Raw genomic sequence first — 53,350 nt, forward strand, 5'->3', positions numbered from 1 at the left:
GGGCGCACGCCAGGGGCCGCACTAAAGGCCACCTGGGGCCGCACTGTGTCCTGCGGGCCTAGCGATGGAGAACACCGCTCTCGGTCGACTCAGTCCATCGCGAGTTAAGACGGTCAAGGTGCGTGATGTGGGTGGAATGTTGATGACATCACAACCAACCGTGTTAGGCCCATGACTGGAGGAGATGTTCACAATCCTGGCAGTTGCCTGACGATGCTGGTTGTAATCACAAGCAGGCCTGGACTGGCCATAGGGTAGTCCATATGGCAAATGCGCGGTGGGCCCGTTCTTTTCGAGGGCTCTCGGTTGGCATTATGTGCCCACCATATTCGACAGCTCCAAAAGATTGTTCTTCCTCACCCGGGGCCCACTTCTTTTTTATTTGGACCCAGCCCAAATGGGCCAATGAGAAGTTGCACGGCAATTTGGGCCCGCTGTGTTCGCAAATGCCTTGACGGATTTTTTTTTCATCCCAGTCCGTCAATGACTACCGGCGAATATTCGTACCCCCATTGTTAAATGTCGGCCTGTTGTTATTGCCATTAGACGGTCCAAAAGAAATAATAATCTGCGACGCGCGTCTCATTAATAGTTCCCAGATTTTGCACGCAATTTGGATCAAAAGCATTTAACGTAGCTGCCCCGAAGTGTATGTTGTCTCTTGTCCCCATTCAATCTGACCCTATTGCAATGTAGCTCTCAGAGACACCGTCTTGTCTTCATGTATATTTATTCTGAATCAAATCTGCCGACAACTCAACGAGTGACCATGAGTGACTCTATACACTTGGGTAGTTCGACGACTCCATTCTGAGACAACGTAGCTCGAGCCTCAAGACAACTCGAAGACGATGGAGTCGACCCGTTTCAAGGTGACGACGATGACGGCTCTGATCCCTCGCACGACCCGGCCACGCCCATATTCCCGAACTCTCGCTCATCGCACCTGGCCCTGTCAATCTCCGCCCTTATTACACTTTGCCGCAGTTGGGTCACGTGCTTCCCCTCACGTGACCCTGTCAACGCTTGTCCCATCAATCATCATGAGCACGTCCATTAGTAACCATGGCCCCATACTGTCCCTCGATCGCTCCGTACTGTCTTTACACTGTAATTAAAATCACTTAGGGGCCGTCCATAAATGACGTCACGCGATTTTTGACCCCCCCCCCCCCCTCGTCACACGGCGTCACAAAAGTCAGACCCCCCCTCAAATATGACGTCACAAAGCTGTGCCCCCCCCCCCCCGCCCAAATAAACCATGCTTCAAATCGCTTTAAACTATTGTCATTGTAGTGCGTATTTAATGTGGCGCTGCACTCTGATGTTGTAGGAGAAAACATTTATCAATACGTCTATTTAATTAAGTAGAACGTGTTGTCTATATTTATTTAAAGTTGCGCATTTTTACGTGACGTCAAATTTCTTAAACCCCCCCCCCCCCCTCGTCACACATCGTCACAGATGTCTGACCCCCCCCCCCCCTAGGTGCGTGACGTCATTTATGGACGGCCCCTTATATCTATGTGTGAATATCATTTTACAAAGATTCCAAAGAACACAGGATGAGATGTTATTATCCTTTGTGCAAGCACTTCCAAGAGTTCATGAACAGTGAGCCTGGTGAAATTTGGGGAGCGCATCGTCAGTAGTGAACCTTTGGGTCCTAGGGTGTTTCGGCCTTTCATACTATACACCCTCCCCAAAGGCGGCCAGCGACAGGGTGATCAATCCTACGCTTGCGTCCCATTCCCAATTAGTCATAGGAGTTGCCTTGTTGTTGGTAGCCAACATCCCATGGGACTATGCATGGCAGGGGCGTCCTCCTCCCTGAGTCAAGCATTGTTGACTGCATACCTCCTGGCCCTCTCACTTTGGGGCCCAGCTGGGGTCTTTCCTCTTCATCCAGAGCCACTGACTGCTGCCTTCTGCCGCCTCCGATACAGCTTTGATTGCCGAACGCTGGCTCTGGCCCTTAATTCCCAGGTCTCTAAGCAGTCTGGTTGTAGATGTTGCCACAAAACCTCTGCAGCCCACCTCCACTGGTCGGACTTCTGTGTTCCAGCCATGATGCCGTGCTTCGGCAGCTAGATCGGCATAGCGCAGATGTTTTCGCTCATAAGCCTCATCTACTGAGTCCTCCCAGGGTACTGTGAGCTCAATGATGAAGACCTTCTTGAGCGAACGGGACCAGAGCACCATGTCAGGTCTTAGGGTGGTGGTTGCGATCTCCGGAGGAAACACAAGTTGCCGGCCAATGTCAGCTAGCATTTTCCAGTCGCGGGCCAAGCGCAGCTGGTCTCGCTCTATTGGTGTAGAGCCGCTCTTCGGTGGTTTAGCCCCTTCGCGGACAAAGGTCGTCCGTAAGGGGTGTGATGCTGCTGGGGGTGGTAGGGAGTTGGTGGCAGCTCGCTTGTCCTCCAGGGCGGACGCAAGGTTTTTAAGGACTTGGTTGTGACGCCAAGTGTAGCGTCCTTGGGTGAGGCTTGTTTTACACCCTGTAAGAATGTGCCTGAGGTTGGCTGGCATGGAACAGAGGGCACAGTCCGGATCTTCACCATACCATTGGTGAAGATTCACTGGTGTTGGAAGGATGTCATATGTTGCTCTGATGGAAAAGCTCAACCGCCTCGCTTCCATGGCCCACAGATCCTTCCAGCTGATCTTCCTCTTCTCCACACTGTCCCATCGAGTCCACTGTCCTTGTTTGGCAAGAGAGACTGCCTTGGCTCACCTTGCAGCCTCCTCCTGATGGCGTACTTCCTGCACTACCATCTTCCGCCGCTCTGGTGCAGTGGCCTTACTCCAAGCAGCATGGCTAGTTAGCCCAAGGCCTCCTCTCCCTTGCTGAACATGACCCACAATGTCAGCATGTCTGAGGGCTGCTGTTGCCTCCTGGACTGCTTTTCCTGGCCTCCATTTGCGCCCAGTTGCCAAGGTCGGCGCGTTGTTGCTCACCACTGGGTCTCGAGATTCATTCAGTGTCATCTGGAGCCTGGTTTTTGCACACTTGAATTCCTCGGTTAGACTGGTGAGGGGCAGCTTGAGGACACCATCTCCATAGAGGCCTATGGTGGTAAGGCATCGTGGAACTCCGAGCCACTTCTTTAAGTAGCTCGTGGCTCCTCTTTCCATCTTCTCCACTGTTGAGATTGGAACCTCATACACTGCTAGGGGCCACAACACCCGGGGTAGGAGACCAAACTGCAGACACCAGGCCTTTAACTTTCCAGGTAGCTGGGTGTTGTCGATGGACTGTAGGCTACTACTGATGTCTTTGCGCAGCTGTTGCACCTGGTCTTTGTCCTTCAGGCTTGCATCATACCACCTTCCAAGGCTTTTTACCGGCTGCTCAGACACTGTTGGGATTTGGTCATCTCCGATGAAGAATTTCAGGTCACAGATTACTCCCTTCACAATCGAGATGCTGCGTGACTTGGATGGTTTAATCTTCATACGGGCCCAGCTGATGTTCTCCTCGAGTTTTCTGAGCAGTCTCCTGGTGCATGGGACAGTGGTGGTCAATGTTGTAATGTCGTCCATGTAGGCTCTGAGTGTAGGGAGGCGAAAACCAGAGTCGACTCGCTGTCCACCAGCAACCCATTTTGAGGATCTGATGATAACCTCCATTGCCATTATGAATGCCAATGGAGAAATGGTACATCCCGCCATTATACCTACATTCAGGCATTGCCATGAGGTGGTGAACTCTGAGGTGGTGAAGCAGAACTGCAGATCCTGAAAGTACGACTTCACCAGGGTTGTGATGGTGTCCGGTATGTGGAAAAATCTGAAGGCAGACCACAGGAGTTCATGGGGCACAGAGCCAAATGCATTGGCGAGGTCGAGGAAGACTACATGGAGGTCCCTTTTCTCCACCTTGGCCATTTGGATCTGGTGCCAGATCATGCTGGAATGTTCCAAGCAGCCAGAGAACCCTGATATTCCTGCCTTCTGTACAGATGTATCGACGTACGCATTCCTTTGCAGGTACTCGGCCATCCTCTGGGCAATGATCCTAAAGAAGATTTTACCCTCGACATTCAGTAAGGAGATTGGGCGGAATTGGCTGATGTTCACTGCATCCTTCTCCTTAGGGATCAGGACCCCGCCTGCCCTACGCCACACTTTGGGTATTATCTTCTTTTGCCAAGCTGTTCTCATAAGCCTCCAGAGGAACCTCAGGACGTCTGGTGCGTTCTTATACACTTTGTACGGGACTCCATTTGGCCCCGGGGCTGATGCTGTTCTTGCCCTTCGAACTGTGTTTTCCACCTCTTTCCATGTCGGAGGGCTGGTCTCAATATGATGTTCCGGGGGTTCAATGGGTGGGATATCTGATGGGATGGCCAGATGTTCATGTCGCTTTGAGTCAAAGTTTGTTGTTCTCAGGTGCTCTTCTAGGTCTTTCTTTGTTGTTTTTAGAACTCCACTTTTTCCTTCGTGAAGAGACTTTTAAGGAACTTGAAGGGATCTTTATAGAATCGAGTTCTAGTTTGTTCTTTCTTCCTTCTGCGCTTCCGTAGGTTCTCTGCTCTACGGAGGGATGCCAACCGGGTTTTGATGTCAGCCTGAAGTGCCTCTATGCCCTCCTTTTCCACTTCCGAGGCTTTCTTCCACTGTTTCTTAAGCTGTCTCCTTTCTTGAACGAGGCACTTGATTTCTTGTTGCCTCCTGGAAACTGGTGGGGTTGGAACCTTTCTCCCGCCTTTTGCCTCTTGCACTCCAAAGCTTTCTGCCCCGTACTCATAGATGATGTCCCCCATCCTCTCCAACTTCTTCTCCACAGTGCCTCGAAGTTTCTCGAGGGTCAAGGTAAGGTCAGTATTCACTGTTTCCCACAACTTCTTGTCACTGGCGCCAGGCCACTTCACATACGGTCTGTGCCCTGGTAGTCTCCTCTCGATTGCAGGTCTCAGAGGCTGGGTGAGTTCCACTCTAGTTGTTGGTTCCACCTCAGTTGTTACTTCGGTGCTTGAGTTTACGTCCTCCATGACAGTGGTACTGATGCACTGCAAACTATGGTTTGCGTCCAGTTGCTGTGCTTCATTCGACTGATTTGATCGCTTTCGCAGAAAGTAATCAATGCGAGGCCTCTGTCTCTCTTTACCCAAACACCCCTTCTTCCCCTGGTGGATCCTCAACCCATGGTGTGATGTAACTTTCCTCCAACCACAGACACATACCTGCATCTGTTTGTGGCCTACTTTTGCAGCGGAACTTGTGACAGTTGCTGTGGTGTTCTCTTGTGCTGTGCTCTCATTACTCGTAGTCGTTTCCGGTCCAGTCGTTACCATGTTGTCAGTCGATGAGTCATCTTCCGCCCCCGCTCTCGCAGACTCTAGGGGTATTCTCGTATGTTGACTTTCTGTAGCTAGAGCGGGTGTTTCCAACATACTGCGAAGCATGGGAAACTACAGAAATGGGAAGCTAACCCATGACTGTCCCAGTGGGGTCTATTCCCTCCTGTCAGCCGTCTCTCCGTGCCGCCACAAGGACTTTCCCCTGTTGTCAGCTGATCTTTCTCACCAGTCACTGGACAAGTCCAGATATTCAGATTCCAAGGAACACAGGATGAGATGTTATTATCCTTTGTGCAAGCACTTCCAAGAGTTCATGAACAGTGAGCCTGGTGAAATTTGGGGAGCGCATCGTCAGTAGTGAACCTTTGGGTCCTAGGGTGTTTCGGCCTTTCATACTATACACCCTCCCCAAAGGCGGCCAGCGACAGGGTGATCAATCCTACGCTTGCGTCCCATTCCCAATTAGTCATAGGAGTTGCCTTGTTGTTGGTAGCCAACATCCCATGGGACTATGCATGGCAGGGGCGTCCTCCTCCCTGAGTCAAGCATTGTTGACTGCATACCTCCTGGCCCTCTCACTTTGGGGCCCAGCTGGGGTCTTTCCTCTTCATCCAGAGCCACTGACTGCTGCCTTCTGCCGCCTCCGATACAGCTTTGATTGCCGAACGCTGGCTCTGGCCCTTAATTCCCAGGTCTCTAAGCAGTCTGGTTGTAGATGTTGCCACAAAACCTCTGCAGCCCACCTCCACTGGTCGGACTTCTGTGTTCCAGCCATGATGCCGTGCTTCGGCAGCTAGATCGGCATAGCGCAGATGTTTTCGCTCATAAGCCTCATCTACTGAGTCCTCCCAGGGTACTGTGAGCTCAATGATGAAGACCTTCTTGAGCGAACGGGACCAGAGCACCATGTCAGGTCTTAGGGTGGTGGTTGCGATCTCCGGAGGAAACACAAGTTGCCGGCCAATGTCAGCTAGCATTTTCCAGTCGCGGGCCAAGCGCAGCTGGTCTCGCTCTATTGGTGTAGAGCCGCTCTTCGGTGGTTTAGCCCCTTCGCGGACAAAGGTCGTCCGTAAGGGGTGTGATGCTGCTGGGGGTGGTAGGGAGTTGGTGGCAGCTCGCTTGTCCTCCAGGGCGGACGCAAGGTTTTTAAGGACTTGGTTGTGACGCCAAGTGTAGCGTCCTTGGGTGAGGCTTGTTTTACACCCTGTAAGAATGTGCCTGAGGTTGGCTGGCATGGAACAGAGGGCACAGTCCGGATCTTCACCATACCATTGGTGAAGATTCACTGGTGTTGGAAGGATGTCATATGTTGCTCTGATGGAAAAGCTCAACCGCCTCGCTTCCATGGCCCACAGATCCTTCCAGCTGATCTTCCTCTTCTCCACACTGTCCCATCGAGTCCACTGTCCTTGTTTGGCAAGAGAGACTGCCTTGGCCCACCTTGCAGCCTCCTCCTGATGGCGTACTTCCTGCACTACCATCTTCCGCCGCTCTGGTGCAGTGGCCTTACTCCAAGCAGCATGGCTAGTTAGCCCAAGGCCTCCTCTCCCTTGCTGAACATGACCCACAATGTCAGCATGTCTGAGGGCTGCTGTTGCCTCCTGGACTGCTTTTCCTGGCCTCCATTTGCGCCCAGTTGCCAAGGTCGGCGCGTTGTTGCTCACCACTGGGTCTCGAGATTCATTCAGTGTCATCTGGAGCCTGGTTTTTGCACACTTGAATTCCTCGGTTAGACTGGTGAGGGGCAGCTTGAGGACACCATCTCCATAGAGGCCTATGGTGGTAAGGCATCGTGGAACTCCGAGCCACTTCTTTAAGTAGCTCGTGGCTCCTCTTTCCATCTTCTCCACTGTTGAGATTGGAACCTCATACACTGCTAGGGGCCACAACACCCGGGGTAGGAGACCAAACTGCAGACACCAGGCCTTTAACTTTCCAGGTAGCTGGGTGTTGTCGATGGACTGTAGGCTACTACTGATGTCTTTGCGCAGCTGTTGCACCTGGTCTTTGTCCTTCAGGCTTGCATCATACCACCTTCCAAGGCTTTTTACCGGCTGCTCAGACACTGTTGGGATTTGGTCATCTCCGATGAAGAATTTCAGGTCACAGAGTACTCCCTTCACAATCGAGATGCTGCGTGACTTGGATGGTTTAATCTTCATACGGGCCCAGCTGATGTTCTCCTCGAGTTTTCTGAGCAGTCTCCTGGTGCATGGGACAGTGGTGGTCAATGTTGTAATGTCGTCCATGTAGGCTCTGAGTGTAGGGAGGCGAAAACCAGAGTCGACTCGCTGTCCACCAGCAACCCATTTTGAGGATCTGATGATAACCTCCATTGCCATTATGAATGCCAATGGAGAAATGGTACATCCCGCCATTATACCTACATTCAGGCATTGCCATGAGGTGGTGAACTCTGAGGTGGTGAAGCAGAACTGCAGATCCTGAAAGTACGACTTCACCAGGGTTGTGATGGTGTCCGGTATGTGGAAAAATCTGAAGGCAGACCACAGGAGTTCATGGGGCACAGAGCCAAATGCATTGGCGAGGTCGAGGAAGACTACATGGAGGTCCCTTTTCTCCACCTTGGCCATTTGGATCTGGTGCCAGATCATGCTGGAATGTTCCAAGCAGCCAGAGAACCCTGATATTCCTGCCTTCTGTACAGATGTATCGACGTACGCATTCCTTTGCAGGTACTCGGCCATCCTCTGGGCAATGATCCTAAAGAAGATTTTACCCTCGACATTCAGTAAGGAGATTGGGCGGAATTGGCTGATGTTCACTGCATCCTTCTCCTTAGGGATCAGGACCCCGCCTGCCCTACGCCACACTTTGGGTATTATCTTCTTTTGCCAAGCTGTTCTCATAAGCCTCCAGAGGAACCTCAGGACGTCTGGTGCGTTCTTATACACTTTGTACGGGACTCCATTTGGCCCCGGGGCTGATGCTGTTCTTGCCCTTCGAACTGTGTTTTCCACCTCTTTCCATGTCGGAGGGCTGGTCTCAATATGATGTTCCGGGGGTTCAATGGGTGGGATATCTGATGGGATGGCCAGATGTTCATGTCGCTTTGAGTCAAAGTTTGTTGTTCTCAGGTGCTCTTCTAGGTCTTTCTTTGTTGTTTTTAGAACTCCACTTTTTCCTTCGTGAAGAGACTTTTAAGGAACTTGAAGGGATCTTTATAGAATCGAGTTCTAGTTTGTTCTTTCTTCCTTCTGCGCTTCCGTAGGTTCTCTGCTCTACGGAGGGATGCCAACCGGGTTTTGATGTCAGCCTGAAGTGCCTCTATGCCCTCCTTTTCCACTTCCGAGGCTTTCTTCCACTGTTTCTTAAGCTGTCTCCTTTCTTGAACGAGGCACTTGATTTCTTGTTGCCTCCTGGAAACTGGTGGGGTTGGAACCTTTCTCCCGCCTTTTGCCTCTTGCACTCCAAAGCTTTCTGCCCCGTACTCATAGATGATGTCCCCCATCCTCTCCAACTTCTTCTCCACAGTGCCTCGAAGTTTCTCGAGGGTCAAGGTAAGGTCAGTATTCACTGTTTCCCACAACTTCTTGTCACTGGCGCCAGGCCACTTCACATACGGTCTGTGCCCTGGTAGTCTCCTCTCGATTGCAGGTCTCAGAGGCTGGGTGAGTTCCACTCTAGTTGTTGGTTCCACCTCAGTTGTTACTTCGGTGCTTGAGTTTACGTCCTCCATGACAGTGGTACTGATGCACTGCAAACTATGGTTTGCGTCCAGTTGCTGTGCTTCATTCGACTGATTTGATCGCTTTCGCAGAAAGTAATCAATGCGAGGCCTCTGTCTCTCTTTACCCAAACACCCCTTCTTCCCCTGGTGGATCCTCAACCCATGGTGTGATGTAACTTTCCTCCAACCACAGACACATACCTGCATCTGTTTGTGGCCTACTTTTGCAGCGGAACTTGTGACAGTTGCTGTGGTGTTCTCTTGTGCTGTGCTCTCATTACTCGTAGTCGTTTCCGGTCCAGTCGTTACCATGTTGTCAGTCGATGAGTCATCTTCCGCCCCCGCTCTCGCAGACTCTAGGGGTATTCTCGTATGTTGACTTTCTGTAGCTAGAGCGGGTGTTTCCAACATACTGCGAAGCATGGGAAACTACAGAAATGGGAAGCTAACCCATGACTGTCCCAGTGGGGTCTATTCCCTCCTGTCAGCCGTCTCTCCGTGCCGCCACAAGGACTTTCCCCTGTTGTCAGCTGATCTTTCTCAGCAGTCACTGGACAAGTCCAGATATTCAGATTCCAAAGAACACAGGATGAGATGTTATTATCCTTTGTGCAAGCACTTCCAAGAGTTCATGAACAGTGAGCCTGGTGAAATTTGGGGAGCGCATCGTCAGTAGTGAACCTTTGGGTCCTAGGGTGTTTCGGCCTTTCATACTATACACCCTCCCCAAAGGCGGCCAGCGACAGGGTGATCAATCCTACGCTTGCGTCCCATTCCCAATTAGTCATAGGAGTTGCCTTGTTGTTGGTAGCCAACATCCCATGGGACTATGCATGGCAGGGGCGTCCTCCTCCCTGAGTCAAGCATTGTTGACTGCATACCTCCTGGCCCTCTCACTTTGGGGCCCAGCTGGGGTCTTTCCTCTTCATCCAGAGCCACTGACTGCTGCCTTCTGCCGCCTCCGATACAGCTTTGATTGCCGAACGCTGGCTCTGGCCCTTAATTCCCAGGTCTCTAAGCAGTCTGGTTGTAGATGTTGCCACAAAACCTCTGCAGCCCACCTCCACTGGTCGGACTTCTGTGTTCCAGCCATGATGCCGTGCTTCGGCAGCTAGATCGGCATAGCGCAGATGTTTTCGCTCAAAAAGCCTCATCTACTGAGTCCTCCCAGGGTACTGTGAGCTCAATGATGAAGACCTTCTTGAGCGAACGGGACCAGAGCACCATGTCAGGTCTTAGGGTGGTGGTTGCGATCTCCGGAGGAAACACAAGTTGCCGGCCAATGTCAGCTAGCATTTTCCAGTCGCGGGCCAAGCGCAGCTGGTCTCGCTCTATTGGTGTAGAGCCGCTCTTCGGTGGTTTAGCCCCTTCGCGGACAAAGGTCGTCCGTAAGGGGTGTGATGCTGCTGGGGGTGGTAGGGAGTTGGTGGCAGCTCGCTTGTCCTCCAGGGCGGACGCAAGGTTTTTAAGGACTTGGTTGTGACGCCAAGTGTAGCGTCCTTGGGTGAGGCTTGTTTTACACCCTGTAAGAATGTGCCTGAGGTTGGCTGGCATGGAACAGAGGGCACAGTCCGGATCTTCACCATACCATTGGTGAAGATTCACTGGTGTTGGAAGGATGTCATATGTTGCTCTGATGGAAAAGCTCAACCGCCTCGCTTCCATGGCCCACAGATCCTTCCAGCTGATCTTCCTCTTCTCCACACTGTCCCATCGAGTCCACTGTCCTTGTTTGGCAAGAGAGACTGCCTTGGCCCACCTTGCAGCCTCCTCCTGATGGCGTACTTCCTGCACTACCATCTTCCGCCGCTCTGGTGCAGTGGCCTTTTCCACCTCTTTCCATGTCGGAGGGCTGGTCTCAATATGATGTTCCGGGGGTTCAATGGGTGGGATATCTGATGGGATGGCCAGATGTTCATGTCGCTTTGAGTCAAAGTTTGTTGTTCTCAGGTGCTCTTCTAGGTCTTTCTTTGTTGTTTTTAGAACTCCACTTTTTTCCTTCGTGAAGAGACTTTTAAGGAACTTGAAGGGATCTTTATAGAATCGAGTTCTAGTTTGTTCTTTCTTCCTTCTGCGCTTCCGTAGGTTCTCTGCTCTACGGAGGGATGCCAACCGGGTTTTGATGTCAGCCTGAAGTGCCTCTATGCCCTCCTTTTCCACTTCCGAGGCTTTCTTCCACTGTTTCTTAAGCTGTCTCCTTTCTTGAACGAGGCACTTGATTTCTTGTTGCCTCCTGGAAACTGGTGGGGTTGGAACCTTTCTCCCGCCTTTTGCCTCTTGCACTCCAAAGCTTTCTGCCCCGTACTCATAGATGATGTCCCCCATCCTCTCCAACTTCTTCTCCACAGTGCCTCGAAGTTTCTCGAGGGTCAAGGTAAGGTCAGTATTCACTGTTTCCCACAACTTCTTGTCACTGGCGCCAGGCCACTTCACATACGGTCTGTGCCCTGGTAGTCTCCTCTCGATTGCAGGTCTCGGAGGCTGGGTGAGTTCCACTCTAGTTGTTGGTTCCACCTCAGTTGTTACTTCGGTGCTTGAGTTTACGTCCTCCATGACAGTGGTACTGATGCACTGCAAACTATGGTTTGCGTCCAGTTGCTGTGCTTCATTCGACTGATTTGATCGCTTTCGCAGAAAGTAATCAATGCGAGGCCTCTGTCTCTCTTTACCCAAACACCCCTTCTTCACCTGGTGGATCCTCAACCCATGGTGTGATCTAACTTTCCTCCAACCACAGACACATACCTGCATCTGTTTGTGGCCTACTTTTGCAGCGGAACTTGTGACAGTTGCTGTGGTGTTCTCTTGTGCTGTGCTCTCATTACTCGTAGTCGTTTCCGGTCCAGTCGTTACCATGTTGTCAGTCGATGAGTCATCTTCCGCCCCCGCTCTCGCAGACTCTAGGGGTATTCTCGTATGTTGACTTTCTGTAGCTAGAGCGGGTGTTTCCAACATACTGCGAAGCATGGGAAACTACAGAAATGGGAAGCTAACCCATGACTGTCCCAGTGGGGTCTATTCCCTCCTGTCAGCCGTCTCTCCGTGCCGCCACAAGGACTTTCCCCTGTTGTCAGCTGATCTTTCTCAGCAGTCACTGGACAAGTCCAGATATTCAGATTCCAAAGAACACAGGATGAGATGTTATTATCCTTTGTGCAAGCACTTCCAAGAGTTCATGAACAGTGAGCCTGGTGAAATTTGGGGAGCGCATCGTCAGTAGTGAACCTTTGGGTCCTAGGGTGTTTCGGCCTTTCATACTTTACACCCTCCCCAAAGGCGGCCAGCGACAGGGTGATCAATCCTACGCTTGCGTCCCATTCCCAATTAGTCATAGGAGTTGCCTTGTTGTTGGTAGCCAACATCCCATGGGACTATGCATGGCAGGGGCGTCCTCCTCCCTGAGTCAAGCATTGTTGACTGCATACCTCCTGGCCCTCTCACTTTGGGGCCCAGCTGGGGTCTTTCCTCTTCATCCAGAGCCACTGACTGCTGCCTTCTGCCGCCTCCGATACAGCTTTGATTGCCGAACGCTGGCTCTGGCCCTTAATTCCCAGGTCTCTAAGCAGTCTGGTTGTAGATGTTGCCACAAAACCTCTGCAGCCCACCTCCACTGGTCGGACTTCTGTGTTCCAGCCATGATGCCGTGCTTCGGCAGCTAGATCGGCATAGCGCAGATGTTTTCGCTCATAAGCCTCATCTTCTGAGTCCTCCCAGGGTACTGTGAGCTCAATGATGAAGACCTTCTTGAGCGAACGGGACCAGAGCACCATGTCAGGTCTTAGGGTGGTGGTTGCGATCTCTGTAGGAAACACAAGTTGCCGGCCAATGTCAGCTAGCATTTTCCAGTCGCGGGCCAAGCGCAGCTGGTCTCGCTCTATTGGTGTAGAGCCGCTCTTCGGTGGTTTAGCCCCTTCGCGGACAAAGGTCGTCCGTAAGGGGTGTGATGCTGCTGGGGGTGGTAGGGAGTTGGTGGCAGCTCGCTTGTCCTCCAGGGCGGACGCAAGGTTTTTAAGGACTTGGTTGTGACGCCAAGTGTAGCGTCCTTGGGTGAGGCTTGTTTTACACCCTGTAAGAATGTGCCTGAGGTTGGCTGGCATGGAACAGAGGGCACAGTCCGGATCTTCACCATACCATTGGTGAAGATTAACTGGTGTTGGAAGGATGTCATATGTTGCTCTGATGGAAAAGCTCAACCGTCTCGCTTCCATGGCCCACAGATCCTTCCAGCTGATCTTCCTCTTCTCCACACTGTCCCATCGAGTCCACTGTCCTTGTTTGGCAAGAGAGACTGCCTTGGCCCACCTTGCAGCCTCCTCCTGATGGCGTACTTCCTGCACTACCATCTTCCGCCGCTCTGGTGCAGTGGCCTTACTCCAAGCAGCATGGCTAGTTAGCCCAAGGCCTCCTCTCCCTTGCTGAACATGACCCACAATGTCAGCATGTCTGAGGGCTGCTGTTGCCTCCTGGACTGCTTTTCCTGGCCTCCATTTGCGCCCAGTTGCCAAGGTCGGCGCGTTGTTGCTCACCACTGGGTCTCGAGATTCATTCAGTGTCATCTGGAGCCTGGTTTTTGCACACTTGAATTCCTCGGTTAGACTGGTGAGGGGCAGCTTGAGGACACCATCTCCATAGAGGCCTATGGTGGTAAGGCATCGTGGAACTCCGAGCCACTTCTTTAAGTAGCTCGTGGCTCCTCTTCATAATAAAGATTGTTGGGTTAGATTCGCGTAAGTATACATGTGTCGTAACCCGCCACCACCCGACACACCCAGTAAGGTTTGTCACGTAAACATTTAGTTACTATCGATTTAAAGCATTCGTGACTGCAGGGATTCATCTTCTTGGTTCTTTCGGTAAAGTCACGTAGAAGGGAAAAAAATACTATTGTATTTTATTATGTTTTATTTTTATTATTATTTTTATTATTTCCCTTCTAAAAAAACATATTAAAATACAATTATATTTGTTGAAGAACGTAATACAATTGTATTTTATTATGTTTTATTTTTTATTAAAACATAATAAAATACAATTGTAAAAATTCTAAAATTCTATTATTTCCCTTCTAAAAAAACATAATAAAATACAATTGTATTTTATTATGTTTTTATTTATTAAGTTTTATTTTCCTTCTACGTGACTTTACCGAAAGAACCAAGAAGAGTTAGTTACTACTTCAGCCTACCGGTGTGTTGGAGAGTAAATCCACAACATTTACAATTTGAGTACGACGTCTCAAAAGCAATGCACGTAGACATCTCGTTAGACATCTAGTTAGATACCTAGCAACGAAACAAATATAAAGTGGCACAAAACAACCATCCCGGGTGACCTGCTGGAATCGCTGAGACCATTAGGTTCGGGTTCTCAGGCTTAGCGGGTTTATGATGTCAGCCTTGAGACCAGGGCCTGCCAACACACCGCACGTGCACCCACATGAGTCGATGTTACTTCGTTTGGCTAAATTCCAGCTTTCGAAATGAATGGGGGAAGACCCCCCCCCCCCACCCATGGGTTGAACTACCACGTGACAAAAATGTCTCTGTAGAGTGCAGTGGCTATAGTACAGTCGTAGTGTGCGGATGGAATAGGTCGTTAGAGAAGGTATCTCAGAAGTATTTCTGCGATGTCCGCTTCTGCGGACCACTCTCTACCACAAACACACACACGTAGCGATGCACTGCACAGCACTCACATGCCAAAATGTGAGTGCCGGAGTCGCTCGTGCTTCGACTTCGGTGCGAAATCTGTAACCCACTGGGTGCTGCGGTCAGTACGGCCAATTAACACCAGGGCATCAGCACCCGGGAGACAAAGGCGGCCGGGCAAGTGGGTGGCAACTGCACCCCTCCCCTCCCTCGCACGTCGCTGCGACGCCGGCGATCGGCGGACATCCGAGCGGGACTCACGGGATGACCCCCGGCGCGAGGAATGAGCCGGCGTTTCCGCCAACTTCACCTTCGACTCCCGTCACTGACGGGGGAATGAAAGAGTCGCCCTGTCGTCAACACGGCGGAACGCACGCAACCCGTCCATTCGCCGTAACCGACCAACTGCCCCGCGGTCACGCAAGGAGACACGGACGATGCGTGCCGAGCAACTCCCGGTGCCGCCCAATGGGTTGCCTAGACTCGGCCTCGTTATAATATGCTGCCAGTTGGACTCCCTGTGCCGTACGTGAGAGGTAGAGAGAGGGGGGGGAGAGACAGTCACTGGGATTCAAACATGGTTAGGGTTCAATCTTGATTTGGAGTTTTCGTGACTGCAGGAATCCATACTCTTTGGTTCTTTCGGTGAAGTCATGTAGGTAGAAAAATAAATAATAAATCACGACGTTTCGATCGCAACACAAGCAATCGTCATCAGGTAGAAAGATACAGCAGTAGAACTGCTGAACAAGAAAGGGCATTAACATCACTCGCCCCAGCCACTTCTTTATGACCCTTGGGCTAAACCCATTTCAAACCTTTTGAAACAGTCTACCTCAGCAGCAGGCCATGCTTTCCCACCTGATGACGGACGCTTGTGTTGCGCCCGAAACGTCGTGATTGATCTTATTTTATATCTACGTGACTTTACCAAAATAACCAAAGAGTAAGAAAGGGCTGTTGCAAAAAGAGGTGGGTGTCACCCAAGGGTAAGTAGGCGGGGTCAGAGGTGGAAAATCATTCCCGTCGCCGTACGCATGCACAGCAGCTGCGTTGAAGTGCTTGTGTTGCGATCGAAACGTCGTGATTTATTATGTATTTTTTTTACCTACGTGACTTCACTGAAAGAACCAAAGAGTATGGTTAGGATTATAACTCGCTGACCCGCCCATACTGGACATCTGTGTAGAAGAGCTTCATAGCTCATCGGATTTCTCGTGCAGTCTAAATATAGGTTCTGATTCTGATACCAGCCCGGCGAGCAACTCGGAATGAAAATGTTGCAAATTTAATTTCCCGTTCGGGGTTTGATCCAGCCCATCATCTCCAAGTGGGTCGACACAATTAGTACCACTTTGTGTGGAAGTCCACAGTGGTTGTCCTATGGATATACTCGCCACCGACAAATGAATGTAGAATTGCCACCACTGGCTCCGGGGGCTGTTAAAGAGGCGACGATCACCGTCGCCATGCTCACTTGAGAAACAAAATCACTTTGAAAAACACAAAACCAACAATTTAGGCTACAGAGATTGCGATAATTCCACTCGTCAAATGTCCCTGCCGCACCCACCCCAGAACGCCGACCCCTCGGCCCCCCCTCCCCTCCCCTCTCACCGCTTGCCCGGCTCCCCCATGGAGTTAGAGGCGCAGTCTCAATCACGAATGCGACCCCCCAGGTGGCCAATCACAGCGCGATGAGCGCGTCCCATCGGCTTGGATATAAACCCCCCCTCCCCAGATGCCGCTCGGTTCCAATCGGGCGCAGCTGCAAAAACCTCCGAGGCGAGACTGCACCACCAGCACCTAGCCTGGTACGAGAACGCGACGATGCACGGCGGCGATTATGATGATAATACTGAATGTCAAAGTACGTTAATGATGATGTTAATGACGTTGATGTTGACGATTACGTTCACGATGATGCTATCGACGACGATGATGATGATAATGACAATAATATAGATTGCCATGATGATATTGTCATTGGAAGTGGCGGAGCAATTCGCATCGGCAGCTGTGGCATTTGATTCCCATGGCGTTGTTAACTGCGTTTCGCGACATTTCTCTGGACGCCCACGTGTTTAGCTGCGGTGCTCGTTGTTTGCATTCAAGGTGCGCGCAATGTCATTTGTCCGGGCCAACTTATTTGAGAGGAATTTCAATGCAATTGAATGTCGATGTTGTGCGTGCGTGTCTACAATGACGGTGGCCACCGCATCGCGCGTCGCGTTCAGACGCGCGTCTGCGGCCGTCTGGAACGCTTCTTCCTTCCGATATGAGGAAGCTACTGGGGAGCTGTGGCACTTTTAAATCATCGTCTGTGTTGATAAACTCATTTCTCTAGAGCTGAGTTTTGTGTTCAGTTTAATGTCCTTCCCCCGCACCTCCGATTATCACGGTTCGCTGCATACGGCGTGAAAGAAGTTCAACATACACACATCAATATTGGTGCGTTAATATCGATGCCTCCTGCAACGCGGTTCTTCTGCTCTCATCTAGTTTGCTTCTTCCTCCTGCTGCTGCTGCGGCTTTGGTCAATGCGGGTGACCCAGGGCAATCTTGTGGACTTCGATTCCCGCCCACGGTTCTGGGCCTCCCTTAGGTCGACTCAGCCTCAAATGAGTACCTGGTGCGCAGTGTGTAAACGTCGCCACGAGGGACACAAAGGCGGCCGGGCGTGGTGCTGGTCACCCATCCGCTCGTGTGCCGTGCCAGCCTTCATAGGCGCTGCCACTCGCTAACAGCACTTGCCCCCAGACAGCCTGTTCAGGGCTGTACGGGAGATCTTTGTCTTTATAGATAATGGTGCAGTAATGTTGATGCCTCCCAGTCAAGCGGTTATTCTCCTCTGATTCTGTTCGCTTCCCCTGGGCCCTGCCGTCTTCAGTTTGGCTTTGGTCAATGTACGATGTGAGTAGGCCCTCATCCAGCGGTGAATCTTGGACCGTGTGGCCCCGCGTTGTCAATTCCTTTCCTCCGTCGCGCCAATCTCTGGCGATAGCAACGAGCGCACTTTAAAACGCAATCCACTGTTGGATGGAGGCCTCACCACGCCGTGTCGGGCGTGGAGTGATGTTTGATCGGACTTCGCCGCGCGAGTCAGTGGCGGGTTTGCAATCCTATAAGCTGGGAAATGCAACTCAAGGGGCGCCGGGCATTAACTTACCATTCAGTAATCTTGGTTCTTTCGGTAAAGTCACGTAGAAGGGAAATAATAAAATAACGCAAATATAAAAACAATAAAAATTCTCACGACGTTTCGACTGCAACACAAGCAATCATCATCAGGTGTGAAATCCACATCAAGAATTTTTTTTTTCTTTCAAATTTCTTGCTGTGGATTTCACACCTGATGATGATTGCTTGTGTTGCAGTCGAAACGTCGTGAGAATGTTTATTGTTTCCATATTTATATTATTTTATTATTTCCCTTCTATGTGACTTTACCGAAAGAACCAAGAATATCAATCCCTGCAGCCACGAAAGCTTTAAATCTAAATTTTACCATTCAGTATCAATAAACACGCACATTGTCCATGCGATGACAGTTCACGTAAGACAGCCTGACTCAAACAAAAAAAACTTTAAAAAGTGAGACTTTAATTTAGGAAAGTTTAACCAATTCTCTCTCGACGATAAACAATTCGTGACAGCGATGACCTTCATTGACCTTTCCGTGGCATCGCGATTTGCCTCTCCCTGCTCGGGGTGGAGGAGCGGCGGTCGGGGGGAGAAGAGTGCCCCAGGCAGGGAGCGACGTTTCTGCCTCTCACTCGCATCTTCTTCCTCTTCAAAAAGTCAAAGAAGTGCTGTTTTTGCTTTTTAAAAAACGGGTCACACTGAGCCGTCGGTAAGCATCGCCTGGGTACAGCCCTGCAAAGAGGTGGAAAAAGCCACGATTCCTCCGGCGCGGGGGTGAACTTACCAATACGACAGCCACCTTGGACGATGGTGATGGCTGGTTGCGTGTGAGATTTAAAATCAACACTTTTCCATACTCTTTGGTTCTTTCGGTAAAGTCACGTAGTTAGAAATCAAATCAAATAAAACAAATCACGACGTTTCGATTGCCTGATGACCGACCGCTTGGGTTGCGATCGAAACGCCGTGATTTGTTTAATTTTATTTGATTTCTACCCACGTAACTTTACCGAAAGAACCAACGAGTATGGATTCCTGCAGTCACGAAAGCTTCAAATCAAGATTCAACACTTTCCAATTAAGACTTCAATTCAACACAGCTGCCCACCTACCTACCTACCCGCCTACCTGCCTGCCCAGCGACAAACCTATCTATGTACCTGCCTAACGTTTTCACTTGGGGGCCGTCCATAAATGACGTCACGCACCTAGGGGGGATAGGGTCAGAAATTCGTGACGATGTGTGACGAGCAACTTTAAATATAGACAACACGTTCTACTTAATTAAATTGACTTTTTAATAAATGTTTTCTCCTACAACATCAGAGTGCAGCGCCACATTAAATACGCGCTACAATGACAATAGTTTAAAGCGATTTGAAGCGTGTTTTATATTTTTTTGGGGGAGGGGGCAGAGTTTTTTGACGTCACATTTGAGGGGGGGGGGTCTGACTTTTTGTGACGCCGTGTGACGTAGAGGGGGGACGGGGGGGGGTCATAAATCGTCCCAAATCGCGTGACCTCATTTATGGACGGCCTCTTACTACCTCGTTGCCTACCTTTATACCCACAAGCACCTACGCAGCTATTCACCAACCGAGCCACCAACTCACCTGCCTACCTGCCCACCTACCAGCCGCGCGGTGCAAGCTACAACCAAGGGAGGTCACGGTACATTGTCTTGTCGACGACTTCACCCTCCCATGCTCACGTCGAACGCCAGCCACGTGGTGGAAACGTCAATGGCGACGGTCAACCACACGACGAGAGTGGAATGCGTTACGTTTTCCGGCTTCCACTCACGTCCGCGCAGGCAAATGAGCTGAGCCCCGAGGCTCGGCTGTTTAAGGGCACGAGGGAGTGGTGGCGCAGTCGTCAGCGCAGTGCCCCAAGCCTGTGGCGACCTCGGCCGCGTTCGATTCCCGGCCACGGCTAAAGATCGATGGCGAGCGGTGTCTGGACCGGTCCTCAGAACTCCCCTGATCCACCACCCCCCTCCTACCACCAACACCACCACCGCCCCTCGCCTTCAACCCTCCACCAACCAGTACTGACCATCGTGGGGAAGTATGGCTAAATCATTCCCCCTCCCACCCCGTGACGAACGAGGCGTGGCAAGGCCTTCACCACCCAGTTGTCGTTCGTTGGGACGCTTTCATCCAGCAGTGGATTGGGCTTAGCTGAAAGGGCGCCATGGTGGATGAGATGTTAACTACCTCTCCTGCTATACAGGAGGTCATGGGTTCGATCCCGATCCCGACCCTGACACCTGTATATTTGGAGTTTGCGTGTCTCTCTCCCCGTGGTCGCGTGGATTTTTTTCTCCGGATCCTCCGGTTTTCCCCCTCCATGAGAAGCCACTTCCTTGAGATTTCAATTGTGGCCACGTCGCTTAAAAACACAAAGCCACATAGCTCAGTGGAGCTTACCTTGTAAAATATTTATAGTTTAAATAGTTAGTTTAAATAAGATTATGGTCATGATTATGAGATATATTTTCTAATGCAACCCGATCACCCCACAATGCCGGTATGAGATTTAAAAAAATGTAAGCTACCAGGGCTCTCCAAAACCATGGGACATTGTTTTTGTAAACTACACAATGTTTGTAAAATCCAAGATAATCGCCCCATTGTCTTCTAAATAGTTGTTTTCAGTTTCACCGACAGTCCAGTCACGTGGCTCAGAGGAAAAAACAATGGGAAGGTCGATAGTTTAACTCAGCCCATCATCGTCTTTCCTGGAGTCGATACAATTGGTACCACTTTGTGGGCAAGTCAGGAGTTGTTGTCCTATGGAAAGACTCGCCCCCGTCATGGGAACGTGGAATTTCCGCCACTGGCTTAGAGCTGTTAAGAGGAGATGCGCACCGCCTGAATGCTGGCCTGCAGTGTGGTGGTCGTTGAACACAGTGGTGGTGGTGGTGGTTGAACACAGTGTGGTGGTGGTTGTGCAGTGTGGTGGTGGTGGTGGTGGTTTAACACAGTGTGGTGGTGGTTGAACAGTGTGGTGGTGGTGGTGGTTTAACACAGTGTGGTGGTGGTGGGGTTGAACACAGTGGTGGTGGTGGTTGAACAGTGTGGTTGTGGTGGTGGTGGTGGTTTAACACAGTGTGGTGGTGGTTGAACAGTGTGGTGGTGGTGGAACAGTGTGGTGGTGGTGGTGGTTGATCACAGTGTGGTGGTGGTTGAACAGTGTGGTGGTGGTGGTGGTTGAACACAGTGTGGTGGTGGTTGAACAGTGTGGTGGTGGTTGAACACAGCGTGGTGGTGGTTGAGACCAAGTCATCAACACGAGTGTAGGAATCGACGAGTGAAGTCCACACTAAGAGTAACCTTGGCCAGTAGCGATCTCACACTTCGCTACTGCGAGGATGACCGGAGTTTGCGTGGCCTGTGCTTTTAAACGGTGGTGGCGCTGGAGTTGGTGGTGGTCGAGATTTTGGAGGTTGCGGTGGAGGTGCCGGAGGTAGCTGTGGTGGTGGCGATGATGATAACACTGTTGGTGGTGGTGATGATGGTCGAGGTCGTGGAGGTTGTTGGAGGTGCTCGATGTGGATGGCGCTGGCGGTGGCATTGACCGTGGCGGGGTTTGCGATGTCCTTCTCGCAGCCTAAGACGGACACCGCATCCTCGCCATGCAGATGAACGTGAACAACTACACCGCCCCACCGCAAGCCATTCCCGCCGCACCGCAACCCGTGGCTTTCTTTCCTGCCCCGCCACAGCAGCTGCCCGGCTATGGGTATGCGCCACAGCAACAGCCCACAGCGCCTCCTGCCAACGGTGAGAGACCGGAGCGCGGAACTCGCGGCCCGGGTGCCGGGTTGACCCGTGTCGGGCCACGTGCTTCGTGACGGGACAACCGTCTCGTGTTCACGTTGCGCTTCCTGTTACATCTGGCCTGGAATTTTGCAGCTGTTTTAGACTAATTTCAGGGTGCTGATTCCAAAGCTGATATCAGATTTGCTCTATCACATCTAATTTTTATGCTATCGGCATACCCCATTTTTCATTGATTTTACCCGAAATTAACTTTGTCACTTATGATTGCAAGTTGTTGCGAGTCAGTGACTGCTTTAGTGTTAAAATATGGTGCTGTATTTTTAGGATAGTGTATTTATAATATCATTTTATGTAGATATCCACATTTATTTAATATTTTTCTTCTGCAGTTTTTATTGAAAATGCAATATTTGATATCTCACAAACCTGATGTGATAGACAAAAACTGACGCCAGATTTGTAATCAGCACCCCAAAATTACATTAAACCCGTTGGAATACCTTATGCCAGAAAAAAGTGTGTTGACCAGTGTTATTTTGGTTGCGGCAACTCCGAATGGCGATATAAATGATGGCCTCAGGACACCTGTGTGCTGTGAACAAAGAGACGCCGGGGTGTTATTAAACGACTTGCATCCCACTGGGATGTTTGCACACAGCGTTGAAATGCGGTTTTTTTTCTAGAAGACTTTGCTGTCTTTTCCAATATTTTTCTGTTGCGTGTAGTCACTTTAAGATGTTTCTTTTTGATTTAAAGCTTTTGTGACTGCAGGGATTCATATTCTTGGTTCTTTCGGTAAAGTCACGTAGAAAGGAAATAATAAAATAATATAAATATATTACGGTGGAGAGATGGTAAACTACCTCGCCTGGTATACAGGAGGTTGTGGATTCAATCCCGACCCTGACGCCTGCTACTGCTGTATACTTGGAGTGTGCGTGTCTCTCTCCCCGTGATCGCGTGGATTTTTCTCCGGACCCTCCGGTTTCCCCCTCCACATTTAGAATCAACATCGCGCGTTTAGAGTAATTTGGGGTCTGTAAATTTCCACATCAGCTGTCATATATGATAGTCAGGTCGCTTCTGAAAAAGAACTACAGAGTTCAGTGGGCCTTATCTGGTAAAATGAAAAAAAATATCGTAGTTTAGTTTAAGTGAGAAAAATCACAACAAATGCCATCAGTGCGGTGACCAAACATCTATTGTTGCTCCAGAGCAACAACTCAAGCCACGCCAATGACCCTGGTCAGGGCCAATCTGGATTTATACAAGGAGGAATCCGATGAGCTATGAAGCTCTTTTGCACAGATGTCCAGTGGAGGGGAGGGGGGTGTCAGCCCATCGCCAGTTCCGGATTTAGGCACAAGCTATGCAGGCTACAGCTTAGGGCCTCATAGTATGAAGAGACCTCTAAACACGAACAATTAAACAAAAATAATATGAAGTTTCACGTTACATACTTGGCAGCACCTTCTCCTACGTATGTATATGCTTTATTATCTCTATTTCCATTGACCTGTTAGAATAACAGTCCACTTTAGTTTTGGTAATGCTATGGAGCCTGTAAAGCTTGACATAGTTTCGGGAACCCCATCATGTTATAACCATCCCTCTTCATCGGTGTTGCAGTCAAAGTAGTATTTGCTGCTGTTGTTTATTGTTCTTTACTGTTGTTGTTGTTGACCGCCGTCGATCATCATTGCCGCCCACCCCATCTCACCCCTTTCACCCGCGGGTGTTCGTAACCGGCAGACGGACATAACGTCATCGTCATCAACAACCAGCCGGCACCTGCGCCGGCACCAGCGCAGTCACCGGCCGTGGCGCAGCAGGCCATCGGGCCCGCGTCCAGAGGCGCGGCCATCGTGAACCCGTGCCTCAACACGGATGAACCGGCCAACACCGTGTGCCCGTCCTGCCAGCAGCGCGTGCAGACGCTGACGCGCGGCGTCAACGGGACCATCACCTGGGTTGTGGCCTGCTCGCTGTTCTTTCTCGGGTGAGAGGTGGCAGCAGCGCCCGGGGGTGGTTTGGTTCGGTTGGTGGGTGGGTGGTTGTGTGGGTGGGTGGGTGCATGGGTGGTTGTGCGGGTTGTTGTTGTGGGTGGGTAGGTGGGTGGTTTGGTTGGTGGGTGGTTGTGTGGGTGGGTGGGTCTGTGGATGGGTGGTTGTGTGGGTGGGTAGGTGGGTGGTTTGGTGGTTGGTTTGGTTGGTGGGTGGTTGTGTGGGTGGGTAGATGGGTGGTTGTGCTGGTGGTTGTGTGGTGGGTGATTTGGTGGGTGGGTAGGTGGATGGGTAGGTGGGTGGTTTGGTTGGTGGTTAGGTGGTTGGTTTGGTTGGTGGGTGGTTGTGTGGGTGAATGGATGGGTGGTTATGTGGATGGGTAGGTGGGTGATCGGTTGGTTGGTTTGGTTGGTGGGTGGGTGGATCGTTGAGTGGATGGGTAAATGTGTGAGTACGTGGGTGGTTGGGTGCATACTTGGTTTGGTGGTTGGGTGGTTGGTTGGCGGGCGGGCGGGCGGTAGCAGTGGTGCTGGCTACGCATGTGGCCTGCCAATTCAGTAGTGTGGAAAGCACTGAGGTGATTGGTGCGTCGCACAAAAGGCGTGGAACGGCCTTTCCCGTGTAGGCGTCTCGAAGAGGTGCCGTAAGCCTGCCCTGGCTCGCCAGGAGGTTACGGAAAAATGTGGACTCATTTCCATCTGTTCCTCCTGTGTGAGATAGGGTGATGTCCCTTTGCACACGTGGGTTTTCTCCGGGAGTTCAGGTTTCCTCCATACAAGCAACCACTAGGCTGAAGACAACTCAATGTGTAGGAGTTTGCAGAGCTTGGGCAATTGTTGGCAACGGCGGCACACCATCTGGCTGCTGCCTTCTCGCTCTGCCTGTGGTTCCTTGTGCATCTTGAGTCGTGCTCTCTCTCTTCGGTAGACAGCCGAATGCCGTGTGGCAGGTGGCGCGTTACAAAATGTAATTTCTCATCATCATCGTCATCGCCATAGTCGTTAAACCAAAGAGAATGGCTTTTTGTAAAGTGGACTTTTTTGAGAGCGTCCACCAGGCCAAGGGCACGGACTCCCAAGTTCCTAGCGGCGACCCTCTGACATCAGTGTCGGGAATCTCGTGGCGAGGCTCTGGCGGTGTCTGGGAAAAACAGGCCTGGCTCGGGCTCTTCTCAGATTGGGTGGGCGGGGGGGGGAATTGAGGGGGGGCAGTAGAACTGTTTTCTTGGGGGGGGGCACCATAACAGTGGGTGGAGGGGGGCCAAAGGGACATTTGGTGGTTCAGGGTCAAACCCAGCGCCTGCCGTGAACCGAAATGATTCAGCCAAGGAAGGATGCAGGCCCTGTGCCCAGCCACACTCTCGCTGCTGATATATCTGCAGGAATCATCTTCTGGGGGAGGCTTTCATCCGGCAGTGGCCGAGGATGATGAAAACATCACGATGGCACTGCCAAATCGAGTTGGTAACAACGTGAGATTGCTCAACCTGTCCTGCCGTCTTCTATTCCACACAGCTGCTGGCCGTTCTGCATCATCCCCCTGTTCTGCAAAAAGTGCCAGGACATCGAGCACACCTGCCCGTCCTGTCAAGGTCACATCTTCACCTACAAGAAAATGTGAGCACGTGGCACCCTGCCACGTGCGCGCGCGCGTGTGTGGGTTCGTCCGTCCGATCATCATCTAAAGCACACGGCGCCTGTGGACCACGTCTGTGGTCTGTCTGGAAAGCGCCGACTTTGACAGGACCACAGCCACTCAATTAACTAGCTCCGCCCATGACCCAGAGAGCCCCACCCACTAGTCAAGTAACCCCGCCCACTACTTAGCTAGCCCCGCCTACTGCTGAAAGGCAACAGACTCGGAGTCTATATATATTTTGTATTCTCCGCAGGGAATTGAGTCTTTGCTCCACTATAAGTCTCCTGGCACTACTCTCCCATTGACATTTCGTTGCTTCCTCTTAGTACCTTTCACGCGACGGTCAATGGTATAGTGTATAGCAGATTGTATAACAATAAATAGTATAAACGTGTAATGTTTAATATAATGTATAAGGTAAGATATAGTATCGTAATTGTATAGTGAATATACAGCCGTGTGGTATACAGTAGGGTGGGTAGAAAAATACATAGTGTGATTTACAATGTATAGTCTAAGGTATAGGGTGGTGTATAGTAATGCAGTATATAATTTAATGTTGGGTTTGTCTATGGCAGTATATAGTACGGGGTAGATCTGTGTGATGTAAGGAAAAAGTTTAGCTGGAGGCATATTATATTTTTTGCGACATAGAATTGTAATGTATGACTTACTGTTAGTAGCTCAGCTTATTGGAGAGTATATTTAGTATATTGATGATATTGATGTAGTTTATATACATATATTTTTAACGTGGTGATTTGGCTGCCGCAGCTCCTTATTGTTAAAATTCCTTCCCTTTATTACTGGTAACCCTACCTCCTCCCTTTGTTGCTGCTAATCCTACAGAATGCACGGGTATAATATGACTTTGAGACCCCCCCCCCCCTCCTCCGCATTCCACAAGTAGTGACTAATCCCATATCTGCATTACCATGAATATGCAAAATTCCTCTGTTGATTTGCAAATTTCTTTGTCAAGACGCCCTTCCTCCCCTAACCCAGCTTAAATATACGCTGCCAAGCTTGGTGGTGTTCATTCAGACGCTGTCTTTCCGACAGACCTGTTCTTCACCTGGGGACGGCTGCTTGCGTTGTGGCCAAAACGTCGTGAGAATTGTATTTTATTATGTTTTATTTTTATTATTGTATTATTTCCCTTCTACGTGACTTTACCGAAAGAACCAAGAAGATGAATCCCTGCAGTCACGAAAGCTTTAAATCGAAATTTAGACTCGGACACGCGATGAAGTTCACCGATCATTGATCAGCCCCGTATATATGTTAGAAAGTAGGTGTGGCTTTGCCCTTAGCGGCGTGTCTCTGCCCATATCTGTTCTTGTGAAGCCCGAATCTAGGTGGCCATTTATTACTATATAATGAGCCAAGAATGTCTGTGTGTCCCGCGCGTGACGTCACTCCACGTCGACCAGCCCCCCTCATTAATAATCATGAACAGGTGACGTCCTCCAAATGGAAGGGGGGAAGCGCCTCCTCCCCCCCTCCTCAGCATCAACTTATAACCCCCACTACAAAGGCAGAACCCTCACGTCACGCGATCTCCGTAACACTATTGAGACATAGAAGTAAAAAGGACGTCTTGATGAACAAGGGATTATAACCTTCAAATGAAATAGGTCTGTGTAACCACGCTCTGACAAATTGCACACGCATGGATGCAAGGAATATATCACGTCGCGGCCTGCTTTTCGCTTGCAAGTTTCAGATTTACTGCAATACACCCCCGTCCTTGGACGGGCAAAAGGCTCGTTACTACTATAGTCAGCCAATAATGTCTGTTTGTGTGTAACGCGCGTGACGTCACTCCACATGCCGACACCCCCTCATTAATATTCATGAGCAGGTGGATTTTTACACTCACGCAGAAGGTCGAGCAGAAATATTTTTTTTTGCAAATTCGCTTTAATTTTGACGTTTCTCAATTGAAAGTGAATCTAATAAATAATTATACGCAGCAACAAAGTGGATTTGGTGTCTTTATTTATTTCTTCAGCACTTGAGACAAATGGTAAGTCTAATTTATGCTTCTACATTATGCTAAAATAGACATTTCTCGGTGATTTTCCAGATATTGTATCGAATTCCAATTTATTTCCACCCCAGCGACCGAAAGCAGAAGAGAATAAAATATCATAGCAGTGAATTTGAACAAATTGAAGGGCAGTTATATACAGTTCTACAGTGACATGAAGTGAGGTGTTTGATGACTTCGTTTGGTGCCAGATTCACTGCCATTAATACAGTGCTACAGTGAACTGCAGTGAAGTGTTTGATGACGTTGTTTTGTGCCAGATTCACTGCCATTAAATATACACAAGATACAATTATACTTAAATGTTACGGCTTCCGGCCTAAGACGGGCAAACAAGCTCGTTGTACAAAGCTGTCAACCCATACGGTTGACCCGTATTCTTGTGCCGGGAAATTGAGTTTTCAGGTCCATACGGCGACCAAATTAGTTTTTGTGTTAATTTGTTTGTGTTTCTCGCTTGTGATGGGACTTTTTAGGATGAACGTTGACATTTATAAGGGGCATTGGGTGACCAATAAGGTCTGAATTGGTCTCTAATAAGGTAGGGCACTGACAAGGGGTTGACGGATATTATTTTATCAATTCGAAAGCCATGCTAGAGTGTCGATTTGTGAAGGGCTAATCACTGCGTCCATTCTTTGGCAAGCGATCTATGGATCGAGTTATCCTATTGGTTAGTATAGCGTCATATGAAACGCCCCCCTGTTATTGATTGGCTAATATCTGCATGGGGGCAGCGGGTGCCTTGCTCCCCTCTGGTGACCAAAGCTACGAGTTGGGCCCTCCTTGACAAGCACCATAACAGAGTAAAAAAAGAACTAAAGCTTATTTAAAACGCGGTGTGATTTTTTTTTATTTACCATGAAAATACGTTCATTTACGTTCCACGTTTTATCTTAATCGGAGCGGTAACTTTTGGCTTCCGCAAAGTGGGGGCAAATCGCAACAATCGGGGCCCCACCTGACCCATTGCCGCACCCACTGAGCTGACAATGTCGTTACCCTGCCACTGATGATCGGTGGTGATTCGTCGGTACTCCGTGATTTTTTTTTATTACACGCTTTTATTTAGCTCATTCCGTCTGTTGTCGTATCCTCAAAATATCTTGTAACTCAATTTTTACCCACTTCACAATGTGCTATCGACTGCAAGCTTGGTATACATATGTCATACTGATGACAATACTATATTATATCATTAAAAATCCAAAACAAATTTTAAACATTTTACACGCTTTTATTTAACTCACTCTGTCTGTTGTCGTATCCTCAAATCTTGGAACTCAATTTAAACCGTCTTCCCAATGTCGTATCGACTGCAAACTTGGTATAGGTATGTCATACTGATGACAATACTGTAGTATAGTATATCATTAAAAAATTAAAAATATATTTTTAAACAATCTTTTATGCGGGTCTAATTGTCCACGCTCAACTCACGTTGGCTGTAAATCACCACGGTCCCTTACGTTATGGCAAGCTTCGGGCCACTTCCTGGAGACGTGGAGATCTGTCATTACTCGTACGGTACATTTAATTAAAGCGTGTTTAAAAATAAGTATTTTTAAATATTTGTATCCCCTTACATCGCCACGTGGGAAGTGTCGCTGTACGCGCGCCCCCTCGCGTTTCCTGCCCGGTATTACTTGGTCTAAACTTTATTTTTTTAATATACGAGCATTGAATTGTTTTTACTGTTTGGGCCTAAAAAAACGTGTTTTTCTTCCAGCACGACGGAAATTCGTCAGCTCTTTTGTCAACCTAATCATTTACGTTTTATTTTTAATAAAACTTTTATTTGCCAGTTAGGGCCCACTGAGCTATGTAGCTAGTTTTCAAGAAGCGGCCTGGCCACAAATGATCGTTCAACCAAGTGGCTTGTCACGTGGACATTTATGCAGGAGCCACCGAGCCGAATAATTAAAAAAATATTTATCCGGTCGTTTCAGCTGGCATTTTCAAAAAGCCAGACATCAGTGTCACTCGAAATGGATTATTCGCTACTACGGCACTTAGCCTGATCACAAGCATGCGCTATAACCCCTCAACCCTCACCCCAAATCTACACCGTCAGCCCCAATACTAGCCCGTAATCCTATCCCCAGACACCTAACTCGAACCCATAAACCCTCAGCGCAAACACTAACCCCTAACTCTAAACAATAACCTCCAACGGTATAACCCTTAAACTAAAACCCCGAATCCTAAACCATATATAACCACACATTTTTACCCCTTAACTGTAAAACTAACCCCTAATCCTAAATGGGGTATCCCCTTAATAGTTAATCGCCTAAGGGGCTGTGATTGGGCAGAAATTGGAGGACTAAGAACGTTCCAGCAGACCGTGCCGCTAGAGTTGCGACGTATTCGCTGTAAGAACGACCTTAGCGACCGTCCATAAATGACGTCACGCACCTGGGGGGGGGGGTCAGACATTTGTGACGATGTGTGACGAGGGGGGGGTGAGAAATGTGACGTCACATAAAAATGCACAACTTTAAATAAATATAGACAACACGTTCTACTTAATTAAATAGACTTTTTAATAAATGTTTTCTCCTACAACATCAGAGTGCAGCGCCACAGTAAATACGCACTACAATGACAATAGTTTAAAGCGATTTGAAGCATGTTTTATTTTGGGGGGGGGGGCAGAGATTTGTGACGTCATATTTGAGGGGCGGTCTGACTTTTTGTGACGCCGTGTGACTAGGGGGGGGGGGGGGTCAAAAATCGTCCACAATTGCGTGACGTCATTTATGAACGGACCATTAGCAATCAAGCTGAATATTCCCGTTTGAGATTCACAATCCCTCTAGGAGTTTGACGATGTATAATTTGGGGGACTTTTATATCGTAGCGCTTTCCAACGGAAGAGAAGTTTGGACGAAGGGGTCACGAAGGTCAGCCTCTCCATGGCAGTGGTGAAGTATGGGCAGCATGGACACATTTCTATAAACCATCATCACGCGAACTCGGTGTTCCTCGCAGTAGCAGCAGCGGCTTTTGTCTGGCCATCGAACAAAGACGCTTACCGGCAATCGCGCGCTTTCAGGTGCGCTTCTGCGGCCGTCTGGAACGCTCTTCCTTCCGATATTAGGAAGCCACCAGAGTGATGCGCTTTTAAAATTCAGGTTGAAAGCTAATTTCTTTAGAACAGTTTTGTTGTTGTTGTTTAGTTTGCTGCCCTTCCGCCGCACCTCCGATTAGCGCGGTTGGCTACGTACGGCGGTGCGACAGGAGTTCAACGTAGAAACATTTCTCGCGGACAGGTTGTCGGCACGAAGCGAGGATGTGGAGAGAGAGTAGGTGGTGGGCCATCTGCAAGTAGAAGGCCTCATGCCAGATGAAAGTGGTGGTGGTCGTTCGACTGTAAGAGTCGCCCTCCAAGGTCCTATCGTCTGTATCGGGGGCCAGGACCTCGAAGAAGAGCTTTACAGCTCATCGGATTCCTCCAGTATAAATACAGATTCTGGGATGACGGTGGTAGTCGGCGTCGTTGTGATGGTGAGGCTGTAAGATCGGTCCCCAGAGGCCGGGTATGAATCAGGACGGAAGGAAGCGAAGCACAGGTCTGGTGGCATCAGCGGCATGGGGCGTGATGACTTTCTGTCGTACTGCTAATGTAGATGCAGAGCAGCAACTACAATGTCACATTCAGATGATCAGCCCAGATAACTGCGGAGACGTATCCCAGTGCAGTCTCCTTCGTATTTGTGGATCGGGCATTGCGTCGTTACATGTTGTACGGTATGCTCTGGGTGACCACAGTCGCACACTGCTACTGGAGAGTTTATTTATTTATTTTCCATTTGACCAATGGGCGTGCTGTAAATCGAGTCGATGATTTTGCATGAGAAGCTACTGAGTGCGTGAAGCATATTGTTCCCAATTCAAGCGGTGAAAGCCATTAGCGGTAGACAATTGAATGCATCGACATATACAATATAATGATACATATATTGTAGATTATTAGATGTATGAGTATATTTACAACAGGGTGATCAATAATAGCAATATGAGCCTGAGAATACCTACACCGGGGAGATGGAGTAATGAAATCAGCTCACGCGCTGTACGACATTGTAGGATCGTGGGAGGTGGTGGAACCTTGGGAACGCCTTTGTCCAGCAGGGAATTTATCACGGCTGCTGCTAATGATCATTATTCGCAACGGGATCTCAAAACATAATGAAAAACACACATAGGCATTTACCATTTCTGGCAAGGATACAGGAGGTGTTAAGTTGTCCCAAGGGGCCGTCCATAAATGACGTCACACGAATTTGGACGATTTTTGACCCCCCCCCCGCCTCGTCACACGGCGTCACGAAAAGTCAGACCCCCCGCCCCCTCAAATGTGACGTCACAAAGCTCTGCTCCCCCCCAAATAAAACATGCTTCAAATCGCTTTAAACTATTGTCATTGTAGTGCGTGTTTAATGTGGCACTGCACTCTGATGTTGTAGGAGAAAACATTTATAAAAAAAAGTCTATTTAATTAAGTAGAACGTGTTGTCTATATTTCTTTAAAGTTGCGCATTTTGATGTAACGTCACACTTCTCACCCCCCCCCCCCCGCCTCGTCACACATCGTCACAAATGTCTGACCCCCCCCCCCCCCCAGGTGCGTCACGTCATTTATTGACGGCCCCAAACATCAAATAGATACCTATTATCACAAGGCATCATCAAGTCTGCACACGCATGCGTGTGGTAAAACATGCAAACCAACATGCGTTGATAATAAGAATAAGATATGCATTGTCCTTGAAACTGTTTGGCCTACGGCAGAGCCACAACCTCCTTCATAGCTTCTAGATTTGAAGCTTTCATAGCCTCGTCCTTCATAGCCTCGTCTCTACGCCGGTGTTAGACGGGAGATCAACGCCAAAAGGCGAACAGCCCAAAGGCAATACTAATATCAAAGCATATAACAGCTCAGGTCGAACAGTCATATCTCATAACACATACAGTATACGGATCCATCACTAATCGCATTATCCTAATTACAATTGTATTGCAATAGTAATTGAACCCATGCAGGAATGCATCACTTTGTGATAAAAAAATAAAACACTGTCAATCATGATTTGCTTCCATTGTAATTGTTTTACCAGGCCTCGTACACACTCTACAAGTGATGTGAGGAAGGGTCATTGCCCGAAACGTCGTCTAATCATATATTGGTTTTCTTTAAGGCCACAGTGTTATCGATGTGCTGAATAGAATTCATTCTTACACTCAGGGTACATGCCACGCGTAATAACGGAGTTATAGCATGATCTATGTGTAATATGCCTCGACACCACTGCAGATATCATATGACTGGATATTAATATTAACAGAGAGTCGATCGGAGTGGTAAAGTGTGGGTACTCTCACATCTGGCGAGATGTTAACTACCACGCCTGGTAAACAGGAGGTCGTGGGTTCGACCCTGACGCCTGCTGTATATTTGGAGTTTGAATGTTCTCCCCGTGGTCGCGTGGATTTTTGTCCCCTCCACATTTAGAAGCACGCGTTTAGATGACTGTATTTGGCTGCTATAAATGTTCACGCGAGAAGCCTCGTCGTTGAGCTGTCATTCATGGCCAGGTCGCTTTTGAAAAAAGAGCTGTATAGCCCAGTGGGCCTTACCTGGTCAAATAAAACACATTCCTGCGGAGGGAGCTGGTAGGAACGTCGGGTTGCTCGGTCAATGGCCAGGGTCAACGGCGGCGTGGTGTATTTCGCAAATATGGCCGACTGTGAGGGCGGGCACAAGCCGGCGTGAGTAGGTTAAACGTTGAGTCTTATAAGGGCACCACGGGGTGACCAGCCCCTCCCCACCCAGCCCCACCCCTCCCACCCCCCACCCTCTCCACCCAGCCCCTCCCCACCCTCCCCTCCCCACCCTGCCCACCCAGCCCCTCCCCACCCTCCCCTCTCCACCCAGCCCCACCCCTCACATTTTTGAATGCACGACGGTCGGACGGACACACACAATAATCCCCTGTGGGCTGGTGTAACCAGGAGGTTCCTACCAGTTAAAAATAGTTTGTAGTTGAAGTTTTCAAGATGAATCTTCCAAGACATCCTGTCCATCGTGAGAGAAGAGGCCAAACATCCTCTGGAGGCATCCTCAAGACTCGACCAGCAGGTGGCAGCAAGAGGCTGCACGCGGGCAGGCCGGCACCTCTCCAAACGTCATTGGCCAATCCACTGCTGGACGATGGCCTCCATCCAAGCCGCCGCCGCTGCCGCCACGTCTCACGATCCCACGACGGAGCCCTCTGTCCAGTTTTCTGACATTTGTGAACGGTCATTACGCAGAGCACTGTCAATCCACTGCTGGATGAAGGCCTTTCCTCCATTGTGTTGGGCATGAGTAAGTGTGACCATGCTTCACTACGCTGGTCACCAGGGGAGTTGGTGTGGATGGTGCGGGCGGCTATGAACGCTTGATGGATTATGATAGAACGTGATTTATTTCTGAAGTAGATACCCGAGGTGGATTTGTGAAAAAAAAATCGCCGTGAGATGCTGCACGCTTGTATCGGCCGTTCTCGTTCGAGTCTGAAGTTGCACAGCTGTGGCGATATCGGGGTAAAGGCGCAGCCCGGCAATTGCCTGCCCACGCCACTGGTGGCTCGAGAGAGGCCCCCCCCCCCAAAATAAAACATGCTTCAAATCGCTTTAAACTATTGTCATCGTAGTGCGTATTTAATGTGGCGCTGCACTCTGATGTTGTAGGAGAAAACATTTATTAAACAGTCTATTTAATTAAGTAGAACATGTTGTCTATATTTATTTAAAGTTGCGCATTTTTATGTGACGTCACATTTCTCACCCCCCCCCCCCCTCGTCACACATCGTCACAAATGTCTGACCCCCCGCCCCGCTCCGCCTAGGTGCGTGACGTCATTTATGGACAGCCCCTAATCTTCCACGCTGGCCCAGATGTCTGGGAAGAGAAGTGGGGGGATGTTGTTGTTGGGCACACTTTGATAGCGCGTCTGATTGTGTTCATCGTGCCCAGATCTCGCACACGATGTGGAGCAGAAGCAGTGAAAGTGGCTGCTCCCACGTTTTCTAACCACCTCGCAAGTTTCGTCTCTATCCTCGTTTAAACCGACGCAATTAAAATGACTCGGGTTTAAGTGTGAATGTAATTTAGCAACATCATCGCGATCGCGTTTTTTTGGAATTGTTCGATTGCACCTCCGATTAGTACGGTGCGAAAGAAGTTAAACGTACAGCACATACATTGATGTCGTCTGCCGGCCGAGTCGCCCCCCCCCCCCCCCCTTCAACAAAAGCTTCTTAGCTCGGTGGGCTTTACCCGATGGCAAATAAACGTGTGATTCTGTACGTTGTTATTATTAGTATTACTACCACAGCGAGGGAGCCACAGAGAGAGAGAGAGAGAATGAGGCGAGAGGCGCCTTGCAGAGGGAGGAGAAGGTGACCCGGGAGGAGGCGATACCATGGGCAGCCGTAACTCGGTGACTGTGAATGAACTCGGAGAGACACGCAGGGAGAGAGAAGGCGAGTGCCGTGTACGAATGTTAAACTTCCTTCGCACCGTACGTCGCCAGCCGTGCTAATCGGAGGTGTGGAGGAAGGGCAGCAAACTAAGCAACAACACAAACAAACTGATCCGAAGAAAATGAGTTTTCAAAATTTATTGTAGAATATCTCGTTGCGACCTCCAGTCAATAGCATGCAGTGCGCGTCGACCACTGCAGTACCGCACACGGAGTAGGATGAACAGACATTGGCAAGCGGTGTCGATATTGATTCAACAGTTCCGGGCTTCCTCTAGGTCGGCTTAGCCTTAAATTGATCACCTGGTTGGGGTGTGGAACGAGTCACAGACCCCCCCTCGCCGCACCCACGGAGGCGAGGGGGGGTCTGTGACTCGTTCCATGCAGAGACTCCACCAAAAAACAAACACCGATTCTTACGCGAATAGAATCGATACATCGACGTGTAACAGATCCACTCAGAATTCATACTTGGTGGGGTGTTTTACCATCAGCAGTGGGGATACAAAGGCGGTCGGGCGGGGTTTCTGGCTACATCACCCACTCGTGCGCCGTGTTCGTGAGTAGGTACAGGTGCTCCTCGCTAAGAGCACTGGCCCCAGCAATCTGTAAAGGCTCCACGGGGGAGTCTTCGGTGGAGTGTTTACGTAGAGCATCTGTGCAGGTGAAATCATATCGCTGCCTAGCGTTTTGAATCTCGACAATACATCTAAATCGTGACCAGGAAGGGGTGAATCGTGTTGCGTTTCAGCACCCGGCGATTGGACAGCTCCTCATGGTTGTTACTCTCTGACCAAAGGCTTAATCAAGTAAAACTCAACAATGGTTTTGATCTGACCAGGTGAGGTCCACTGAGATACGTAGTTTTATTTTCTTTTTTACAAACGCGAACTGGCCACAAATGATAGCCCAACGAATTTACAGATGATAAGTCGTCTGGACATTTATAGTAGCCAATTATAATCTTAACGGGCGTTTATTCGGTTTATACTGGTAGGAACCTTCTGGTTACACCAGCCCACAGGGGATTATTGTGTCGGTCTGTCCGTCCGTCGTGCATCCAACAATGGGAGGGGTGGGGCTGGGTGGAGAGGGGAGGGTGGGGAGGGTGGGGAGGGGCTGGGTTGGGAGGGGAGGGTGGGGCTGGGTGGGGAGGGGCTGGTCACCCCGTGGTGCTCTTATAAAATCAACGTTTAACCTACTCACGCCGGCTTGTGCCCGCCCTCACAGTCGGCCATATTTGCGGAATACACCACGCCGCCGTTGACCCTGGCCATTGACCGAGCAACCCAACGTTCCTACCAGCTCCCTCCGCAGGAATGTGTTAAATGTGGTGGGGAAAACTGAAGGACCCGCAGAAAAAAATCCACGCGTCCACGGGGAGAGAGACACGCACCACTCCAAATATACCGCAGGCGTCAGGGTCGGAATTTAACCCACGACCTCCCGCATACCGGGCGATGTAGTTAACATCTCGCCACCGTGGCGCCCTCACTCTTTGTTCACTCGTTGTTGAGTGTCCCCGTTACAAATTGATGCCGTATTCTCTAGATCATACCACGCAGAGCGCTCCAGGCAATATGAATTCAATCAATATAACCCAACACTCTCTGGTTCTTTCGGTGAAGTCACGTAGGTAGAAGAAGAAAAAATAATAAAAGAAAACACGACGATTCGGTCGCAACACAAGCGTCCGTCATCAGGAGCGACCGAAACGTCGTGTTTTCTCTTCTTATTTTTATTATTCTTTCTACCTACGTGACTTTACCGAAAGAACCAAAGAGTATGGTTTTTCTGCAGTCACGAAAGCTTCAAATCAAGATGCAATATAACCTGTTTCGTACTCGCCGTTACTTCGTGCAGGCGTAGCGACTTGTGACTGTCGTACATAGCCACCGATTGGCGTTGACGTCACCACGAGGCTGTGTGCCAGGCTGGGTCCATGTTGTGATCACGTTGGTTTGGGCAGCACGCGGGTTTTGTGCAACACACACAATCACACACAACGACAAAGATCCCCTCGTGTAGCCTGAACAGTCGCACACAAAGATCGCCCATATAGCCTTAACAGACTGTAGGGGCAAGTGCTGTTAGCGAGCACCTATGAAGGCCGGAACGGCACACGAGGGGGTGGGTGGCCAGGCGCCACGCCCGACCGCCTTTGTCTCCCTAGTGGCGATGTTTACACACTCCACCAGGTACTCATTAAAAGGCTGAGTCGACCTAGGGGAGGCCCATGACCGATTCAGATAATCGTCACTGGTGTTTGCCGTGAGCAGGAATCGAACCCGGGTCGCCAGGTTCGTAGTGCAGCGCGCTAACCGCTACACCACCGCTCCCCACGCACGTACACACGCACACTCAACAACTGCAAAAGCCGCCAATCGCCACTTAGCGGCAGTCACGTCACCACGTGCGCTCGTGCCAGGCTAGGTGCACCTTGAGGCCATCACGTGATGTGTGGAAAACTCGCTCCTGGTAGGAGCGGGACAGACCCAGGTGGTATGGGTTGACTGACCGAGATGACTGGACGATGCACCACCTATACTGCCCACTCTGCAAAATGTCAAAGACAAAGATCTCCCTTATAGCTTCAACAGATTGTTGGGACAAGTATTGCTAGCGAGCAGCTATGAAGGCCGGAACGCCACACGATGGGGTGGGTGGTCAGCACCACAGCCAGCCGCGTTTGTCTCCCGAGTGGCAATATTTGCACATCGCACCAAGTACTCTTTTGAGGCTAAGTCGACCTAAGGGAGGCCCAAAACCAGTTGCGAGAATCGTCACTGGTGTTGGTCGTGAGCGGAAATCTAACTCGTGTCGTCTGGTTCGTAGCGCTGCCCACTAACCGCAAGACACACGCGCACACATTCATTTACACGTACATCCTATTTTGTGATTGAGGTGTCTGCACAACTGAGGGGAGATGTTAGGACTTAGTGACTGGGTAAGGAGTTGGTTTGCTGCTGCTGCTGCTGAAAACCATGAAACATGAAATCTCCCAAGAAGAGCAGGAGGAGGAGAAAGAGAATGAGGAGGAGAATGAGGAGGAGTGGAACCCGTCTGGTGGATAATCCTCCACGCCATAAACAAACACAAGTAAAAGCGGCAACCCAAAGACCCCGAGCACCCAAGACGTCGCCTCGGGCCAGACTCTGGTTTGGCACCGGGCAAAGGCCAATTTCCACACCTTTGACCTCTCCCCCTCTCCCCCACCCGCCCGTGTTTGTGGAGAGAGAAAAAACCCAAAACAAACTCAACACAAAACAGCGCCACCGGAGTGCGTCGACATTCCCCAGAGGCAAAGAGGAAGGGCGATGCCGCCACCGGTGGTGGTGGTGGCGGTGGTGGTGGTGGCGGTGGCGGTGGTGGCGGTGGTGGTGGCGGTGGCGGTGGTAGTGGCGGTGGTGGCGGTGGCGGTGGTGGCGGTGGTGGCGGTAGTAGTGGCGGTGGCGGTGGTGGCGGTGGCGGTGGTGGTGGCGGTGGCGGTGGCGGCGGCGGGTGTGGTGGTGGCGGCGGTGGTGGTGGTGGCGGTGATGGTGGTGGTGGCGGCCTCTGTGGAGGAGGCTCGTGAAGGACGCTCCTGGGCAGTTGGAGGCAGTCGCCCTCCAACAACAACGGAGGGCGGAGCGCCGGGTGGATAAAGCACAGCAAGTTGGCACAGTAGGGGGCACAGGTGGTGCATCAGCCAGTCATCTCGGTCATCTCAGTCAGTCGACCGGTGGCACCTGGGTCTGCCCCGTGACCTCCTGCCAGCGGGCGTTCGACACTTCACGTGGCCTCAAGGTGCACATGGCCTGACGTTGTTGTTGTTGTTGGTGGCGGTGGCGGTGGTGGCCGAGTGGCGCAGACGCTGAGCCCGGCACCGCTGAGAGCCCCCGTGTTCGAATCTCGGCGGCTCTCAGCCGCCTCTAAACTCACTCGTTGTCTCGCGAGCTCAGCCCGCGACCAGCGACGGATTTCCCCCCGCGCTAAATGTTTTCAAGCTATCCAATTCCGGTTCAGTGATTCTGCACTCGCTCTATTACTATAGTACTATACCGCCTTCGACTTTTATGAACGACTGGGTGTTTAAGGTTATCGGTTTGTCGTATTATCTGGCTGTATAGCGAATGAAAAAATGCAATTACTTCACTGCGCAAGTTAAACATTTATGTGCTTTTTTTAAATTAGGGCCCATTTAAAACATATAATACAGGCCCCGCACTAGCTTAATCCGGCCCTGCCCGCGACTTCTTAACCCCCACGTCATAACCACCACCGTTCCTGTCCCCTCTTCATATTCTCGTTACAGGGCTACCCACTCATTCCCCGTCCATTCGTCGTCATTCGCTGTCGCCAATGTCGCCTTCGCCCAATTCACGCATCACAGATTCACACATTGCTTCCTCTCGCCGATTTCATTCACCTCGTCCCCACCATGACATTCACACGCGCGGCGGTGTTGTACCGTTCCCAATTCTCTGCAAAGCCTCTTCGCTAAGGCGCGCTATATATAATGCGTCAAGATACGGATTCTCAGGCGGGGCGAGTTGACGTTCTCAGTTCGGTCACCAACGATTGCACACGGAGATCCATCGAGTTACGCAATTTGATTCTGCACAACGCTGCCTAAGTTTGACCGCTGTGAGAATTGACAACTATCGGCGAGGCGGATATGACTCGCGGTGACAGCGTCCCTTGCTGCCCTCTGCTGCGTGGCATCGGACACCAACTTATGGCCGGGTCTACCACGTGGAGGCGCAGGACTTCTTTCGACGATGGGATAACACGCGCCACTCGGGTCGTCATCAGTGGCTGCGAATTGAACGGAGGTCTCGACAGGACCGCAGCGTTGCGTTGCGAAGCACCCGCAAAACTTCCGTCAAAGACAAAGATACCCCGTGTAGCCTTTTTAACAGACTGTTGGGGCAAGTGCTGTTCGCCAGCAGCACCTGTCAAGGGGGTGGGTGGCCAACCCCACGCGCGGCCGCTTTTGTCTCCCTACCAGTGGCGATGTTTACTACACACCGCACCAGGTACTCGTTTGAGGCTTAGTCGACCTAGCGGAGGCTCAGAACTGGTTCAGATAATCGTCACTTGGTGTTGGCCGTGAGCGGGAATCGAACTCGGGTCGCCGGCTTCGTGGCACTGCGCGCTAACCACTGCGCCACCGTTCCCACACGCGACGACACACAACAACCGCCGTTCACCACCAAGTGGCGGTGTCGTCACTACGGCGCATGTGCCAAGCTAGGTGCACCTCGACGCTACGTAAAGTGTCGATGGCTCGCTGCTGGCAGGAGGTCACGGGACACACCCAGTTGACTGAGATGACCGGCAGACGCATCAACTGTGCCCCTTACTGTGCCAACGTTCTGCCTTTTATCCGCCCGGCGCTCCGTTCGTTGTTGTGAGCGTCGCTCCTCCGCTGTTGTTGGAGGGCGACTGCCTCCAACTGCCCAGCAGCAACGTCCTTCACGAGCCTCCTCCACAGAGGCCGACCTTGACACCGCCGGTGTCAAAATCCACACTGTGAGACAAAATGACACAAACTTACGTAAATCACACACGGACACACACAACGATGATACAAACACACATAACGATGACACACACACATAACGATGACACACACACATAACGATGACACACACACATAACGATGACACACACACACATAACGATGACACACACACACATAACGATGACACACACACATAACGATGACACACACATAACGATGACACACACACACATAACGATGACACACACACACATAACGATGACACACACACACATAACGATGACACACACACACATAACGATGACACACACACACCAATCACCGCAGGTTTTGCGTTGCGTAAATCCGCGTGACAATTCACAGAACCAGGAGCAGCGAAACCAGTTCCTAACCTCAGACCACGTGCCACACGCATCGAGCGAGGTGGGAATTCATAAGCAGCTTCAGTCTCGAAGATCGTCACCATATTCTCCGCATGATGAGACGCTCCCACAAGTGAGGAGACGCACTCCGAACGTGCGCTCCGTGCCATTAAAGTTACAACAAATCTGGTCACAAAGACAAAGATTCCCCCCCCCCCCCCCGTGTAGCCTGTAACAGACTGTTGGGGCAAGTGCTGTTAGCAAGCACCACCCATGAAGACCGGCATAGGGTGGGTGGCCAGCACCACACCCGGTCGCCTTTGTCTCTCTCAGGTCGATGTTTACACATTGCACCGGGTACTCAGTTGAGGCTGAGTCGACCTAGGGGAGGTCCAGGACCGGTTCAGATAATCGGCCCCTGGTGTTGGCCGTGAGCGGGCAATCGAACTCGGGTCGCCGGGTTCGTTGACCGCTGCACCCACACGTACCGGATAATAGTGTTTCAGTTTCATGTATTAGGTATAAACCTGTGAGCCATGCGGCTCTTGACTCGGGTGCAACCGCGACATAACAAAAACATGAACAAGAAACGTCTTAAAGTGACTACACGCAACAGAAAAATCCTGGAAAAAACAGCAAAGTCTTCCAGAAAATTCTAGGTTTTAAGTTTTCCAGAAAAAAAGCACCGTATATCAATGCTGTGTGCAAAAATCCCAGCGGGATGCAAGTCAAACAATAACTACCATAAGGCAATTTAGATTAAAGTTATCAGGCTAACTCTGTACTACACAAAACAAACATGGTGAAACCAAAAGTTTTCAAAACCACCAAAATAAAGCTATAAAAGCGATGTAACAGTGATCTGTGATTCAAATTTAACAATACACGATATGCATAACATGTACGACCAAACTTTGCAGCCATAGTTGGCTGCATGAGTTACTCCATAACAGCAGGAGTGTCAGTAGCAGAATCAAAAATGTTCAATAATGTTCAGATAATAACACGCGCCCTCAACGGTTGCTTTAATATACAGCCTGGGGAAGTGGAGAAAGCGCGTCGTATAATGCGGAGAATGCAGTATTCCTACAGCACTGTATCGTAACTAATTAATATTCAAACGAGTGCCGACTCAGCGCACCATTCCTCCGGGGCTAGACGTGAGTCGTTATTTGTGGAACGCCGAAGGGTGTTTGTTCTTCGGGCAAAACTACAGCTGGCCCCTGCCATAGGAATGTGGAATGTTAACCACTGAGGCCGGAGCAAGGAGACGGTCGTGGATGCAGGGCCCGAGTTCTAAATCCACTTCTGGATGGTGGCTTCCACCAGCCAGGCGAGTGGTTGGGGTGACTTGACCATACGTCGCCACGATGGTCAGTGCAAGTTGTTGAAGCGGTGGGGGGGAGGGGGGCGCAGAGGCATGGGAGCACAGCAGATCAAAATCAGAATATTTATTGAAACTGGAGGAATCCCATGAGCTAAAAAGCTCATTATCACAGTTGTCCAGTAGGTACAGGCTGGTTCAGATGTCTTGTGACCACCAATTAATTGACCATGTTTTTTGCCCTTTGCATATTCATTTATATTTTAAATAAACTTTACTTTAAAAAAAGTAAAGTTTATAAAATGGTGGAGGGGGGGGGGGGCACAAGACATCTGGACCATCCCGGCAGAATAATGGATGTTGATGCATCGCCCTCTGCTGCCTCCGTGGCCCCGGGGGCAGCCTGTGGCAACCGCCTTGCGGGCACAGCACACCGTGGGTGTTGGAGAGTAAACCCACAATTGTTGTACATGTGGGTACTAGCAATGCGCTGTACTAGTAACGAATTGCCATGTTTTGTTCACGTGACAAACCTGACTAAATTTGGATGTGTCGGGTGGTGGCGAGTTTGACGACACACATTTATGCGATCTAACCCACAAACAAAAACCCCCTCTATAATGGATGATATTGGTCGCGAAAGCGTGTTAAACTATAGCAACATGTGTATGCATGACGGTCGCTCTTACGACCATTACCCAGAGATGTCGCGCCTCAGTTGTATCCATCAACAACAACATCAACATCAACAGCATCATCAACATCAACAACATCAACAGCATCATCAACAACATCAACAACAACACCAACACCGGCGCGGGGCCATCACACGCCTCCTGCACCACTGCACCTTTGTCTCACTGCTGTCAAAACCTGACAGGAGCCTCGTTGACACAGATCAATGAAACCTTAGCGAGGCTTGCCTGGGTATAAACAACCTTAACATCAATAATAATAATAACGACAACAATCTACAGGTACATGGCTTTGTGAAACTGCGTTGGCAGCGGTGCACAAGCACAAATAATAATAATATGTTGTGTTAAAAAACGGAGAGAATGCGTTAATAACACGGTGGCTTTAAACGACACATTTATACCTACGCGATCTAACCCAACAACCTTAATTATTAATATAATATTGGTCGCGAAAGCCTACGTGTTAAATCGTTGTTGTTATTTAGGTGGTCATGTTGTTACTGGTGGTGGTGGTGGTGTTGCTAATGTTGCTGATGCTGATGATCATGATGCTGATACAACTGATGTTGATGGCGATGCTGGTGTGATGGTGTTGTTGATTATACTGCCGCTGCTGCTGATGATGATGTTGTTGTTGTTGGTAAGAGCTTTGCCTCCACGTGGCATGTGCCCGGGGTTCCGGTGACCCCGTCTCTTCGCCCACGGTCGCTCCGAACCCCGAGTGACCCACCAGGACCCTGCCAACGCTGATAAAAAGTCTCGTGTTGGCACGCGTGCGTGCGTGCGTAGTGAAGGAATGAGTCGTGAAAATGTGTGACGGTTCGAGTCCCGGTCCCGGTCCTCCCCAAGGTCGACTCAGCCTCAAATGAGTACCTGGTGCACAGTGTGTAAACATCGCCACTGGGGAGACAAAGGCGGCTGAGCGTGTTGTTGGCCACCCGCCCCCTCGTTGTGGCCGTGCTGTTAATGTGCGCACGCTATGAAGCGGTGACGCAGCGGTTAGCGCAAGCCCGGGCCCCTTCGTCTCCCCAGTGCTGATGGTATCACCACTGCACCAGGTACTCGTTTGAGGCTGAGTCGACATAGGAGAGGTTCAAAGACTCGCCAATTGTTGAACGTGAACAGGTTCGTAGCGCTGTGCGCTAACCACTACGCTACCGCTCCCCACGAAAAACACACACACACATACGTGTACACAAAACAGAAATATCCCCCGATCATCTTCATAGATGTTTAGGGTACGTACTGTTAGCGAGTACCTATAACTGCCTGCACGGCACATGAAGGGGTGGGTGTCCAGCACCACGCCCGGCCGCCTTTGTCTCCCTTTTGCTGATGTTATCACATCGCAACCATGTACTAATCTGAGGCTCAGTCGACCTCAGGGATGGCCAGTATCGGCTCAGATTATCGTCACTGGGGTAGGCCATGAGTGCAAAATCGAACTTGTGTCGCCGGGTTCGTAGCGCAGTGCGCTAACCACCAAACCACCGCTCCCCGCAACAAAGACAAATATCCCCGTAGAGCCTGAACAGGCTGTTGGGGTAAGTGCTGTTAGCGAGCGCCTATTAAGGCCTGCACGGCACACGAGGGGGGTGGGTGGCCAGCACCACGCCCGACCGCCTTTGTCTTCCCGGCACGTAATGTTTACACACCGCACTAGGTACTGTTGTTGGCCGTGAGCGGGAATCCAACTCGCGTCACGCGCTAACCGACGTGCCACCGCTCCGCACAACAAACACACGCGCGCACACACACAGAGGGAGCCGGAGAGAAGGAAACTGCTTAATCACGGCGTGCCCTGTCAGGGTTAGGGTGAGGGGCGGTAGGGAGGTGAGGGAGGTGAGTTGGTGGGGGCTGTAATGAGAGTCTTTAATTAAGATCTCACGGGCCCCTGCCGCGAGGAGAAGGCGGCTATTGTTGCGTGAGCGTGCAGCAGCATCAGCAGCAGCATCAGCAGCAGCAGCAGGTGAGACGCGGAGTCACGCACGCACACAGCCATCATCAGCACCACCACCATCATCATCATCAGCAAGCAACAGCAGCAGCAGCAAGTGCAGCAGAATCATCATCATCAGCAGCAAGTGCAGCATACTCATCAGCAGCAGCAGGAACAGCAGCAGCAGAAGCGGATGAGGTACCAGCAGCAGCATCTGCACAGCAATGGAAATATCATCAGCGGCAACAGCAGACATATCAGCGACATCACCAATGTCATCATAATCAGCAGCAGCCAAGGCAGCAGGAAGTATCGCCATCAGGAGTAGCAACAGTAACCATCGTCATGATCAGCAGCAGCAACATCCGCGTAGTTACACAGCAGCACTCCAACCTCATCCACTGACATTATCTGCACGAGCCATCACTAATCCATCACCACCACCATCACCACCACCACCACCACCATCATTTGCTCGAGCGGGGAGAGGCAGCTAGACGTGAAGAGAGAGACGTGAAGACGCGCAGCCATTCACATGCGCATAGAGACACGGAGACGGACACACAGGGGCAGAGACACGATGGGGGCGAGGGAGGGAGAGACACAGGCAGTGAGACGCAGAGACGCGCAGAGCAAAATACACAAAGGCAAAGATCCCCCGTGTAGCCTTTTAACGGACGCTTGGGGCAAGTGCTGTTCGCGAGTAGCAGCACCTACGAAGGGCGGCACTGTGGCACACGTGGGTAGTAGGTGGCCAGCACCACAACGAAAAAGATCCCCCGTATAGCCTTTTAACAGACTGTTTGGGGCAAGTGCTGTTCGCGAGTAGCAGCACCTACGAATGCCGGCACTGTGGCACACGACGGAGTGGCCACGCGGACGCACACTCCATGGTTGACCCTCTCGTTATTTTGCGACGAGTTCCTTGACTTTAAGATTCACCGCACGGAGCACGCCCCACCCCCTTCCCAAGTGGCTCGGGAGTAGGCACTGAGTGAGCCGGCACCCTTGAAACAAAGAGTTCAAATCCGGGTTTGGGCCGTCCGCGATTAAACTGGGTTCTCAAATGCTGAGGTGTTGAGGGTCTTAATCCCGGGGTCATCAGGGGGGGATGCGTAAAAAACTAAATACATCAATCGTCGCGCGAGGGGTTGTCTCTGGGTTTGTGTGTTCACTGAGCTGACGATCAATGGGGTTTCGTCGTTACCGATGGTTTAGCGATTGATCATTCAGCAATTGGTGGCTCCGAGGCGCGTGTGGACTTCCCACGTTACTTATGGCAGAAGAGAGTTTGCCAAGAGAGCAATCACAGTTATTTTATTAAATCATAGTGAATGTGCAACGTCAAAGGGTAAGTCCCAGCATACTGTGCATGTCATGATCACAGCACAACGCTTAAATTTTGATTTAAAGCTTTCGTGACTGCAGGGATTCATATTCTTGGTTCTTTCGGTAAAGTCACGTAGAAGGGAAATAATAAAATAATAAAAATATAAAACAATAAAATTGTCACGACGTTTCGACTGCAACACAAGCAATCATCATCAGGTGTGAAATTCACAGCAAGATTTTTATTTTTTCATATACAAAACACAGAAAAAAATTTCAAATTTTCTTGCTGTGGATTTCAAACCTGATGATGATTGCTTGTGTTGCAGTCGAAACGTCGTGAGAATTGTATTATTTTATCATTGTATTATTTCCCTTCTACGTGACTTTACCGAAAGAACCAATAATATAAATGCTTAAATTGTTCTTACTTATTGTCGTTGATGAGCGGAATCGTCATGCCCTGTACCGTCTCTCTCCTGCGTGGCTGCAGCCGCACAGCGCGGCAGAGTTTTTCCACTTTCCATTTGCGTGTCAGGGTTTTGCCGCATCTGCTGCCACGGCTTTGTGAGAGCGGATGCGGTTTGGGGTGGACCGTGAGCTTTGTGGAAGATCAAACCCAGGCAGGGAACGTGTGCGTTGGATCTTTCACGACAAGGCGTTAGTTTGCGAGTTCTTTTGAAGTCCATTCGGCTCTCTAAGCCACCAGTGCTGATATCGCTACCCAGAAGACCGTGCGGCTGACGGGATGGGTACATGTTTATGATTAATTTTGTATTTATTTTCATTTTAACGAAACAATAACATGGAAATGAGGTGTAAGTATCCACGTATTTATTGTCACTCACATTCCTAATAACATTGCTCGAGTACCGTTCGTTGTGTCGTGCATGTACCTGAAGGAGTGGGACGCAAATTTCGATTTAAAGCTTTCGTGACTGCAGGGATTCATCTTCTTGGTTCTTTTGGTAAAGTCACGTAGAAGGGAAATAATAAAGTAATACAAATTAACATAATAAAATAAAATTCTCACGACGTTTCGGCCACAACGCAAGCAGCCGTCCTCAGGTGAAGAACAGGGCTGTCGGAAAGACAGCGTCCGAAGAAGAATGGTGGGGGGTGGGGTGGAGTAGGGTGGGGGGAAATTCAACTTTGAAGCCACCGCGCTGCAAGTGCAGCTTATTTCTGGATGCAAAAATGAGGGCGGCGCGTGCGTCCAAGTGTTCGAGGCGAGCTGGCACGGGGTGACTGGCCGTGGGTAGGGGGCAGGTTGAGATGTGAGGGGCGGGGGTTGGGGGGGAGTAGGAGGGGGGGCTCGCTGATGACGTCTCTCCACATTGTTCGCTCCATTTGCCGAGCAACAATGGGAGGGCACGTGATCTCGCGAGAGCGCGCGCATCTTTGCCACGCGACTCCTGATAGAAATCATCACGATCATGCATGCAATCATCGCCATCAATGCAATCAATCGTCGCCATCAATGCGATGATCATCATCAATGCAATCAGCAGGTGGCGTTGACACTGAAGATGATGGTACTGATGGTGGTGATGATGACACTCATGGTGGTGGTGGTGATGGTAACGATGACGGTGGCGACCACGATGATGACGGTGGTGATAGTGGTGGTGATAATGGTGATAGTGGAGATGTTGACCATAGTGATGGAGACGATGATGATGATGATGGTTGCAACTGACACGCGCACTGCCTCTGCTACAATCGCAGAGTCCCTCATAGCGGCCGCTGGATACGTGGGTGGTGGTGGGGGGAGAATGGGAGAGAGAGGGTGGAAGAGAGAGGAGAGAGAGAGGGTGGGAGAGGCGGAGAGGACACAGGGTGGGGGGGGGAGACGTGGGGAGAAACGGGCAGCGCAGAGACGCACGCGATGGACACGCCGAGAAACCCACATAGATTGTAACATCATCATCCATCATCAGCAGCAACATCATCATCCGCCGTCATTCATCGCCATCATCATCACGCGTGGACGCTCGCTCGTGCGTGATTCAAACCAACAGCAGCAGCAGCAACAGCAGCAGCAGCTGCAACAGCAGCAGCAGCAACAGCAGCAGCAGCAGCAACAGCAGCAGCAGCAACAGAAGCAGCAACAGCAGCAGCAGAAACAGAAGCAGCAGAAACAGCAGCAGCAGCAACAGCAGCAGCAGCAACAGCAGCAGCAACAGCAACAGCAGCAGCAGTGGTGGCAGATGTTTGGAGTGAATGGATTGTCACGCCACGGACAGGTGGATGTTAAACGGTCGCCTCGCCGTTGTTATCCTCCATTGTCATCGCCGTTGTTGTTGTTGATGTCATCGTTGTTGTTGTTGTTGATGTCATCGTTGTTGTTGTTGTTGTTGATGTCTGGAGCAAGGAGCGAGACTCCTCTGGCGGACGCGGCTGCGGCTGCGGAGAGGAGGAGGAGGCGGTGATACTACGACGAACCTGGTCCCGCATCTTCATCCATCCTCATCTGCCTACAGTCTATCCATACAGTCTATATCTCGACTGTCTATCCCATATAGACTATCCATACAGTCTCTCTGTACTGCCGATCTCATAGAGGCTATCCATACAGGCTATATCTATACTGTCGATCTCATAGAGGCTACCCATACAGTCTATATATATATACTGTCGATCTCATAGAGGCTATCCATACAGGCTATCTATACTGTCGATCCCCTATTGCTCTCTCGCTCCTGACTCTCCCCACATATCCTTAGCCCCCCCCCCCCCCCCCTGGCCAAACGTCTCCCTCGCTCTCTCTTTTCTTTCCTCTCTCGGCTCTCCGTCCCCCCTCTCCCCGCGTCTCCCACTCTCTCTATCTCTCGCTCCACTCTTCCTTATCTCTTCCCAAGCACCCCTTTCCAATCTCACCCCCCTCCCATCTCCTCCCCCACCTCTCTCATTCTCCCCACTCTCCCACTCTCCTCCCCCCCTCTCTCTACCCATCGCTTTTCCATTGTCTCTCAATCCGTCTCTCCCCCCCCCCCCCACTAATCCTCTCCCCCAGTGTCTCTCTCGTTTCCCCACTCGGACGACTATCTCCCGACTCTCTCCTGCGCCTCCTATTCTCGCCATCTCCCTCATCTCGCACCTCCAATTAGCGCAGTTGGCTACGGACGGCGCGAAAGAAGTTCCACACACACACACCCTTTTCCCATCCACCTCCACTCTCATCTGTCCCATCCCCCCTCCCTCCTCTCGCGTCACGATGTCTCGCCGACTCCGCGTGCTGCTCGTGCTACTCGTGCTGTTCGCCACGTGCGCGCTGCACCTCCTCCTGCACTTCACGGCTCCCGTCGAGAGCGTCTGGGACAAGGCGACGGGAGACTGTCCCTGCGCCCAGCAGCAGCATCAGCAGCAATATCGCCATCAGCAACATCGCCATCAGCAGCAGCAGGACGATGACCTCGAACAGAAGCAAGGGCTCGACCGCGAGGTCAAATTCGCAGACGCGAAGTCACATCGAGTTGCCTCCACCCCGTCGCCTCGTCCTCCTCATCCCCCGTCGTCGTCGTCGTCACCAGCGCCATCATCGTCGTCCTCACCTCTGCTGGAGGAGCTGTTTAGACATCCCCTGTACGGGGGCCCTGCGCGGGAGGGGAGCAAGGGCGACGTTGATGATGGTGATGATGATGATGGTGATGATGATGGTGATGATGATGGTGATGATGGTGAACTTCTCTTGAGTCCAGCGTCTGAGCCGCTTGACTCCGGCGAGCAGCGAGAAGACGCGTGGTGAGGAGACAGTGCACGTGTGGACAACACCCGGTGGCGAGTGTCTGAATCGGTCCTGGGACTCCCCTGGGTTGACTCGGCCTCAAATGAGTACCCGGTTTGTAATCATCGGGCGCGGTGCCGGCCAACCACCCACCTCGTGCACCGTGCCGGCTTTCATAGGTGCTGCTCGCTAACAGCTCTTGCCCCAACAGTCCGTCGAGGCTATACGGGGGATCTTTATCTTTGTGTTGGCGCGGGGAGCGGTGGCGTAGAGGTTAGCGCGTTGCGCTACGAACCCGGTGACCCGAGTTCGATTCCTCGCTCACGGCCACCAACATCAGTGACGAATATCTGAACCGGTACTGGGCCTCCCCTAGGTCGACTCAGCCTCAAAATGCGTACCTGGGGAAACGAAGGCGGTCGGGCGTGGTATTGGTCTATCGGCACCCTCGTGTGCCGTGCCGATCTCAATGTTTGCTTGCTAACAGCACTTGCCCCAACAGTCTGTTATAGGCTACACGGGGGATCTTTGTATGTATGCAATTTTGTGTACATTGATGTGCTTGAAGGTTTGTACGTGAGATGTGTGTACACTGTATCTAGAGGTCGCCTGAAGCTGCGTGTAAGATGATAATGGCAATGATGATGCTGCTTCTAATAATGATGATGGTGTTAATGATGCAACTGATGATGATGCTTCGGCTACTGCTAATGATGCTGCTAATGATGCTGCTGATGCTGCTACTACTAATGATGCTACTGCTGCTGATGCTGCTACTGCTAATGATGCTGCTGCTGATGAGTGATGTTGTTGATGCTGCTGATTATGATGCTAATGATGATGCTGCTGCTTCTGCTGATGACGCTTCTGCTGATGATGCTTCTGCTGATGATGCTGATGAGAATGATGCTGCCGCTGATGCTGCTGCTTCTGCTGATGATGCTTCTGTTGATGATGCTTCTGCTGATGATGCTGATGAGAATGCTGTTGTTGATGATGATGATGCTTCTGCTGATGACGCTTCTACTGATGCTGCTGCTTCTGCTGATGTTGCTGCTGATGATGCTTCTGCCCATGATGCTGATGAGAATGCTGTTGTTGATTATGATGATGTTGCTGATTATGATGCTAATGATGATGCTGCAGATGCTGCTGCTTCTGCTGATGACGCTTCTGCTGATGCTGCTGCTTCTGCTGATGATGATGCTGATGCTGCTGCTTCTGCTGATGACGCTTCTGCTGATGATGCTTCTGCTGATGCTGCTGCTTCTGCTGCTGATGATGATGATGCTGCTGCTGATGCTGATGCTGCTGCTTCTGCTGATGACGCTTCTGCTGATGACGCTTCTGCTCATGATGCCGATGAGAATGCTGATGCTGCTGCTGCTTCTGCTGATGATGCTGCAGGATGGCTGATGGGGAGGAGGCCCCTGCGTGGCTGCGCTTCCACCGCGGCATCTCGCGTGGCGCCCTCTACCCACGCGCCTCTCCCGCACTGCCCGCGCTGCTGCGAGACCTCGCCCAGCAGAGGATCGTGAGCGCCGGTACGTGCCTGCTATGAGTGGTGTCTGCTATGAGTGGTGTCTGCTATGAGTGGTGCCAGCTATGAGTGGTGCCAGCTATGAGTGGTGCCAGCTATGCGTGGTGTCTGCTATGAGTGGTGCCAGCTATGAGTGGTGCCAGCTATGAGTGGTGTCTGCTATGAGTGACGCCTGCTATGGGTGACAGCTGGCGGCAGGGTTCCAACTTCATTCGGAGCTGTCCAGGGCTCAGCTCCCGAAAGCACACATTAGTTATTATTTATTTATTTATTTCCTGGTGTGACGTCAATGGCGATGCCTGACGGCTCCGTGTGTGATGCCTGCAGGACATACAACCTGGTAGGAACCTCCTGGTTACACCAGCCCACAGGGGATTATTGTGTCCGTCCGTCCGTCGTGCATCCAAAAATGGGAGGGGGAGGGGCTGGGTGGGGAGGGAGGGGCTGGGTGGTGAGGGTGGGGCTGGGTGGGGGATGGGAGGGGTGGGGCTGGGTGGGGAGGGGCTGGTCACCCCGTGGTGCCCTTATAAAACTCAACGTTTAACCTACTCACGCCGGCTTGTGCCCGCCCTCACAGTCGGCAATATTTGCGGAATACACCACGCCGCCGTTGACCCTGGCCATTGACCGAGCAACCCAACGTTCCTACCAGCTCTCTCCGCAGGAATGTGTTGTATATCCGACTGAATATTGTTCGGCTCGCTGGTAAACTGGAGTAGCTGAGACGTGATTAGTAAACTGGACTAGGTGTGCCGTGCCAGGATAGACCGAATCAAGCCCTGGCGATGCCTTTGAGTGATGGCTGCTACGTGAATTCGGTCAACTCCACGCTTTTCCGTTCAAATGTCACTCGCCAGTGATGTTACCCAGGGTCGGGAATCGAACTGAGGTTGTGGAGTTCAGAGCGCAGCGCGCTAATCACTGCACAAAACCACTTCCCCAACACTTATACACTCACGCATGCATACGTACACACACAAACACGTAAACACACTCACACACGGACGCACGCACACAAACTCACATCCACAATCATCCATACACGCCCACAATCAAACACATATCCCCACACACACAACGATACGTGTACACACACACATGTACACACACACGCGAACACACACACACGCACTCACCCACACGCCCGCAATCAAACACATACCCCCACACACACAACATCTACACTCACACGGACTCACCCACACACACACATGTACACACACACACACATGTACACACACATGTAAACACACATGTAAACACACACACATGTACACACACACATGTACACACACACATGTACACACACATGTAAACACACATGTAAACACACACACATGTACACACACATGTACACATACACACATGTACACACACGCACACGCACTCACACACACACATGTACACACACACACACATGTACACACACACACCCACACACACACCCACACACACACATGTACACACACACACGCGAACACACACACATGTACACACACACACGCACACACACCCCTGCCCGCAGTGATGAAGCCGGGCGGCACGCAGCTGAAGCTGGTGATGTCGCTGGAGAACGGGGGGGTCGCCCTGCTCAAGCCCATGAAGTAAGACTTGAGTCGGCACGCCGCATCGAGCACGCTGGCGAGATGTTAACCCCCTCTCCCGGTGTGCAGGAGGTCGCGTGGGCTGGATCACGACCCTGACGCCCTGCTGTATCATAATCGTTTTTTTACCCTTTTATCTGGCAACAAAACTGACACCTTTTTTACAAGGAGTAATGTTTGCATAGACCACAATACCTGCAGTCGTAATGCAAACAAAAAACATAACTCTGATAATGTATGCACTGTCCTTGAAGTTGATTGGTCCACACCCGAAACAGCTTTCCTTAGAGCCTAGTCTCACATGGGTTGGACCAGATGACGCCAAAAGGCGCACAACTCAAAGACAATGCACCATCAGAGTATGAGAGCTCAAAGTAAGCATTTACACCATTGGAACCTCATTTGCCAGTAAAAAATATTATAATTGGTTTTTTACCCTTCTATCTGGCAACAAAATTGACACTTTTTTTGCAAGGAATCATGTTTGCATTGACCACAATACCTGCAGTCGTAATGCAAAAAAA

General features: G+C 50.6%; 2 protein-coding genes across 2 annotated transcripts in view; both read left to right on the top strand.

The window, feature by feature from the left end:
* Positions 1-16,296: 16,296 nt before the first annotated feature.
* LOC133347833 (lipopolysaccharide-induced tumor necrosis factor-alpha factor homolog) lies at positions 16,297-28,379 on the top strand. Its single transcript, XM_061560490.1, has 4 exons — positions 16,297-16,456; positions 21,398-21,571; positions 23,324-23,570; positions 25,089-28,379. The coding sequence occupies exons 2-4, from the start codon at positions 21,424-21,426 to the stop codon at positions 25,192-25,194; spliced, it is 501 nt and encodes a 166-aa protein (XP_061416474.1). The 5' UTR covers positions 16,297-16,456; positions 21,398-21,423; the 3' UTR covers positions 25,195-28,379.
* Positions 28,380-48,966: 20,587 nt separating this feature from the next.
* LOC133347834 (extracellular serine/threonine protein kinase FAM20C-like) overlaps positions 48,967-53,350 on the top strand; it is a 17,813-nt gene continuing 13,429 nt past the window's right edge. Inside the window, exons 1-3 of the mRNA XM_061560491.1 lie at positions 48,967-49,699; positions 51,090-51,226; positions 52,748-52,826. Of these exons, the coding sequence (XP_061416475.1) occupies positions 49,173-49,699; positions 51,090-51,226; positions 52,748-52,826 (743 nt within the window). The 5' untranslated portion in view covers positions 48,967-49,172. The remainder of the gene's footprint in view (positions 49,700-51,089; positions 51,227-52,747; positions 52,827-53,350) is intronic.

This window comes from Lethenteron reissneri, chromosome 26, assembly GCF_015708825.2.
Source record: "Lethenteron reissneri isolate LAM-NWPU_2019-01 chromosome 26, ASM1570882v1, whole genome shotgun sequence".
Taxonomy (NCBI): domain Eukaryota; kingdom Metazoa; phylum Chordata; class Hyperoartia; order Petromyzontiformes; family Petromyzontidae; genus Lethenteron; species Lethenteron reissneri.

Excerpts from the sequence above, each read along its gene's own strand:
- LOC133347833 (XM_061560490.1), top strand. The coding sequence starts at position 21,424 with ATGCAGATGAACGTGAACAACTACACCGCCCCACCGCAAGCCATTCCC. Across the intron at positions 21,572-23,323 it reads CACAGCGCCTCCTGCCAACG|ACGGACATAACGTCATCGTC; the intron begins GTGAGAGACCGG and ends CGTAACCGGCAG. Across the intron at positions 23,571-25,088 it reads TGCTCGCTGTTCTTTCTCGG|CTGCTGGCCGTTCTGCATCA; the intron begins GTGAGAGGTGGC and ends TATTCCACACAG.